General features: G+C 39.3%; 11 protein-coding genes and 1 pseudogene across 18 annotated transcripts in view; 6 read left to right on the plus strand and 6 right to left on the minus strand.

Annotated features, from left to right (window-relative positions):
• Nucleotides 1-1987: 1987 nt before the first annotated feature.
• Nucleotides 1988-9752, minus strand: LOC103709968 (pentatricopeptide repeat-containing protein At3g26782, mitochondrial pseudogene; annotated as a pseudogene). Its single transcript, XR_015988449.2, has 4 exons — nt 7420-9752; nt 3338-3566; nt 2989-3244; nt 1988-2824 (listed from the first exon to the last, which is right to left on the minus strand). The product of XR_015988449.2 is annotated as a pentatricopeptide repeat-containing protein At3g26782, mitochondrial pseudogene (transcript).
• LOC103709969 (beta-amylase-like) lies at nt 2984-6686 on the plus strand. The gene is made up of 7 exons (XM_039125895.3): nt 2984-3109; nt 3179-3577; nt 4614-4778; nt 5325-5588; nt 5678-5887; nt 5989-6228; nt 6352-6686. Exons 1-7 carry the CDS (start codon nt 3035-3037, stop codon nt 6571-6573), a joined length of 1575 nt encoding a protein of 524 aa, XP_038981823.3. The 5' UTR covers nt 2984-3034; the 3' UTR covers nt 6574-6686.
• A 649-nt stretch (nt 9753-10401) lies between the features above and the next one.
• Nucleotides 10402-13844, plus strand: PNSL3 (PsbQ-like 1). The gene is made up of 4 exons (XM_008795522.5): nt 10402-10804; nt 10959-11245; nt 11470-11547; nt 13746-13844. Exons 1-4 carry the CDS (start codon nt 10408-10410, stop codon nt 13827-13829), a joined length of 846 nt encoding a protein of 281 aa, XP_008793744.5. The 5' UTR covers nt 10402-10407; the 3' UTR covers nt 13830-13844.
• A 93-nt stretch (nt 13845-13937) lies between these two features.
• Nucleotides 13938-15585, plus strand: LOC103709971 (oxygen-evolving enhancer protein 3-1, chloroplastic-like). The gene is made up of 3 exons (XM_008795523.6): nt 13938-14307; nt 14985-15280; nt 15375-15585. Exons 1-3 carry the CDS (start codon nt 13989-13991, stop codon nt 15471-15473), a joined length of 714 nt encoding a protein of 237 aa, XP_008793745.1. The 5' UTR covers nt 13938-13988; the 3' UTR covers nt 15474-15585.
• Nucleotides 15586-16109: 524 nt separating this feature from the next.
• LOC103709972 (large ribosomal subunit protein bL28m-like) lies at nt 16110-19148 on the minus strand. 4 transcript variants are annotated; one of them, XM_008795524.6, is made up of 3 exons: nt 18820-19148; nt 16522-16981; nt 16110-16426 (listed from the first exon to the last, which is right to left on the minus strand). In XM_008795524.6, the coding sequence occupies exons 1-2, from the start codon at nt 19011-19013 to the stop codon at nt 16525-16527; spliced, it is 651 nt and encodes a 216-aa protein (XP_008793746.2). In that variant the 5' UTR covers nt 19014-19148; the 3' UTR covers nt 16110-16426; nt 16522-16524. The 4 variants fall into 4 exon arrangements, with proteins under 4 accessions (XP_008793746.2, XP_008793748.2, XP_008793747.2 ...); XM_008795526.6 differs by having other exon boundaries at nt 16110-16429; XM_008795525.6 differs by having other exon boundaries at nt 16110-16436.
• Nucleotides 19149-20606: 1458 nt separating this feature from the next.
• On the minus strand, nt 20607-23253 carry LOC103709993 (F-box protein CPR1-like). The gene has a single exon (XM_089930964.1). The coding sequence runs from the start codon at nt 21834-21836 to the stop codon at nt 20739-20741; it is 1098 nt and encodes a 365-aa protein (XP_089787090.1). The 5' UTR covers nt 21837-23253; the 3' UTR covers nt 20607-20738.
• A 1756-nt stretch (nt 23254-25009) lies between these two features.
• LOC103709974 (HSP20-like chaperones superfamily protein) lies at nt 25010-26507 on the minus strand. Of its 2 annotated transcripts, none has more exons than XM_008795528.5 (2): nt 26118-26507; nt 25010-25454 (listed from the first exon to the last, which is right to left on the minus strand). In XM_008795528.5, the coding sequence occupies exons 1-2, from the start codon at nt 26422-26424 to the stop codon at nt 25168-25170; spliced, it is 594 nt and encodes a 197-aa protein (XP_008793750.4). In that variant the 5' UTR covers nt 26425-26507; the 3' UTR covers nt 25010-25167. The 2 variants fall into 2 exon arrangements, with proteins under 2 accessions (XP_008793750.4, XP_008793749.4); XM_008795527.5 differs by having other exon boundaries at nt 25070-25457; nt 26118-26499.
• A 1431-nt stretch (nt 26508-27938) lies between these two features.
• On the plus strand, nt 27939-34485 carry LOC103709975 (protein VASCULATURE COMPLEXITY AND CONNECTIVITY-like). 2 transcript variants are annotated; one of them, XM_008795529.6, is made up of 4 exons: nt 27939-30801; nt 30958-31073; nt 31232-31437; nt 33044-33476. In XM_008795529.6, exons 1-4 carry the CDS (start codon nt 30783-30785, stop codon nt 33222-33224), a joined length of 522 nt encoding a protein of 173 aa, XP_008793751.3. In that variant the 5' UTR covers nt 27939-30782; the 3' UTR covers nt 33225-33476. The 2 variants fall into 2 exon arrangements, 1 of the variants encoding a protein (XP_008793751.3); XR_015967109.2 differs by lacking the exon at nt 27939-30801 and adding an exon at nt 34028-34485 and having other exon boundaries at nt 30862-31073; nt 33044-33424.
• Nucleotides 34486-36673: 2188 nt separating this feature from the next.
• Nucleotides 36674-37915, plus strand: RAT5 (Histone superfamily protein). The gene is made up of 2 exons (XM_008795531.6): nt 36674-36933; nt 37457-37915. The coding sequence occupies exons 1-2, from the start codon at nt 36748-36750 to the stop codon at nt 37667-37669; spliced, it is 399 nt and encodes a 132-aa protein (XP_008793753.1). The 5' UTR covers nt 36674-36747; the 3' UTR covers nt 37670-37915.
• A 3196-nt stretch (nt 37916-41111) lies between these two features.
• On the minus strand, nt 41112-50817 carry FH5 (formin homology5). 2 transcript variants are annotated; one of them, XM_008795552.6, is made up of 7 exons: nt 50138-50817; nt 45775-46468; nt 45174-45696; nt 44895-45094; nt 43948-44183; nt 41827-42692; nt 41112-41530 (listed from the first exon to the last, which is right to left on the minus strand). In XM_008795552.6, exons 1-6 carry the CDS (start codon nt 50291-50293, stop codon nt 41844-41846), a joined length of 2658 nt encoding a protein of 885 aa, XP_008793774.4. In that variant the 5' UTR covers nt 50294-50817; the 3' UTR covers nt 41112-41530; nt 41827-41843. The 2 variants fall into 2 exon arrangements, with proteins under 2 accessions (XP_008793774.4, XP_089787091.1); XM_089930965.1 differs by lacking the exon at nt 41112-41530 and adding an exon at nt 41551-41744 and having other exon boundaries at nt 50138-50431.
• Nucleotides 50818-56205: 5388 nt separating this feature from the next.
• On the plus strand, nt 56206-58946 carry LOC103709996 (zinc finger protein-like protein). The gene is made up of 2 exons (XM_039125902.3): nt 56206-57414; nt 58254-58946. Exons 1-2 carry the CDS (start codon nt 56748-56750, stop codon nt 58883-58885), a joined length of 1299 nt encoding a protein of 432 aa, XP_038981830.2. The 5' UTR covers nt 56206-56747; the 3' UTR covers nt 58886-58946.
• Nucleotides 58947-66988: 8042 nt separating this feature from the next.
• CRLK1 (Protein kinase superfamily protein) overlaps nt 66989-67760 on the minus strand; it is a 6580-nt gene continuing 5808 nt past the window's right edge. The window contains 1 exon segment of the mRNA XM_008795532.6: nt 66989-67428. Within this exon segment, the coding sequence (XP_008793754.5) occupies nt 67093-67428 (336 nt within the window). The 3' untranslated portion in view covers nt 66989-67092.

Consider the following 67760-nt stretch of genomic DNA (forward strand, 5'->3'; position numbering starts at 1 on the left):
AGGCTTGATCCGAAGGAAGATTTTTCTCAACCCATTCAACTTGAATGTCTTAAAAAAAAATAGAAAAAAATGAAAAAATTGTGAAAGTAAGGTTTAAGTCCCCTTTTATTTTATTGATGATAAAAAAATGAGGTTCACAGTCTCTATTTAAAACGGTAAGGTCCGCCCTTGCACAATTCGAATCGGATTGCTCTTCCTATTCTAATATGACTCTTTTTCGTATAATAGATATCACTAGTAGGAATAAACTTGTAAACTTGAAAAAGCTAAAATTCTTTAGATGGTATATATCAATTTCTACATCAACTCTTTCATTCTGTCAATCTGCCTAACTCTTCTCAGATGGAGAGATACATCTAATTAAAACTTACCCGGAAAGAAAGCTTCCAGTTTGACTGGCTCGTTTCCGATCCTAAAAAATAAAATTTAAGCTTGATCACTAAAGGCACCATCTCCTGAAGGGCATGATGTTACATCGTAGATCTCGAAAAACTGATCTATTTTTTTAAAAAAAGATCATCTCAATCAAATGTCATATGATTAAGTTATAGCCTCTGAAAGTTTGTCCTACGACTCGGCTTCCGATATAACAGGTCTCGCTCTTGTATCCTGTCCAATCCTCTCATAGCGGCCAAAATGGATTACATCGAGTCTGAAAATTTTCCTGCATCAAAGATTCAGGTTCGAGCAGGCCATGTAGGTTATCCAGCCAATGAACAGAAGTTTCCAAGTGTTGTAGTTTAGTCTTGCTGCGTTCATGCCCACACCAAAAATTCTAATTTTCGCAGAAATGTTCTTGGTAGTCTCAAAATGGAAAAAAAAGAGATTTTTAATCTCATATCATTTCTAGGTCCCAATTACCAAGATGCACGTTGCAATAAAACTCGAATTCGTAATCCAAGTTCCTAACTCTCAAGATGCATACAGATCTTAATAGCAATCGAGAGATTTTTTTTTTACAAGTACATTAATGTAGTTGTGGTAAAAAAAAAAAAAAAAAAACAAACACCACAATAAATTAAAACACAAGATCCCACGTTGGCACACTGCAGCAGTGCCAAATGACATGATAAAATTAGATTATCGATCGTTCACAACAAAAAAACTGGTCCCATGAAATAGGTTTGCTAAAATTTTAGAGAAAAACAAATTTTCTAAAAAGAAAGGAAAAACTCAATGCAGAAGTTAATAAGAGGGAAACAAAACAAACAAACAAAAAAACACACATCAACTGGTATGCTAAGTCCACTTTTCCCACACTACATTACGCCACCACAACCCAAATGAGAAGGAAAAGAAAGGAATCTTTACATCAAATTCAAGAAAAGGGAGCGAAGAGGAAAGATTTGTCTAAGCCCAAATTAAAAGCTAAGACGCAGCTCATGGGGAAATATCTCACTTGTAAACGCGTGAAAAATTTCCATCACTGAAGTTTCCTAGCAACCAGGAGATTGTATAGGCTCAGCTTTTATTCGTGTTTTTGTTTTCACCCTTCTTTACCTAATTTATGATCACAATGAATTCTAGTGCTTGCGAAGTAACATTTGGGTCCAATGGCTGGCATTTCTCACATTTTATTGTTGTATTTATCAAAAATGATTTTCTGATAGATGTTATCATTCCCCTGAGAAGAAAATAAGAAAGAGAGCTCTTAAAATTGCCAAGTAGCTAGTGTAGTTTCAGCTCCAAAATAGATTGAACTTCATGTTACTTATTAACAAAATAAATCATTGAAACTTATTTATCTGATTGTCAATATCGATCTAATGGATAAGTGTTTATTAAATAATAAAATGTTAAGCTGCCAGATTGAGATCTGTTGATTGAAAGCTTTGCAGACCTCAGTCTCCTTGCCAAGCTGAGCAGGGACTAGCTTGAGCTAGCCCCTCAATGGCATTGCATTGCCTTGCCTTGAAAGATAATGGAAGGTATCAAAGTAAAAGAGAAGATAACGGGAAAAAGATCAGTATAATATGGATGGGTGGTAGTAATAAAATGGACGGAGCATATGCATTGCATCTCTCTCTTGAAAAATAGACTTCTTGTCTTCATCTGCATGCTAGAGACTACAGTAAGCAGGAACTTGAAAAATACATGTGGATGTTCGAGATTAACGTGCATCACAAACTAAAGAGAAATAGAATCAAACCATACAACGCTTTGTAGATTTTTACAAGAAAAGAATCATAGCCGCCACTTATTCTCTCATGGCTGTAAGTATAAGTTCAATGAGTTGTTCCTTTCCAAAGCATAGAAGAATAGAACTGAGTTCTTTGCGAGAGTTGGGGAACAGGTATTGATCATTCACAATGACAAGCATCTCGTACTTGTGTGGCTTAGAGAAGAGAACTTGGTCACCAAGGCCGGAGTTCCATTGGAGAATTCAGGTGAGAGATCGGCAAGAGTTTTCTACAGGGAGATCAAGGAAGGTAGACACCAGTGATGGTCTCTTGTTGGGCGGTCAGACCATGTCGAAGAGGGTTGGAGCTCCTCAGGCTGTCACGTCTGAGGATTCAAGCATAAGCATGTCTCCAGAAAACAAGGTAATTTTTCCTGATAGTATTGCTATTGCAATGCATTGTTTCATTGACATGGTCGCCACATTTGATTGGCAGGACGGTCAACTTTAAAAGACAGTCTTCTGTGTCTATACACCGAGTAAGTTGTATAAACTGGAACATGTGCCCATTGCATCAAGTAGTTGCTGTTAGGCATAAGGTCATTTCATGACACACAGCTGGGCATTGGAACCATCAGTCTTAAAAGCATGCGACAATCTACTGTAAACGCCAAACTGGATTTGGTACCCGCATTGCTTTCTAGCCTGGAGAAAGAACAGCATTCATTTGTTCTGTTAAACATCATGATCTAAGTCAATCACATACTTATCAACCACTTTCATCTTCTCTCTCTCTCTCTCTTATAATTTAAACTTTAGTTATTATAATAAATGCTGAAGGAAGTGCAGGCATAAGGGCAAGCACTAACCACAACAGGAGAAGATGCTAACTTCTTTTTTCTCCAAACACAAACCATGCAGATGCCAACCCTTCTCACACAACAGGAGAAGATGCTAGCCAACTACGTTCCAGTATATGTGATGCTCCCAGTAAGTTCTCTTATCAACTGTTCCTGTTGCAGCAATGATCAGCTTGTTTGATCTGAACCTCTCCAACAGTTGGGTGTTGTCGCAGCTGAGAATGTATTGGAGAAGCCCGAAGAGCTCAGGAATCAGCTCAAGAAGCTGAAAGCAGCAGATGTGGATGGTGTCATGGTGGATGTTTGGTGGGGAATCATTGAAGCCGAGGGTCCGAAGAAATATGATTGGAGTGCTTACAGGCAGTTGTTCCAGATGGTCAGGGAAGAAGGGCTCAAGTTGCAGGTCATCATGTCATTCCATCAATGCGGTGGGAATGTAGGAGACATCGTCAACACCCCGATACCTCAGTGGGTTCGTGATATTGGTAAGGAAGACCCGGATATCTTCTACACCAACAGAGCAGGCACAAGGAACGAAGAGTATCTCACCATTGGAGTGGATAACCAGCCCCTTTTTGGAGGGCGCACTGCAGTAGAGGTTTGATCGATCAAAATGCTTTTGTTCTCAAATTAAGATCAAGTTATTTAATGAATAGCTGGATTAATTTTACCTTCTTTTTCCACTTTTACTTGGAGAGAAATTATAGGGCTTGATATTTTCTATTTTAGGCTTTCCAATTAAGTAATGACAAATTGCCTTAGTTTTCTACGTTAGGTATTAGGCATTGTAGTTCTGTGAGTTGATACGAAATTATTTAATTTATAAAACACTAAAGTTCCCTGAAAAAAAAAATTATATTACTAGACCAAATCCATCATAGAATGTGAAGCTATACTACACAAAGTGTATTGCATCTTAATTTTAACCGAGTTCTCTAGATAGTTTCAAGTCAAATTCAGAATTGTTAGCCACATTCAGATGTTCAACCTTTCTCAAAGTTTAGATCTCTGTTGTAACTGTATGATCTTATCTTACTTGGAGACATCCTTATCAGATCTTAACTTCTTTAATTAGCAAAATTTATTTTCAAAAAAAGAAAATGACAAGAGCCTTAGACCCTTGAGTGTTCAAGAAAACTAAGTACAGAGTCATATCTTATTTGTTGAGAATTCACATTTCAAACACATTAATCATCTAACAGAAAAATATTAGAATTTGTTTTTTTTTAATAGAAAGGCATAAAAAAGAAAAGAGAGACTAAAGAGAAAAAACATAGAAATAAATAAAATAATTATTCACGACATCTTGATAAAATATGCAGGTTTTCTCAAAACTAAAAGAAAGATTTAATTTAATTAACAAGACATTAATGAAATCAATGAGTATCAAGATATGTTTATTCCATAATTGAGCCAACAAAAACTTTTTGACAAAATTCTCATATGTGCTTGATATATTTGGTATTAAGTTGGAGAATTTTATGACAAGAAGATACTCTGGAGTTGTTTTCAGAAAAAATGTTTATGCATGTTACAGCTCTCTGTAATTGTATGGAGTGAAGCTTGTTATTAATCAAGCATGAATTAGAGAGGGTCAAGTATTGGACATACAGTTTGTTTTTCTGTTATGACAGCTCTACAGTGACTACATGAAGAGCTACAGAGAAAACATGGCAGATTTCTTGGAAGCTGGTCTGATCACAGACATAGAGGTGGGCCTTGGCCCTGCTGGAGAGCTAAGATACCCCTCCTATCCACAGCGCCAAGGATGGGTTTTTCCAGGCATTGGAGAATTTCAGGTATGATTTCGATTATTAGTTTTTTGTACTCTATCATCAACAAAAAGAAAATTCCTTATATTAGTCTAAAAATTTGCGAATGGCGTCCAGAAGAATCACAAATATGTTAAGGGCAAGTCCAGATTTCACATGTAGATCAAGGAAAACTGAAGATAGGTAGAAGCTAATTATAGATATATCACAGATCTATCACAGATCTATAAGAAGAATCCGGTTTTATCATAAAAAAAAAATGGCATGAAGTCAAGAACAAATGGCAAAACAGGACTCATAAGTTAGAGCAGAAATAATTGCAACAAAGACTCCTAACTAAATTGCAAGCTGTCTTAAGTGGCATGAAAGATTAAGTGACCTAACAAATGGGACCTTTTTTAATTGGATTGGATATCTGGATTGCATTCAAAATGCTTGTATGAGTCATCACTGAATTTCTTGTGCAATGTTTTTTCGTTCCTTTTCAGTAAGAATACAATAAGAGGGATATAAGGATTCAAAACATATTTATAAAATTCATTTTGAGAAAACATATTTTTAAGAATCTTGCAGTGTTACGACAAATATCTCCAAGCGGACTTCAAAGAGGCAGCAACAAAGGCAGGACACCCTGAATGGGAACTGCCAGATGATGCAGGAGAATACAAGGACACACCTGATTCGACAAAGTTCTTTGCAGAACATGGGACATATCTTACAGAGAGAGGAAATTTTTTCCTAACTTGGTATTCCAACAAGTTGATAGAACATGGAGATCAAATTCTTGATGCAGCCAATCAGGCCTTCTTAGGATGCAAAACCAAGCTTGCAGCCAAAGTATGAACTCCATTTAAATTTGTACTAGTATTTAACTGCTGACTACTGTTGTTTACAGTGATATATATGGTTGTTTATTACCATGACAGGTTTCTGGCATCCACTGGTGGTATAGGGTTGACAACCACGCAGCAGAGCTTACTGCAGGGTACTACAACTTAAACAATCGAGATGGCTACAGAACCATAGCAAGAATGCTTACTAGACATGATGCTATCTTGAACTTTACTTGTGTTGAGATGAGAGATTCTGAGCAAACTGCAGAAGCTATGAGTGGGCCTGAGGAACTAGTTCAGCAGGTAAAGCAATGGTAAATGTAGAAGGTATAAATATGCCAAGCACTTAACCTAGTATATGGTTTGATAATAGGACTTATGAGATAGTTGAAAAATTATGTCAGGTACTAAGCGCAGGATGGAGAGAGGGCATTGAAGTCGCATGTGAGAATGCACTTAACCGATATGATAGGAAAGCCTATAACCAGATATTGAAGAATTGTAGGCCAAATGGTGTCAACAGAGATGGGCCTCCAAAGCTGAGGGTCACTGCAGTGACATATCTCCGACTATCAGATGAACTATTAAAGGCCAAAAATTACAGAATATTTAAGACATTTGTGAGGAAAATGCACGCTGATCAGGTAAAATTCTTCCTTCAAGGCTGTTTCTCCATTTTCAGAATCATAGGATGTTCCAGAACAGAGTATAAGCAATTAATTAGCTAAAAGATAGATTGTAGTTTGAATCATATCTGTTTGTTTCAGGATTACTGTCCAGATCCAAGCAAGTATTTCAAACCCATTAAACCTATGGAAAGATCAAAGCCAAAAATACCAATTGAGGATATGCTGGAAGCCACAGAACCAATGAAGCCATTCCCATTTGATCCAGTAACAGATATGAGTGTAGGTGGTGATTTTGCTGATTTTGTAGATGAATTATTCAACAAAGTAACTTCGATATTGAATCAAGATCCTTCAGAGTGAGGTCGCCATGAATAAGCATCCTAGTGATGCTATTGATGCTATTTCATACTTTTCGCTAGTCATATTTATGTACGAGTATTGACTAAATGCCATGTGAATAAGGGTTGATCAAATTTTCTTGATGTTTGTTCCCATTTGATATTCTGAATGGCTTTTCTTTTCATTTTTTTCACATCATATTACTGCACATTTTGGTATATTTGAATGGGTAGCTTAAGCTCAAATATTTGGAATAGATCTGTGCCACTCTTTCTGAAGAAACTTTAGGGTGTCATAGATGTTGAAAAATATTCAATTGGATTTTGAAGTCAATATTTTAATTTCGCTGCTCCGAAACATTTAAAATTTAGTTAATCTATATGTTCTTGAAAAGTGCAAGCGGTGCCAGGTGGTTTTCAAATTCTCCATGGACATTTAGAGACACCATTCAGACTCAGAAAGCAGGGAGCTAAGCTAGGCAACCAGAGAATTACTGAATAAACAGATCCCCCACACATACATGCGCAACAAAAGAAGAGGGGAAACTAGAGTACGAAGAAAAGTTGAGCATTTTCTGCATCAGCATATAGCTGAAGAAGTTTTGAAAAACAATAACACTATACAGTTCAAAGAGTCTAGAGAATATAAAGGGGGAATCATTCTAGAGGTAAAGAAGTTTAACTAAAAAGTTAAATAGTTATATGGTTAGGAAAGACATATGCTACACAATATAGTAAAGACAAAATCGTAATACAATATAAGCACAGATGGATTAGGGGAAAGAATCATTAGTTGTGCACCTACTAATATTAGTGAAATCCAGATTATGAAGAATGATTTAGCGAGCAATAAAAAGAATCTGCTTACGAAATTTGTTGATCCTTCAATAAAAGTTGACTTGCCATCAAGCATAAGTTCACCAATAATCACCACAGGAGCAAGATCCATTGCGAAAGTGATGAAACCGATGGGCATCCCTCACAACAATTTCTCTACTGACAAGCTTGGAAATTAGTTTAGTTGCTGTGTGGCAATCCCCACATACCCGAAGGTTCTTTGTGATCCTAATAGTCATTCCAGGAGATGTATTTAATAGAGCAAAAGCAATGGCCAGCCTTTCACTGTGATCCCAGAGCATGTTTTCCTTCACATCCTCCTCAACATCATAAAACACTGAACTGGTATCGGGGATGTATCCAGCTTTCTTCAAATGTTGTCTTAATTCATCCAACTTGGCATATATGGTCTTGGATTGTGGGTGTGACTTATCTCCAACCAAAAACCTATGAATTTCCATATCCAACACAATGAAGCTGCAACCAGGTGGTTTTTTCAGTCCATTCATCCTTGCTGTGGTTCTCACTCTCTCTACATCACTCCACCTCTTCTCCACAGCATATACGTTGGAAAGGGAAACATAGGGACCAATGCCCTTAGGGTTAAGACGAAAAGCATTGTGAGAAGCAATTTCTGCCAGCTCAACATTGTGATGAATGCGGCAAGCAGAAAGAAAAGCTATCCAAACATCAACATTAGGCTCCACATTCATGTCCAAAATTAGTTTGTACACTTCATCTAAATGGCCAGCTCTTCCAAGAACATCTACCATACATGAATAGTGCTCAAAACTGGGGCTTATTGAATATTGCTTTGACATTTGGTGGAAAATCTCCTTAGCCTCATCCACCAGTCCTGCATGGCTACATGCTGATAAAACTGAGGTGAATGTAATCTTGTCTGCTCCAATATTTTTTGTCTTCATTTCATTGAAACAAGCAACAGCCTCCCTTCCCCTTCCATGAAGTCCATATCCTGAAATCATGGCAGTCCAAGAAACCAGATTTTTCATTGGCATCTCATCAAAAGCTTGACGAGAACAATCTAAACTTCCACACTTAGCATACATATCTATAAGAGCAGTCCCCAAGATGACCCTGTTATCAAATCCCTTTCTAGTGAGATAAGCATGGAGACTCCTGCCAAACTGCAATGCTGCTATCCTGTCACAAGCACCAAGCGCTGATACAAGAGTAAACTCATCAGGAACCATACCTTCAGAGTTCATCCGACGGAAAAATTTTAAGCTTTCAACAGCATCACCATGACGAGCACAACCAGAAATCAAGGAATTCCATGAGACTGTGTCTTTCCGACTTATCTTCTCAAACAAACACCTCGCACCAGCTATAAAGTCAGAGTTTACATAGACATCAATGAAAGCATTAACTACAAACTCATCAAATTCCAAACTATTTCGCAGCATGTAAGCATGTATTTCCTTTCCTTGCTTTAATGCCATCAGATTGGCACAGGCAGGCAATATGCTAAGAAGAGTTGCTCGGTCCATTCCCCCCCCACCCAAAGCCAGAACAGCAAAGACCGCTAGAGCCCTTCCCGAGTCATTATTCTTCGCATAACCCGAAATTATCGTGTTCCAAGAGGTTAAATCTTTTGCCAGCATTTTATCAAATAGAGCCTGAGCAAGCTCCATTTCTCCAAATTTTGAGTACATCGAGATAAGAGAATTACTAACATAAACATCCGATTCATACCCACAAACAATTATCCGAGAATGAATTCTTTTACCAACTTCAATGAGCAATAGATCACCACAAGCCATCAGAACAAATGGGTACGTGAAATTATCTGCCTTTTTGCCGGATCTCAGCATCTCACGATACAAGACAAGAGCTTTAAGGGGGAAACCATTGCAAGCATATCCCCTGACCATCACATTCCACAAAAAGGGGTTCTTCAGTGATATTCCATCGAATATCACTCGGGCATCGGCCATGCTCCCACAGATAGCATACATAGCGCATAGCTTGGTGCTTAGATAGGTGTTGTCTAGGAGGACGCCGGAGGAGACCATGTGGGCGTGGAGTTTCCGCCCTTTCTCCAGTGATTTGGAGTTGGTGACGATTTGAAGCAGATGCCCGCATTGGAGGGAGTTCAGAGGCTCTGTTATAGCTCTCTCTACCGAATGAGCACCAAATAAACGGAGATATCGAGAGAAAAGGAACGAAGGCGGGAGGATTCTGGGTTGGAAGTCGAGAGATTTGAGAAGAGGGGAGGCATTCATGAGAGAGATGGGGTGCGCGGGGGTCAAACTAACTCGTCCCAAATTGGAGCTTGCGCTGAGAAAAATTGCGAAACTCCCTGGTTGAACGCTTATTGAAGTTCTAAGTCAGAAGCTTCATATAGAATCGGCAGTTACACGCCCGACTTCAGTTAAATGGAATCTGCTGAGAAATTATGTAAAAGCCACTGGTTGGACTTTAAATTATTTATGAGTTCTTAACCCCCATGCTTCTCATAAATCGGTATACGTAATATCCTGGGAAGAGTTACGTTAAAATTCCTGAACCTTTTATTTCCTGCAAGCCCTAAATCACATGCTTCATATAAGATCGGCAGATCATATACTGTCTTCTGAAATTGCTTGGAAAATTAATGTGCATGGCAAGGAGGGATATATTGGAATCGAATAATAAGTCTCTTAACATGATGGTTAAGTAACATAGTCCCACATCAGTAGAACCTTAGATTCTACCGACCTAGAAAATCAAGCAAATTCTTCCTTATCTTTTCTGAGCATTAAACTAAGCTTCTCTAAATAATTGTAGTAGTAACTTTGCCGGAACTACTAAAAGATATGCAAAAATTCATGAGCTTTATTAAAAGTTTTAACATATGAAGCGATTACGATTATAGAGGAACAACTATACAAATATGACAAAAATAGTGCATCCATTATTGTCTACAGCCCAATTTGTTCTTTAGCTGAAGTACCAAGCCATCCTTTTGGCTCTCCATATAGATATGAAATGAGTGGTCAGTAGCCTCCAGTCTTCAATGGATAACCTCACAAACAGAACTATATTCACTAACAGCCTTGCGTACATCCCTCTACAAGCCACTTTTCTTCCCTCCAAATCCATGGCTGCTGCTGTGTCTAATCTGAGTGGAACTTCCCAAATCCTTCCCGCCAGGCTGTTAAAGAATTGGAAACCAAACCATGGGTCATCAAGACTAATGGTGTTTGCTAACAAAAGCATAGATGTGTTCCAAGAATCTCAGTTACAGTTTCATAGCAGCAGCGGCATCTCCTTGCAAGTTTCGAGGAGAGCTTCTGTAGGCCTTGCTGCTGTCACACTCTTTCATCTACTTAGTACTGGAATTTCGCGTGCTGAAGCGGAGAATAATGGGTTGTGGCTAACTGGCCCGATACCATCTCCAATTGTCACCAGCAGTATGTTTCTTCATCCATTGCATCATCTTATTAGGTTTCTTTTCATCTCACCTGCTTTCCTGGTCGTAAAACCTCTAGAACACAGCATCTTCGCTGCTGAAAAGAGTGGAGATACGAGATAGACATGGCTAACGAAGACTATTTCCCCCTGCAGGGATTGCCAATAAGGAGACAGGCACGCGTTCCTTCCTGAGGAAAGGGATCTACATGGCAAAACTAGGCCCCCAGATAATTCCTTACAGGCTGAAGCACTATGCATTTGATCTGTTGGCTCTGGGGGACTTACTGGGACAGGAGGCTTGGAACTACGTTAGGAAGTACCTCTGCCTGAAATCCACGGTCATGTACTACGATTTCGATAAGCTAATCTCTGCAGCTCCTGAGGAGCAGAAGCAGCCCCTCACCGATCTCGCCAACCGGTTGTTTGACAGTGTCGAGAAGGTGAGCACTGAGCACTTTATTATTATTATTTTTTCATTGCTTGACCCAACCTACATTAGATGTTTGTCCTCAGAACAATGATTTGCATTAAATTTGCTCCAACTTCAGGTATACGTAAAACAATCTAACAAGCAAAATAACAGAAACTTTCTGTAATTTTAATGAAGTCAAGATTTCTATATATGGGCCAACAATCTAACAAGTAAATTGTCATCAATTGACAGCTTGAAGAGGCCGTGAAGAAGAAGAGTGATTCCTTGACACAGTCATGCTATGGAGATACAGAAGTTATTCTCAAGGAGGTGATGGCCCGAATGGCGTAAATGTTATACTAATTCAACCGTTAAATTGTAGCATTATCATTATCCTGTCGATAGGAAATCTTCAGAGCTCTAGAAATCTCCATTTTAATCAAATAACAAGGAATCATTTAATAAAACACTTGCATGCTTGGTGGCTTCATGGTTCATAGACAAACCAAGAAAGGTCTGACTGACAAATTTTCCCCAGGCAGAAAGAGGGATTCTTCTAACGGTCCGCCTGTTGCTCACGGTGCAGTGCATCTTTTTGCAATCCAAGGAATTTAACTGGAGGAGAACACGTAGAGCCAGCAACATGAAATGTATTCAATTAATTGAACGATAAATAATTCTGTACTACCAAAAAAGCATAACAAATAATTCGACATATACAAAAGTCCGCTTTGATGTAGTGTCATAGACGAGGAATCTTTGGAACCAGTTCACAATATTCCTCTTTCCAATCATGATCAGGTTATCGCATTGTAAGAAGAGTGTATCTATCAAAGCAGATCACCGAACCTTTTTATTGGGGCGGTAGGGAGTAAATTACCAGACTAAAAATACTCATGTATGCAACACCATTCACGACTTGAACCCAATAACTCCTCCGGGCAGAGGAAGGGTGTGACTGATCATCTAGTTCACAATCTTGGGTCTGGCCACTGGACATAACCAAGGGGAATAATGTATTCATGGCTTCTTGAAAATTGCCATGCATGTTTTCCTGATTTTATTTTGTCAGGAGACAAGTCCAACCTCCTCAGCTATTGCTTGAAAATGTATACGTCTTTCCTAACCCAGAGAAATGCAATAAAAAAATCAAAATGATATGGCTCCACAATTTTTCGAATAATTCTTAAGAGCACTCCTTTTCAAGGAAAAGTTTATTGAAACCATTGTTACCAGATCAGTCTATTATCTTACTCAAGAGTCATATGAGAAGTTAAGACTCAACAGATTAAGGCCCTATTTGGGAGAGCTTTTGGAGGGCCAAAAAACACTTTCTGCCCCTCTAAAAGTACTTTTATATAAAAAATAATGTTTGGTAAAATTTTCGGAAAGCTGTTTCAGCTTTTGCGGGAAGCTGAAAACAGCTTTTGGGGAGAAACTCCAATTTGGAGCTTTCCGAAAATGATGTTTTCAGCTTTGTCGGGAAGCTGTTTTTTGGACCAAAATACTTCCATTTAAATCACACTTTTTCTCCCAAGACCCTTATCCTGCCTCTTCCTTTCTCCCTTTCCCTCTCAATCTTCTTCTTCCTTTTTCTCTATTTGTTAGAGAGATAAATGGTCATTAGAATGATGAAAAATTAATTTACACTAATAATTATAATATTTCATATATTTATTATTATATTATACTATAAATATAATATTATATTATATTATATCATAATACATTGATATGTTATGTTAAATAATTTAATATTATATTAAATTATTATTCTATAATACATAATGTTATAGTACTATATTATAATAATATTATATTATATTACATTAATATTATACTATATCATATATTTATGTATTAATACATATTATATTTTATCATGCTCTATTATATAATACTGGTAATGTCCTTTATGATCATTTTGTCACATAAAAGTATTTTCTCAGTTTGTTTACCAAACACATGCTAAAGTGCCACAGCACTTTAGAAATGTAGCTACCAAACAGCAAACAGCTTTTTATAAATGCTCTGCTTCAAACAGCTCTACTTCCAACAACTCTACTTCCAAAAGCTCTACTACTAACAGCTCCCCCAAACAGAGCCTAAGACTAGCTTGAAACTTAATTGAATGATATAACATCGAGTAAAATATGCGTGCGCATGACACAAAAATCAATTCATCAATTACCAATATTCACTAGTGAACTAAAAAATCATGGTGGGCGCTTGAAGGTTTCCTCATCAATTCAGTCATGCCAAGTCAAGCTATATCCACCTCCTCTTATGACAAACTAGTTTCAAAGCAGCATTGTCTTGACTAAAATATAATACTCCCATAATACATAATATGTGTGCCTAATACTTTGTTACAGACGCAATCATCCAAAAAAAGCTTCTAGTCCTTCGAAATGTATTTTGAGGTCCTCTAAAAACAATGCCAAACAAGCTTAAACCTAAAACTCTATTTGGCATTGTATTAAATGGAATTCAGATATCTAATTGATTGAAAACATGCATGGTGGCAGGAATGCATAAAATTACAAGGTTCAAGCCGCCAGACACTTGTCGAGCTCCTATTGGTCCTGGAGCAACCCAATCCAACTTGTTGATACGCTGATACACCAGACCACAAGGTCGGACACGTGTCCATCACTCAGTGGCTCCCAACTTATCCAGTTCTTTAATGGGCGGATAAGGCATCCCCGCCTGCTGCCCGAATAAAACACGCCTTCCTTTCTCGAAAACGAAGAGAGAGAGAGGATCAGGAAATGGCGCAAGCTATGGCGTCGATGGCTGGCTTACGCGGCTCGTCTCCGGCGGTACTGGAGGGAAGCCTCCAGTTCAGCGGCTCGAGCCGGCTGGCACTGCCGGGAAACTACCGGGTGTCCGTGGGCCGTGCCGGACTCACGGTGAGGGCCCAGCAAGGTCCGGCAGAGGGCGAGGGAGTGGGCGTGGCTCAGAGTGGGCGCCGAGCAGTGCTGGGGCTCGTAGCCGCCGCGTTGGCCGGCGGGGCGGTCGTCAAGGCCGCGCTCGCCGAGGCGAAGGCCATCAAGGTCGGCCCACCTCCCCCACCCTCCGGTGGTCTCCGTAAGTGCTCCGGCCCATTCATTCTCCTACGATATCAATCTTTTCTAGATTTATTTTCTAAATCCCTTGCTATCTTTTCCTCCATGATTCTTTTCCTCTTTTGAAATAATGCAACCGAATGAAGGCACTGATGGGAATTTTTTTCTGGTGAATATTGTGCTTTTGAAAGAAATTTGAAACTGTGTCTTACAAAAAAAAATAAAAAAATAAAAATGGATGGTTTTTATAATATGGAATTGGATGATTTTTTTTTCAAGCCTTTTAAACTGCATGAAGAGTTTAAATTTGAATAGAGTTTGAAATTTACAAATTTTACTGTGTTTGTCCTACACTAAACTCTCTTTAGCAGTCAAATATCTTCATCAAAAGTTTCTACACTTATTGTTTAGATAGAAACTTTACATCAAAGAATGAAATGATATGCCAGTTTGAAAGCCAAAACCTCTAATGGTGGATGCACTTGAGAATTTTGACATTTGCCCACCAGTAGAGTGACGACGCTTTTACTGGTGCCATCCACAGCAGCCTTCTATCAAACTCAAATCTAATGTACTTCAATGCTTGTGCGAATGCACACACATACATACATACGTATGTACATGCATACATACATACGTATGTACATGCATACACACATACATACATAATTCAATGTTGTAATAATCTGCATGTAACAGCTGGGACCCTAAATTCGGACGAGCCGAGAGACCTTGACCTTCCACTGAAGAATAGATTCTACCTGCAACCACTTCCTCCAGCAGAAGCTGCAGCAAGGGCGAAAGAGTCCGCAAAGGACATTGTGAATCTCAAGGAATTGATAGAGAAGAAGCAATGGCCTTACGTCCAAAATGACCTCCGCCTCAAGGCCTCTTACCTCCGCTTTGACCTCAATACCGTCATCTCCGCAAAACCCAAAGAAGAGAAGAAGCCCCTCAAGGAGCTCACAGGGAAGCTCTTTGCTACAATTGATGAGGTAAATACATTAGCATATGTAAGTAGGAAAAGGAATAAGCTGAATTGTTCCAACTTATGCCTATCTAACATTTCTTGCCTCATCCTGTTGTCAGCTTGATCATGCAGCCAAGATCAAGAGCGTACCAGAAGCCGAGAAATACTATGCAGCAACCAAATCTGCCATCAATGATGTCCTTGCCAAACTAGGCTAGAGGAAGGCTTATCTCCGTTGTGTATTGTCAACCTACTACTTATTCTTTGTTAATATCAAACTAGTTCTGGACGTGATTTATAGTAACAAGAGTATTCCAAATGTTGGTCATCTATCTTTACTATTTTGAGTAGTTCCAGCATAAGAGTAAAGGTAGCATTTTTAATTGGGTTACGACCTCCGATCATCACCTCAGATCAAAGAATAAACTTTACAATAGGATTGAATGTAATTACTTTTATCATTTGGAAGAGGAATTAATAATTTCTCGCCGATTTGGGCATGTTGCTGCTCTCGGCTAACAAAACTAGTCTTATTTTCTACGTTCTCGTATGTGATATGGAGGAAGGCTAAGAACTGGAAGAAGAAATGTCGGAGAAAAGAATAAATCTGACTTTGATGAAGAGAATTGGGCATCTCAACTAGACATGTCTGCAGGTTTGACAAGCTGGATTAAGCAAAACACCTGAAGTCCAACCTAACTATGGATCGATGAGGACGATAACTTCAAGACAATTGGCTTTGCTGTAATCGCCAGATCAAATTAATTTTCCATGACAAAATCCACAAGCCAGAAGAACAGCTTCAAAAACTGTCTAATAATCCATCTAAAAGAAAAATAAATGAACGCAAAGTATGATGGCCAAACTTGCATGAACCATGAAATATCTTTCAGCTAAACAAGATAGCTGTACAATTTATCAATCCTGTATTCAATTAACACTTCCAATATGGAAGGTATTAAGTCAAAACTTTAAGGGCCAAACATCATGCCCGGTTACATACAAAAGATCAACAACATTGTTCCGTGCAGTTATAAAAGAGTTGACCTAGTTAAGCCAATTTGATTAATAAAAGAAAACTCCACCTTGGAGGCCTTGGTCAGGCCCCTCTGCTTCTGATGGCATTTATTGATCGTCTCCTCATGACCTGCTTTCCATCTTCAACTCTATTCTGCTACAAACTATAAAATAGTGAGCTCCTATAGCTTTATTGACCTAGATAAGGCTAAAGAGGATGAACGGAGCAAGATAAATGAGTTGGCTCACCAATCATGACAGGTGAGGAGCCTCTTGCTCAGCCTTCGTCACATTATCAGGCATCCCTTCCTCAATCTGCTTTGCTTCTATTGTCTCATTACTATTGACTCTTCCTTCTTCTATCTGCCTTTGTTTTGCCAGAGCTCTTCTTGCTTCCCTTCGAGCCTCCCTCTTGGCGATCTTGAGTTCTTCCAAGCCCTTTTCAATCTTGGCTTCCTCTTCAGGAGAGAAGAAACCCACTTCCATATTTCCAAGCTGCTCATACATCTTCTCAACCTTGGTCTTCCAAAATAAGCCCATCTCCGTCTCCATTATATTGTAAGGTGTTTTCAGAAGGTACTCGTCTATGCCACCAGCTTTGTCAATGCACCTGAGAGCATGTGTTGTAACCTTGACCCGGATGTGTCTATCATGGATATAACTGAACAAGCGCTTTGTTTGTACATTAGGCTTCCATGTCCGTCTAGACCTTTGTCACAAGAACATTGAAATGTCAGATTGGGTTCTTTTGTTGATAGTATAATGAGCAGACTCTGCACAGAAAATGAGGGATAAATCATACCAGTGACAGATTTAAATAATATAAAGAATTGTCCTTAAATAGCAATAAGCATGTGATGCAAATTTCCTGACATTATCACAAATTTAAAGGAATGATGACAACATCACCCTTATCCAAGCAAGAAAGTTTAAATCTAATGATAGATTTGAGGTATATTCCCCAGACTGATATTGTAAAGGATTCAAGTCATACTACTGCCAGAAATGAGAAATCAACACAAATTAGTTGCACTTTAAGCTCGCTTAGATAGTCCACAACTCACATGATAAACAAAACTACTTCTGAAAACTTACTAAGAAATAAAGCCGGAGGATGAGATGATTCGATGAAGAGAGTCAATACATGTTATTCTATTTAGACTTTTAGATAAATGCAACAATGTGTTATTCATGTTGGCGTTGTAACTTCAACAAATACATGCAACTAAAATGAAGCATGTCATAAAGAAATAATTTCTATCAGATTTCACACAGAAAACCTGCCCAAAAGGCTAGACTAGTTACGATGTAAATCTCATCAAGTAGTGAGATTTGGAGCATCATCGAGTGTCAGGTATGTTTCTTAGTTTGGCATTCAGATCTAGACCATAAAGCCACTTCATACAAGATCATGGACTTTCAATTTTGTAAAAAACCATGCTCCAAAATATAACAAGTTTAGTAATATCTAACACCATTTAACAATCAAAACTAATCACTAGCATATAAATCCTATGATAAATTAGAAACATCCTTTTGAAAATTACAAAAAACTTAATAATGACACATGCAAAGATATACGAGCTTATACTCAAATCACACATGCAAGCATATTGCAATCCATGGGTGCAACAAACACCAAGGGGCCTAACAGCGAATTTTAAGTAGACACTTCATACTAGCAATTTTTCAATTCTAACAACAGGCTTTCCCAAGATCGAGACAATCAAATTCACAATTTTTTTTTGCTGTCCTGAAACCTACTTCACTTGTTTAGGTCAAAATGAGAGATATTCACTGGCATAAGGAAAACAACCAAATAAACAAAAAGATCTTCTTTAAGTGTCGGTTGCTTCCCTACCTGTAAGTACTCGTTACCCACATAACAACTCTGGATCACTCAAAATCCAGATAGATACCTCCACAACAAGCAAGACGTAGACGTTACTTCGACGATCAATCACCCAAAAAATTTTCCCTCTCTTCCACATTCTGCCTATCAGTACTAACTACTACAAGTTCTATAACAATCTTACCCATCTCAAGGTGATATGATAGGGATAAACTGCAATTGACGGATAGAGAAACGAAATGAATTAAAAGAATAATTGTATCCACTGGATGACCACAAGATCGAAAAATGAGAAAAAGCAAATCCAGTCGTTCATTTCCATACACTAACACTAGCACAGTTATATATAATTCAAGGAAGCGACCATAGAAAAACCTAACAATTCCAGTTTCACAAAAATCTTGCAAGCCATGTCCTGTAACCACTAAAACTTATTTCCCCCAACAAAAACAAATAAAATCCTCATAAACAGCTCAATTCTACCACCGCATCAGTTTTGTTTCTCAAGTCCAATACAAACAACAATAGCATTTTAAGAACTTGCAATGGAAAGATTTAAAAAGATCAAATTTTGAACACATTCAGGCTAAGGTCAAAACCAAAGAGAACATCAAAGAACGTAAATCAGACAGAACCCTAAAAAGAAATCACGGAATCGAGGAGACAGGGGGGAGAGGGGTTAATCGAAGGAGTACTTGTTGCCGCCATCCTCGCTGATCTTGTTGCCGAACTGGATGTGGCGGCCTGCGTAGATGCCGCGCTTGGCCCTGCCCATGACGAGCTTGTTGTTGGGGAGGCCCTTCCTCACTGATTCCAGCACCTCCGCCGGCACCGAGTCTCCCACCTTCCGAACGATCTTCTTGTAGATCTCTTGTGCTCTGAAGGACATCGCTGGCGTCCTCGAATGCTTCACCACGCAGCGGAGGAGGCGGCGGCGGCGGCGGAAGGACGGAGGAGAGAAAGAAGAGGTTGTAGGAGGAACAGTGAGGACACAGGTGGGTTCTACGGAATACTCTCCCGCACGTGCAATGCGCTCGTGCGGAGCCGGATATAAATTATAATGGATGGATGTGACCGCATATCTTTCTCCGCTTAAAACCATGGAGCCGGATATAATGTTTTATAATTCTAACATTTATAATATAGAATTGCACAAATTGAGTTACCGTCTTTTTTTACAACTGCACGTACTATAAATCTAGTGATATATAAGTTCCTCCATTATTTAGTTTATATTTAACATTTTATATAAAACCCCTTGATGGTCCTGGCGAGATTGCAATTGTAATTTCAATTTAATGAGGGTTTCAATAGGAGTTTGGAGCGAGTCTAGCTGACTTTTAACTAGGAAAGATTTATTTGCCTATGATATATGAAAACTAATAATATTTATATATGATGGGGTTTTATTTATAAAATACTACTAATATTAAGCAAGTTAAAAGCTGCCAAATTCTCGTATTTTATATAAACACTTTGTACCATAAAATGTTGCAAACTCCTTCGGTCTTTAAAACACTCGATAATAAGCCTTAAAGCTGCAAATATTATAAATAAATTTCTTTTGTTGTAAGTTGAAATTAATCATTACCAAAACTATTCTATTGAAAAATCAGCAACAAAAATCTAGAAAGGATGCAACTTTTAAAGGCAAAGAGTTCCCTCATGTTGCTACTATTTATGCAAAAGATGGCTATTTGTGCTAAAACCTAATCAAGTATAATATAAATGTTATACAAGATGTTATTTGCAAAGTGCTGCTATTTATACAGATTACGGAAATTCATATGCCGGTTTTATCTGTTTTACATGAAACCCCCAAACTTTATTTGTAATAACACTAGACGTCATGTGATAAAGTTAACAATATCAAAATCCTACAAATGCTAGGACTTAAAAGGAATTATGCAAACATTGAAATAAGTTGATATCTAAAAATTAACATTTTTAGTCCTTGATAATGTGCATTGCATCTTCTGTTTGCACTATTGTATCATAATCATATACTATCGGGTGTCGAGATTCACTGAATCAGTGTGCACATATAATGTTTCTGAAGATTACGGAGTGAGATATTAATTTGCTAGAATATGAATCCTATGATATTGGTCTAACTAATTCTACTGGTTTTTCGTGCTTTAGTACCACTAAATGGAGCCCAGGTCCACATACCTCTGTACACAACAGAGGATATAGTGTTTGCTTTATGTTGCTCCAGTGGGAAATTTAACCTACAAGTAAGCAACATTTTGAAACTAGAAAGTTTTTCTCCTCTCCCAAGATTTCCTGCTTTTATTTGCTTTCTGTTTCCTCCTTCTTGTATGTCACCAAGTTCCAAATGAAGGATCAAACAACATTATTTGGTGTAATAAATATCATTAGGAATCACTAAAATATTAGAAAGTACCAGAGGATATTGCTTCAAATTAAAGTAGTCCTTGAAGAATCAGAAAGTAAAACTTGTGAAGTTGAAATCATAACACTGCATGTAACAATCGTACTAATGCATAACACACTGCATTGACACCGGGAATTTGGAAGTAACTGAATGATTTACACAAATATATCAAAAAAAAAAAAAATTTCAAAGACCGTTTCTACCTTACATTAGGGACTACCCAGTTATTACAGAGGCTAGACTCTCTGCATAAAGAGAGACAAAGAAGTGAAGAGATCCATCTAAAAAACTCATGCAAGGTTGTTTCCATGGATATTCCTCGTTTGATAGGCCTCCAATGGCAACCACTGCAGTCAATGTTTTGCTTCTTGGGTCAAAATAAGCCAATCTGTTGCCCGAGCTAAGCAAAATCTTTCCATCATGCATTGCAATAGGACTCCTGAGATTTAAATTACTAGTGTCGATACTGTACTTCTTGCTCCATGTATTGTTGCAAGCATTCAACACCCAAATATCCATCATATCAGAGTCAAATCGATGAACAACATAGCTCAAATCCCCTTCAAGTGCTGCCAGAAGAGGAATGTGGTTCGCATTTGCCTCGAAGGGAGGAGCTCGAACTATCCCAAATCTCTCGTCTCCAAGACTAAATAGAAGGATGGCAGCCCTTCCATGCTCTTCTTCGTAGGCTGGCCAGTAAATAACTTCACCCACCGTCACAGGACAATGGCTAACGACAGGAGAAGAAGGGCCGTCAATTGCTCTCCATGAACCATCGCCCAAAGTGCAGACCTCGCACCCCAAACCATAGTCTTGGGTGTCATTGTCGACACCGCGAAGGAAGGTCCTGACAACCTTGTATTTGTTCGTCGATGAGTCAAAGCCAAACCCCACGTACCGATGAATGTGATCCGAGTGCGGTGGGCTCAGGCTCCCCTTGGGCAAGGTCAAGAACTCTTTAGTGCTGGGATTGCATATATGAATAAACCTTTCTGAGAAAAGCATGATTAAACCGTTGACCTCGCAAGGATATAACGAGAGCAACATATCTCCACGAGGGAGCTTTGTGTGAAGCAGCAGTTCGGAGACGCGTGCCTCTTTCTTGTATGAATATAGATCCATAGTCTCGTGGAAAAGATCTTGTTTCAATGGTAGGATTAGAAGGGATGGAGTTGCTCTTGAATGCTCGTAATGGGAAGCTATGAAATAGGGTTCGGAGATGAGAGCATGCCAGGCCTTGCAAGTCGCTTTGAATCTGATGAGGGACTTGACTGGGAGCCTTAGGAGCACTTCAAAGATAACGCCCTGCGCCATGAAAACGTTGATCAACGTAAACCTGCATGCAAGAAAAGAAGAAGAAGAGCTCGAAGAAGAAGAGACGATAGAAAGCTTATTGCTTGTATTCCTACCTATAGCCTTGAGCTCTTTTTATAGATGAGAAGTCCTAGTCCTACTGGAATTGGACTCTTTCAAGAGTCCTGACTCAAGTGGGGAGCTATCTTTAGTGTTTTCTTTTTTTTGGATCAGTCCAAAAATTCGAACCCAACTGAAACTTGTTTTTGTTGTGCCATATATCAGTTCACGATTGAATTGGTAGACGAGATTTAGCCACATCAGAATCTAATTTTCTGCATGATTTGGATTTTGGATCCGAATCACGAGGAGCCCGAGATTAATTTCAAATAAGATATGCTCTGAATTATTATTGACGGAGTACATTGGTGCATAACGGGCCCGGATGTACCTGTCTCCAGATCTATCATGTGATTCAGACAATCCGAAACTCTATGCGGCCGAGGGTCCTATTTTAAGGGCTCGCTTCAAGGTCGTTATACTCCGTCGCATTAATTCTTAAACCATTCTGGACCGTTTAATCCCGACCCCTTCGTCTTCCATTGGATCTCTATCCCACGCACACACGCACGCACGCACGCAGAGGCTCATGGGGTTATTGTCCTGGTGGAGAGGGAAGGGAGGCACCGCCGCGACGGGCGGCGCTGCGGCCGCCGTCTCAAACCCAGAGCCTTTGGCTCGGCCCGCCGGAGAGGCCACCGCAATGAACGGAGCGGCGGAGGTGCGGCGGCCGTTGGATGTGACGGTTTTCGAGTTCGGGTCGGCGATGACCTCCGGCAACAGGGTGACGCTGGCCGGGTACTGCCCGGTCTCCGACGAGCTCGAGCCATGCCGGTGGGAGATCCTCCCAACTACTGGTTCCGATGCCCCTCAGTTCCGGGTACTCTTCTGATTGATGGGTACCTGTAGTCCGAAGTAATAAAGTCCCGTTTTATCTCTTTTATGGAAAGAATTCGTAGATTTTCCTATGTCACTAGTGTTTCTTGGTGTATGGGTGTCATAATTTAGTGGAACTGAGCTAGAGGAATCTCTGCATTTAGCTTTGGATTCTTCAAAGCTATGTTTGTTGGTGAAAAAAAAAATGATCGTCTTGGTGGTTGTTGAAAGCTTAGTAATTTCTGATTTTTGAATCAGTAGTTATTGATTCTAACCAATTTGGGTCTCTGCAAGCACACAGAGAAGTTGGCCTTCTTGAAAATTTATGAGTAAACCCTTGAAGTGTTTGAGATTTTGTAATGGATGGGTGCAGATTGTCTCTGGTATCTAGACTTGATACAATCAAACTGAGTCTAAGCAGAATGATGGGAACTGGGTTCAAAACGGGTTCTTCAGAATGCATCTTGATGGTTTACAAAAAAAAAAAAAAAAAAAAAAAAAAAAAAAAAAAAAAAAAAAAAAAAAACAAAAAAAAAACAAAACCTGAGTTTGATGAAATGCAGAAGGGTGCACACGGAGTATATACATATATACGGCTTCCTCTCCTTATTGGCAGGTACACTTCATGTTGGTGCAACAGACAAGCTCATAGGATCTACAATGAGATGCACAAGGAGACTATTGTTGCAAGGAAACATGTCCATGACAAGCATATTCCTTCTGGGGTACAGTAGGATAAGTTCTGGTTCTGGATCAGTATGATGAAGTGTCCGATATCCTAAGTTGATGCTATCGGTTGTGCCAATGGGAGGAAAAGGGGGCTTGAATGGCTGTTCTGTGTTGATAAAAGAAATGTTCCTTTCAATCCCACTTGGACGGCCTTGCTTCCTAGGATAATCAGATTATAGAACGCAGATTTTCTTTTTTTTTTAACTATGCTAAAACTCAGAAAGTTGCTGCAGAAAAATGTTCTGAGGTTGAAATTGAACATAGAACTTGCTTCTTTAGAACAACAAAGACTTCTGAAAAAAACTAAGTGATTCTGCCATGGATTTAGAGAATTTTTGGTGGAGGTGCTTAAAATTTCTTAGCGCGTGCAGTTGGACTGAGATCAAGAGATAACCTCGCAATCTTTTCTAAAGATAGGGAAGATTTATTGAAGATCCAATGCTCTTGTAGAGGGTTTTATAAATCCTTAATATGAGAGCTCCACTAAACTGATGTTGGATGTTGTATAGATGTCAAATACCATTCCACAGAAGTAAGAAATTTATTTTAGGATCATCAGGGTAGTAGAGTTGAGTCCCTAGCAAGTCGTGCATATTAATGAAGTCAGTGGTTAGAAGAAAATTATATTTTACATCAAAGTTAATTTTACTATTACAGATTAGAACTTGGTCTTGCGGGAAGTACTGTCAAGTAGTGTAGTTTATGACGTAGTCATTCTTTTGGGAATACAATGCCTATAACACCTTCTACAAGTCTGTTGATGGATGACTAAGTTTATGTTTTCAGGATTCTCTCTGGAGGTTATTCAAGTTATATTTGCTTTTCCTATTGTAAGCATTTTTTTTTTTGTATTTCAGTAAGTAGTATTAAAGTTTATTGATTCTGCCACAAGGGTTTCTTTGATAGAAATAATTTATCATTTTTGCATTTCTTTTTTACAACAAAAAAAAATCATTTGGCACCATGACATACCATTGTTTCCTTTTATCTGTCTTTTTGATGCCAAGAGCACAAACAGAAGTATAGGTTCTGCAGCAAGATTTGATGGAGGAAATCGTCAGATTCATGTTGTTGGCAGTATAGAAAAGCATATAGAACCAGGACAACTAGGGCAAAGGCACAGTTCCAGAATGCGTTTGACGCAGTAAGGCAGTGGTGTATACTTATAAACCTATTCATGCATTAATGATTTCATGATGCACATGTCCTTGCCTCTCTGTTGTTATAACTACTTATATACATGGAAATTAAAGAGTGTTCCCTTTACATTCTAATTCGATTCCTATCATTTCAGTTGTAAGCAAATCAAAGTGGCAATACTCACAAGCTCTCAATTTCATTTCCTTGGTATTTGATTTTATTATAGTATATTTCTTTAGATATTGAGTTCACGACATTTTGCAGGAAAACTTAATCTTAGTTGCATATTGGATATGCTCTAGGAGCTCTAGTTCAACTTTGAAATGAGGTAACACGAGTGTTTTAAATTTGACAGGAGTGCTTTGTTGCTTAAAACCGAATAGACTTCCTTGAAAAGCTTGTGATGTTCTATTTCCAAGCACTGTAAGTTGTATATCCATCGAAAAAGGTGGACATCAATCTTAGATAGTTCTATATGTTATCTTTTTTCAGTCTATACTATATGTTTAGAATAAAATATGCTATAAATGTCAATCATTGCTGCCATTCATACATGTTCTGATTCCTTGGGCTCCGCATCTTTTTTCTGGTGAATGTTGCTATCTGAGATATTCTTTGGGATTTTTATTTCGATGAAGTTATCGATGTCAATGTATGCCTCGATTTTTCTCCAATTTGCATTTTCTGGCAGCTCAAGGCGCCTGACATATCCATGCTCCCACCAGCGGCCAGTCCTCCAGTCCCTCGAATCTGATTCTCGGCCTCTCCACTTGCCACTGATCTCAATCACCTTGCCCTTTTCACCACATATCTCTACATCACAATTCCTTGCGCCTACTGGGAAAAAAACCCAGAAAAGTGTTAAATTTTGCATAGCAAGATCAGTCATCCATTCTTCATCACTCCTATGGTTATGTTTCTTGTCATCAGTTTTATGTGTTTCATCTTGTGTATTAGATACTGCTTATCTCAAGTGAGAAAGCAATATAATTATGTTTTAATGGCTCGACTCCCTGGGTATATTTGCAACTAAGCAGCAGTAATAATAGGAATGGATTTGGGAGCCAGGGTGAGAGAAAGGAAAAACTAGAAAATGAAAGAAAGTACCAAAATCTAAGCAGCATAAGATAAAGCTGAAATAAACTTGATTGGTTATGTTAGTAGCTATTCTTATGGTGTTCTGTATAAATACAATCCTAATATGCAAGTTTTGAGGAGCAGGAACTGAACGAGAACACTAGTTAGGTGAGTGATAAGCAGTGAAAATTGATTCATGGTAGCTATAGCTAGATTATGTAAGAATTGGAAACATCAAAAACATCTACAAGTGGAAGGTGAACGCAAGGACAAGTTTTTTGACGACAAAAATAGAGTAGAGGTACTTCTTAAGTAAAGGAGGGAGAAGACATATATATATAAAGCATTCTTAAAGGACTTGCAATTCTCCAGAACTACTAAGTAATTCTTCATATTTGTAAGGTGAATTTTGAAGACTACCTGGTAATTCAGCTCTCAAAACAAACTCTGAATCTCTTTCATGCCAATCAACACTAGTTTTGGAGGCACTCCTGAGACCTGAGAGCAGATTATCTGAATCAAAGTCCCAGAGCGGGAAGGCATCGGCAGGGTCGAAGAACTTGCCGAACAACAGCGGGCTGAAGAGTGAACCCTCTCCGAAGACCTTCCGAGCTGCGTCCCCATCCCGAGCAATGAAGGAATCGAACGCGTCTTCACTCAGTGACATGCGCCATTTCTGGGAGTCTTGATCGCCTGGTCTGACTTCAAGCACCCTTCTGGGCGACATTGCCAAGCTTTGGCAAGAGAGCTGCCTGTTGGGTTCTCCTTTATAATGGTGAGGCCGTCTTTTGGAAAAGCGGAGAACAGATTCCTTTTGGATTGCTTCAAGAGAATATTTTCTTCTCCAGAGCTTTCCATGGCTATGGACTTGTACCTTTTGGGTCCACAGCAATCCGCCGTCAAGTTAACCGCAACCATCTGATTGTAAATTCTGGAAGACCAAATCTTTACAGCTTTGGAGGAAGTTTCTCAGCAATGTGCCTTCCATGTGATTGGCAGCCATCTGGCTTCTGTGCTCTTTCTTGGTAGTAGATTAGATACCTTTCAGATAGTGTTCCTTATCAGTTCCCCTCGAGAATTCATTAAATTTTATGGGCTTCTTGTTTGCCCCTTAACAACCGAATAATATGGTAATTACCTCAACCAGGTGTCTAATAAGAAGATCAACTAGAGAAAGATGTGTTGGTGACAACCAAGACTTTCGTCAAAAAGACTACCAAGACCCGAGCAGCGTTTGATTGCAATGCTGGAAAAGCATGCATCCTGCTTGTTTTTTTTTATATACTAAAACATATGATTTATATAATTCTAGTACGGATACATTAAAAATAAATAAATTTAGACAACTTCCTCCCTCCAATTTATATGGATGCGCCTGGTTAAAAGCTAGCGCAAGAAAGATCATAAATCTGCATGTAATCCAAAATAGATCGGTTGTGCTGCTCGGAATAGAGAACAAATATTAAAAAATAAATAATACCAAGGAGATGGTGGAAGAAAAATTCTACACAAAATTTTTAATTAAAAAAATAGAAATCCAACTTTTCTTACTAAGAACGTCATAAAAATGTCTTCCATACCTTTTCTCCCTCTCTTCTTTTATTTTCTTGTGCCATCGTGACCGATACCTTTTTTTTTTTTTTTTTTTTTTTTTGATGAAAACGGCAATTCATATAACTCTAAGTTGAGTACATCCAGCCAAATCAAAATAAAGTAAAGAGTGCAACGTAGAGGGAGTATCTTCTAACGAAGTCCAAATGACCTCTCCGGAGTGCCGAGCGGCATAAGAAGCGACCCAGTCTGCTGCACTGTTCGCCTTCCGAAAAACATGTGAAGCCTGGAAGACGCTCGACTCCTGAGCCAATCTCCGAATCTCACGGATGAGAGGATGATCATCCCCATGTCTGTCCACCGATACCTTGCACGGCCCTTTTAAATAGAGCTCTCACCGGTTTGGTTTCCACCTCCACTCGAAAATATTAATAAATAAAAAACAGAAAATTGGTGCCCAAACTTTAATAATTATTAAAAAATAAAAATATTTATAAATAGCTAGGTAGAATAAAATTAAAAATAGAATTCTAAAAATAATAATAAAAAAAGAATGATTCAAGCCGATGGTAGATTGCTTTACAAGGAACAAACTAGCGGCATCCAGATGAATGGTCGGGAGCTGCCCGGGCCTTGCCGACAGCGGCGATGTGCACCGCTTGCTCCTCCAAAATGACGGACGCTGCGTTAGGTTTGGAGACCAGCCGCTTGGTATTGTAGTCCGACAAACGCCCACCGGAGGCCAGACGAAGCTGACCGGCCCACCCCTGAGAATTCGCGGTGGCGTTGATGTGCCGACAGGACCGGAGGTGGAGCCGCCGAAGGAGTGGAGGACGAGGTTGACACGGCAGCCACGACATTGGGAATAGCAGAGCAAGTTCCCTCGGCAACGTGTCCGGTCATGCCAAATCAAGACACCTCACCCTGGCTTCATGGCACCACCTCCAAGCCCGGACGGAATGCGGGCGGCCCAGGCTAGGTTCATGGCCGCAGCTTTGTCCCAGTACTCCCTGGTACTCCCATGGCATCCAGGGTAAATGCATCGAACGGAAGCAACAGCTTTACTGAAACGCGCAGGTCAGCCGCTCCCCAGGGGGATGGAAGCCCGGGGACGGTGTTCCACCACGGCAGCGGAGCTTGTAGGCTTCTCGAACCCTGAGTCTGGACGCCGGGCTTGCTGGAAGCTGGTCAACCGTTGGCGGCAGCCTCACGGCCTAAAATGGCGTTCATGGACCATGAAAACAGAATTGAAGCACCCTTCGTTTGTTGGTCGCTGTAGGAGGGCATAGAGAGGATCTTGCTGAGCAAAAAAAGGATCAAAGGCTCATCACAGAGCCTCTGGAATTATCTCATCCTCTTGACTCTCGTACTCAAGGCCAAACCAAAGCTCTGTGGCATTTCATCTAAGAGAACATTCTGCTGCCTTCGTAGGCTGTTGGATAGCCAACAGGGAACAAATTCTTGCTGAACTGTACAAGTTTTCTCTTTCTCTTTTTTTTTTTTTTTGCTGCATGGAATCCTTTTCCTACAATCTTGGGTTTTTGGGTCCTCTGAATCCGAGCAGCTGCATGAAATCCTTTCTAGGAGTAGCAGATTTGTGTTCAACGTAACAGAGCTTAATTTAGGGGACTGAATAGCCTAGCCTAATTGAGTGCCAAACTCCAGTGCTGCTGAGAGGAGCGTGCTGTTTTTGGGTCCTCTGAATCCGAGCAGCTGCTGCTCGTAGAAAGCCTGTGGATCTCAAATCTTGGGTTTGTTTAGTTTCCTGGAGTCCAACCTTATGTAGTCGAATGGTTGCGTAGCTTTAGAATCTTCCCTGGTATCTTAGTGAGACTGGAAGGTCTTAGCATATAATTCTCCTGCAGCCGTCGAGAAAAAAACTATTCCATGAGATGTTATAATAAAAAAAGCAAAATTTCCTCCACTTTGAATGGTTTTCTTATTCGTTAGCCTCAAGAGGATCAAACTCACGATATCCTACATCATTTTTTTTTTTTTTGAAGCAGCATCATCATAACTCTGTCTTCGGATTCAAACTATGGCTTAGATATTCTGTAGCATCCATTCGGAATGGAGCGAGGAGATTTTGACCCCTAATGTCTGCTCTTTTTGCCCTTCTTTCTGCTCTGGTTCATTAGCAGGGTAGTAGAGAGGGGATGATGCTACACCTTGCTTTCCTGATATCCTGAGTTTTGATGTGGCTTTGTCTATGAGGGTTCTGCTGTGGAATTGCTTTTGCTTTCTTCGTTAGGACTGTAAGTGGTATATTGCCTTCTATTGTCCGTGTTTTGATCTTCGATGAGGCTTGACCTGCCCAAACTTATGCATGCACATAGGAAATGTGAGGTACTCAAGGTTTGGCGCAAGAAAAAAAAAAAGGAATTTCAAGTTTTTTTTTTTTCATTTAGCTCTGTTTTTTATTCTAGAGATCTTTGGTTGTCTTGTTAGCTTACTGTTCTTTTAGTCAAATTTGCTTGTATTACAAAGAAAGACGTATAAATGAATGAAGAATTGACAAATTCACCCACTTTGTTTTTGTTGTGTCTTTCTTTTAGCTTTCTTGATTAAGAAAATTACCTTGATTATTATCATAAGCAAAAGCTACTTATGACAGTTGGTTCCCTCCAAATGATTAATGCCAATCTGATGTCTAAGATCATGTTTTATTGTTTATTAAGCTCATTTCGTGCAAGTACTAGTAGATACGTCATTGTAAGGGGACAAATCTTGAGATAGACCCATGTACCAAATATTAACATTTATTTACAATATACTGAAATGAAGACTTATGCAAAAATACCTTATCAGATCATCCAATTTATTAGATGGTCTGATTGTTACACCCATCAAGTGTTCAGATGATACATATAATCTTATTAGAACCAAACCCTAATTTTATATGTCAAATCCTCTGAATTATGTGTGAAATATTCTGGTTATTATGTACAGATCTGCTATGTCACCCTTATGTCTTGGTCATGTTTTCCGAATCATATATATTACTAGTTATTGTGTCTTTTAAGCAAAGTTAAATTCCTCTTGTCTCACCACTTTCCTAGTCTAACTAGTTAACATGCCATGGGAAAGCCACTGATATCACACCACCTCCATCTAACAACCAACTTTTCATTGGTCATTTGATTCACACTGGCTCTTGATGGGTTGGTATTAGAACTAAACCCTAATTTTATATGTCATCTCCTCTGAACTATATGTGAAATATTCTGGTTATTATGTAACGATCTGCTATGTTGCCCTTATATCTTGGTCATGTTTTCCGAATCATATATATCACTAGTTATTGCGGTCTTGTTAGCAAAGCTAAATTCCTCTTGTCTCACCACCTTCCTAGTTTAACTAGTCAACATGCCATGGGAAAGCCACTGATAATGGCACCACCTCCATCTAAGACCCAACTTTTCATTGTCATTTGATTCACACTGTCTCTTGATGAGTTGGATGATACCAAGCTTTCCTTCTCCCCTATGAGAAGGAATCCAAGCAAAAAGAAGCAAAGGTGAAGCTAAGACAGAGATGGGAGCATCTTTACAAAGTAAAGCTCTCTAGACCTTTCATGATAACATATAAATATCAATATCTCCTCTTTTCCTTTATTCACATTCCCGCATGAAAGAGTTCTTGATATTGAAAACATAAAAAACTACTAATATCAGTCCTTCTCCTCATCCTCATCCGCTCTATCATTCAGTTATCAAGCCTGTAACAATGGGAAGGTCAGGAGGTCTGATCATCTGCCTTCTGATTTTGAGCACAGATGTAGTGGCCGGTATACTCGGAATCGAAGCTGAGATAGCTCAAAACAAGGTACTCCTCCTTCCTCTTCTTCCCCTTGTTTTTTGATATAATTGACAAATTTTAGGACTGCAGACAATCTCAAAGTAGCTCTTGATAAGAACAATTGAAGAATGAGAGTTCATAATTCTGTCCTTTGATGAAACTGTGTCTTCAATGTTTCGTCGCAGGGGAAGCACCTGCGGGTGTTCCTCCTTGAGTGCAAAGAGCCAGTCCATCAGGCTTACAACCTTGGACTTGCGGCAGCTGTGCTCCTGGCATTTGCTCATGCCATTGCAAATGTACTTGGTGGATGCATGTGTATCTGCTCCAGGGATGAGTTTCTCAGATCTTCTGCTAACAAGCAAATGGCTGCAGGAACCCTGATTCTATCATGGTAATTTTCCTAGCTTCCTTTTTCTTGTTGCTTTAGAAATCCTAGCTTTAATATTACTAGCATTAATTTCTTGGCAGGGAAAAGAATTACATTTACTAGCATGAACAAAAAGTTGTATTCTGATTATTTTGAAGGAGTGTCACTAAAACAGACACACACACAGAGAGAGGAGGTGGGGAGGAAAGATCTCTCTTTGCGTAGGCAATATATATAAAATTTAAATAACTGCATGAGCTACTATTGAACCCACTCATAATTGATGTATATAGCTAATATATGGGTGGGACTGGATAAATACAGCTTAGTCATTAGGGCTAATTAGGTCTTCCACCCTAAATATTATTGCACTGATCTTGCAAGTGCTAGACTGTAAGTGTATGTGTGTTTTGATTAAAAGGGAGACAGCCACCCAATTTTATTACAAATTAAAACAAGTCTATGATCCAGGAGAGAGATACAGAAAAGATTTAAATGCGATTCTTGGTTGGAGGTAGTCTACATCAACGGACTCTCTAGAATACTGAATTGGCTGAGGGAGGGGCTTCCTTGATCAAATTCCAGATCTTGGTGGCGGACAGGACCTCCTTCTGTGGGGATCAGAGGGTCCAGGCATCAAAGAAAGGAGATGCCTCTCGATAACAGTCGATGCTGATGCCGCCTTGTTTCGGAGTACTCTAGCTTTGCACTCCTTCCAGCATGCCCAGAGGATACTAGCTGCTAACATATTGAATCCAGGCCTCAAGAGTTTAGGTATCTCCTTCTTCTTCCAATCAACCCAGAAGCTCCTGAATTCCGATGGATAGGAATGAATCACCAACAAACCAAGCAGTGTAGACTAGATACTTTTAGAGAAGAGGAAGTTGATTAGGAGATGATTGATAGTTCCAGAAGGATTATCACAAAATGCAAAGCCAGCAGGACTGGACCCAGTTTCCTGCTCAGGTTGGCTCTTGTATTGAGCTTGTTTTTAAAAGCCACGTAGAAGGAAGCACTTTACCTTAAGAGGAGTCCTGATTTCCCAGAGCGGCAGCGGAGGGGCATCTCGAGTCTCTGTTGTTAATGAATCTGTATAAATGTGCTGTGTGTTGAAGGTGCCAGAATATTGTTCCCTCCATATATGATCTTATCTGTGCTGTTGGAGAGGCTAACCCCCTTGGGAAGCTGAGATACAGAAGTAAACTCCATGGCTGCCTGATTGTCTATAAGAGCCAAAGTACACCATACCATACCGAATAAGATAGTATGGGGCATACGTACGGTACTGGTTCAGTACTAGTATGCGGTACATGGGGTATGCTGACACTCAGTATTATGCCGAACCGGCCTCTGTACCGGGCATACCGATACAGTAACAAGGTGGCACCTGTATGGTGCCTGGTACCGAGATGACGTACCTTGATAAGAGTGCTAATTTTGACATACCATTTTCTTGTTCTAAAATTACACTGTGATGCAACTGAAACACTTTTCTTTCTGCAGAAGTTATAGACATTAGGGAAAGAATACACAGAGGATTTTTACTATCTAAATTTTAAATTTGGATTTCAGTTTTGCTTAATTTCGTCATCATTTTTACAGACCCTAAAAGCTCATTACTTTGAATCAGGATCATCGTCATTGTTGGATTTGCAATGTTGATCGTAGGAGCGATATCGAACTCCAAGTCAAGAGTTTCTTGCAGCCTTCTTCATCACCATTTCCTTTCAATTGGAGGGATCTTGTGCTTCGTTCATGGACTATTTTGTGTATCTTATTATGTCTCTGCTGATGCAGCCAAGCGAGAATAGGAAAAAGATCTACAGGAACAACAGTTCTCACCGGCATCCATTCATGATCACCTGCTGTGCAAGATCAGAAAGAAACTGCTAGTGTAATGAAGTAGACCAGATTTCCAAGCGTGTTTTGTCTCAACATTTTAATTTTGTATGAAACAAGAAGCTAGGCTAACTTCCAAAAAAAAGAACAATTCTCACAAATATATACTAAGGTTTGTTCACTCACACTTTGGTATGGATATTTTATGTATGAGCTTTTGTTGCGTTGTCTTGGTTTCAACCCTTATATTCTCATTTCTTCAATCTATTTATAGATTGAGTTTACATGCATCAAATATGGATTGAAGTATGGGCAAGATGTATCTCTTAGAATTTGGTTTTGGCTAGCTAATATTGATTTCTGAGAAGAACAATGAAGTCACAACCAGTCACTATGAAAAGATATTATAATTATTTGGATCAAACACTAGAGACACACCTCATAAAGTTTAAATCTGAAATTTCTTCTACATAGATAAAGCACAAGCTAGCAATTAATACAATTTACAATCCCCTCTTCCTTACCTGTATACAGGTTGAAATTTTCATTTCATGAACAAATGCAAGCACACGAGTATGATCCATCGTTTCAATTTTTCCTTATGCCGCTATTCTGCATACTTGTTATTTGATGATTGATGATGACTAGCATGAGACAAAAAAAAAATGCAGATACATTCATGTCTCTGTTCAATATAGCATTGCTCCCTAGCATCTAATGTACACATCTGCCTTCATGTTTTACAATTACATGACTTTTTTCCTTTTGATGTAAGGGATGCTAAGCCACCCAATATTATCAAGCTCAATAGACATGATTGCAAATGTGTTCAAAGGGAGCCTCATGAACTTCATTCAAGAGGGACATATGTTCAAAATAACAGTGCAGAGATTCGATTCTTCGTCGCGCCAATAGATGTCCCTACTCCATCCCCATGTTCAAAGATGTCTGAAGCTCCCCTTGCCATGTTCACGACCATGTTAGCAAGCTGCCATGGAAGTTACGTTCGCGAGTACTCCCTGTTCAACTCCTTGCATCAGCGTCTGACCAAGCTCCTTATGCATTGTATTGAGGTCTCCTCAGTTTCTCCTGTTTCATTCATTAGCACGAAACTGATTTAAGTGCGTCTCCACTTTCCATCTCAGCCTTCAAAGATTAACATAAAATCAGTATCTTATGATTACTTTGTAAACAAAAGACACGTGAGAACTCAGAGAAGAGATTACTACAAAATTGGTATTGCATGTTTACGACATGAGGTCCTCTTCTCTATATCAAAGGGTGCAAATAGGTTAGTTGGCAAATTATTGGATATTAGATGTAATTTATTTGGGTTCAAATCCCACTCTCGTCTCAATCTCAAGAAAGCTTCCTCCTATCCTACTTCTTGGAATATAGGAGAATCTAGTGATTCACCCATTATCATGTTTGGTATGTGTTGGGGGGAACGCAGGTTCCCCCGAGTACATGAGAACCTTGCCGGTACGGGACCGGATGACGGCCGACCTCGGACGGCCGAGCTTGACGCCCGACTTCAGAACGCCCGACCTCAGGAGTTGGACCCCACCAACTGTCCACTGAGGGTACTTTCCCCTACGGACCGACGCAGGATCACACCTGAGGTGGCTTACTCCACAAGTAATACGTCCGACCTGGCGCCCCACCAGACGTCTAGCTTCAGGGCTTTTGACCTCGGAAGTCCACCCCGCCGTCCACCTACCGCGGTTGCACCCTTCCGAAGTCCGGTCAGGGGCCATACCCTGCCACCGCCTCCAGCATTTAATACGCATGATCTCTGCAAACCCCCGACTCACTCAACAATTAATGCATATCTCCGACTCACTCAACAATTAATGCGCGTGGCTCCTATTACCTACGGATCTTCAGCCCTCCACGGCAAATCGGCTCGGCAGCGTCCGGTCAGCCGTGACAACTCTCTGATCCCGGCCTCACCTCCGACATCAAGGCATTAATTCACCTGATCGCGTACCAACTCAAACAACGTGCTAAGTCGTACGGCGACCTCGCCCCATCACATCACAGGTAATCCGACCCCCTATAAAAATGGGACCCTTCCTTCCCAGAGGGGGTTGGACTCAGAAAAACTCAGCAAAAAATACATCTTCCTCCTCTCTCCTTTTTCAAAATTAAGCCCCCCCTCTGACTTAAGCATCGGAGGGCCGGCGCCTGAAACCCCGGCCACCGGCTTTTTGCAGGCCCCCCACGGAGGACGCCGCTTGCCGACGGATCGCCGCCCGCCAGTGTTCGCCGGAGCTCCTCCTCCTCAGCCGACGACCGCCCCCGGGTCCAATTTCCAGCAACAGTATGGTTGATAATTTTATAATACAAACTTTTAGAAGTCATGGTAGAGATAATGATAGCTAGCAGCAGCAACGGAGAGGATGAAGTGGTAGCTATGAGGGCGGTGGTGACAGTAGTAGCAACAAAGTGGCAACAATGGCGGTGATAATGGCAGCCAATAGATATAAAATAAAATTTATTTCTCTTTTTAAAAATAAAATCATATTTAATTTCCAAAAACTGTTTTGCTAAATATGTTCTTCTTAATTTTCTTAGTTTTTGGTATAAAACTACTTCATAGTTCAAACTAATTTCTCTTCCTATCCTTTTCCTTTAACATAAGTCCGCTACATATCACGATCAAACAACTCCCATTTTTCAAATACAATCTCTAATGTCATTTGCCGAACATAAATCTTGCAGTCCATAGATTACATCCATCCTAAATCAACTTTATGTGCAGAATTACAGTAGTTATAATGATTGTAGAGCATGAAAGAAGCATCAAAACCCAGCAACTCTATCAAATCGCATGGCTAACACTCTCTAAAAGGACAATGCTGTCTTCCAGATGTGCAGACAAATTTTTACACATACCACCAACTACACCATCTAAATGGAAGATTCGCATGGATATATTTATTTTTGTAGATTTTAATTAAATATAACCACTAAATTGCTAAGACCGTCTCACCCTATATTGCTTTGGGCTGGGCCAAAAGCGCAAGACAAGAAGACCATCCTGCTATCTTCTTTGGTTAATGTGATGAGCCGGCCCAGTCCAGCATGAGATACAGCAATCCGTATCATTCCCGGTCCGATTAGCCGGGTCGATTACTCTCCATCACCTCCGTAGATCTAGCGGCCCTACCAAGATACGGATATATTAATCGTGAAATCAATACGTCCATTTGAACAAAGGGAAGAAAACATGAATAAAGCCCCTCCGCCGAGGCGCCGCCTCCAGGCTCCAGGTCCGCCCGGCTCCACGAACCCCTCACGAATCGCGATCCAGCCGTCCACTGCTTGTCAATCTGACGGCTCAAATCACGATCCGTGTGCTCTCACGTGATTGGCCCCCGCCCTTCACCGGTGCATTATATAATAGCCTGATCGAAACGCCCAGGCTATTTACAGCACTTCTTCGCACTTCCCTTCTCCTGCTCTCGGGATTGCGGATTCTTTCTAGGGGCAATGGCGGGCAGAGGGAAGACGCTCTCCTCGGGGTCGAAGAAAGCCACGTCGAGGAGCAGCAAGGCCGGGCTCCAGTTCCCCGTCGGCCGTATCGCCCGCTTCCTCAAGTCCGGCAAGTACGCAGAGCGCGTCGGCGCCGGCGCCCCTGTCTACCTTGCCGCCGTCCTCGAGTACCTTGCCGCCGAGGTTGGTTCTCCTCCTTTCTTTCGCTCTCTTCCTCTTGATTTTTTTTTTTTTTTGGTTGCCGCGTTTCTAGAATACGGTTTGTGCTTCTTAGCGTTTGGGTTTTTCTTTTGTTTGCTCTGGAATTTTAGTATAATGTACTGAAATTTTCCCAAGGAACCGTAGTTATTTGTAGATTTTTATTCGAAAGATCTAGATTTTTTTTCTTTGGGAATCTCGTTTTTCTTAGTTATTATGTCGGATTGGGAAAATATATTTGAAGTTCCTCTCTTAATCTTCGAAATTGCCATTCTGAAGCCGTGATAGCGGTAAATAAGTTGCCTAATTATACCCATTTTTATCGAAGATATCTAAATTCAAAAATCTTCAAATTAAATCGCGAACATTTGAATTTATCGAGTTAGGGTTTTTCTTTTTAACCAACTTCTCCCGAAGTCGGCAACCGATCTCTCGTCTCACGTTCTTCGCACGTGTCTAAAGGTAATTCTATTAATATTAGATTCTCTTTTGTTTTATTATGTCTCAGGTGTTGGAGTTGGCGGGAAATGCGGCACGTGACAACAAGAAGACTCGGATCGTGCCGCGGCACATCCAGTTAGCGGTGAGGAACGACGACGAGCTGACGAAGCTGCTGGGTTCGGTGACCATCGCGAGCGGCGGCGTGATGCCCAACATCCACAACCTTCTCCTCCCCAAGAAGTCTTCCTCCGGCAAGCCCTCCGCATCCGACGAGAGCTGAGCTCGGCTTCCTCATCTCTCTTCATGGGCCCCCCGTGCTCTCTCTAACTAGGTGTCTTGTCTCCAGGACTATGTTCTTAGTTTAGTTTTAGCCTTAGGTCCTTGACACGGTTACGATAGGTGTTAGTTTCTCATGGCTGTGAATATGGCTTTAATGGTAATAGCTTAAATGCCTAGGCTTTGGAACTTGCTGTGAATTCCTTTCTTTTTTTTTTTCTTTAATGAAAAAATTTAGATTTATCTGGAACGATCGGATTCATGGTGGAAAATTTTGCTTGCTGAACTTTGGAATACGAAATATAGATATGTCGATATGACGCATTAGGCATTTCCATATTTATTTGGTAATTTTTTTTGAATAATTTTTTATAACTTTTTAAAGGTGTCTCCTTTATATTAAGAAGAAAAATGAAATAAAAGCAGCCCGGAAGACCGAAACCATGATTATGGGATGCTTGCGATGTGAAAAGGAAATATTCTGGCCATGATTTACTTTAATTATGATGTCAAGAGGATCCCTAGGCTGATGTCCATGGTTCTTCTACTACTATCTCTTTAGTTACGTGGCACTTTTGACACACGAATCCTTCCTTACGAATTTGAATTTGGATAGGATGAATAGATCTTGGTAGTCTAGGTCTGAGGACACGGGAAAAGATTTTGAGAGCATTTAGTACCAGTGGTCTATCTTGTTCCTGAACCGAGTATATGTCTGCCTAAACTTTTTTATAAAAAAAAAGGATTCTTTTTCTAACACGTTATTACCGTTGCCTGATTTCCATGCACGAAAATGCTGGTTGAACTTAAATGCGGGATTATGTGCCTGGGAGAAGTGGTGTTTTCAGATGACCGCCAAGAATCCGGCATTTAAGTCTAGGTTTTCAACGGCGGCCATGGCATTTGAATAATTAAAGCTGGATCTTTGATTTGCCTCCTATTATCATTTGGAAAGATGGTTATAAGATTAGGGCATGAAGAAGGTACAATCGTGGACTTTTTTTTTTTTTAAAAAAAGATCATATATGCCAAAATTTGCTTATGTGTGCATATCCAACAAATGTTTTGGGTCTGATATTGTGGACTTGAACTCGTTCTAACTGGAACAATGGAGCATTATGATTTAAGGAATTTGGATCAACTCATTAGGCTAGGGTAGACCTATCAGCGAGCTAGGTCATGACATAACCCAATCTAACCTGAAAACCTGATCCTACTTGAAACCCAACCTAATCTCCACGGATTGGCGAAGAGGGGGACACAGATGCGCACCATTTTGTACCTTGTCTCCACCTGATGCTCCTAAACATGCCTGACTTCCGTACCATCATTCACCCTAATCCGGGTCTACCTAGCTCTTTAATCATATTAGGGGATGAGGGTCACTGGGGTCATGTTGAAATTCAAATGGTGCTTAGGTCGGGTGGGGTCAAACTCAATCCATTGGCATGCCGGCTTATTTGGTATCACTTTTATTTCTTTTTTAATATTTTTATCATAAAATTACAAAAATCAAGACAAAAATAGGTTTAATATTATTGTTTTTATTCTCTACTTTTTAAAATTACTTTCATTATTTCTATAAAAATACAATTAAGAAATCTTTACTTTCATTATTTTTAAAAATAAAAAATTCATATTTTTTTTACCACCACCGCTACTGCTGCCACCTTTATCATCCATTCATCCTAGTGCCTCCACCATCGGTATATTTATTTTTAAAAAATAATTGACTATGCCAACCATGTTTTATATGTTTATAATTTTAGAAAATAGAAATAAAATTTTTATTTTTCTAGTTTTGGTGCCAAATGGCGCCAAAGGCTTTTATTTCTTTTTTTTATTATGTTTTGGTGTGTAAATGTAAAGTATATTATCTTAAATGGGAATTTATAAGTAAATTTTCTATACTTCTTAAAGTTTATAATGTAGAATTTAGAGTTGGCAATTCATGATCCGACCTACCACCCTAACTCACTACCAATCCAGGATTAACAGGTTTTAGATTTATAGCATAAACAGCTTGAGATCATAAATGGGTCAACTTGATTTGGCTTATGTATTAAATATATTAAGTTCAAGTTTGGAATCCCAAGCTATATGCCTTCCTTCCAACTGCTTAACAATTGGATTGGGTTGATACAGTCAGCTCTACTCTTTTAAAATTTATTTGACTTATTTAAATTAAGTTCGTTTATGCTGTTTAAGATCCTTTTAATAAATTAGCATAGATTTGATATGCCTATCAGGCAGGTTGCATAAAAGTATCTACTTAATTATATGTTTATATTAAATTTTGGATTCCTAACTTAATTTATACATAGGTAAATTTTGGATTGATATATTTTTGCTAATATCAATGTGCTAGTGAGTGCCCCCATCACCTTCCTTTGTGTGGTCCACCATTGGATCATCCGATGGTCACTTTGAGATCTGTGCAGACAGATAAATGATGAAATTTGAAATGCTTTGAGAGTTATGCAATGAGTGATCCAATGGTGATTCGCATGAAGAAAGATGAATGCTTCTTTTGCGCAGAAGACAACTCATGTCCCCATTCGATTACCATCCCTAGATTGCCTTTCTATATCTTTCTATACGGATTGGTTGGTGATAACACAAATCTAAATATTTTGTATTAGATTTTCTAAATAAAATTTAATATTTAGATTTTCTTTCTTTATCTTTTCTTTCTTTCTTTAAAACTCAGCTTAGTTCGTGGAAAGAATTTTTTATTAGAATATTTTTTCTGAAAACTAATGCCTAGATATGTAATGGCTGGAAAGATGATTTTTATATATTTGTTTGACTATAGAGAAGTAGTATTTTGTCAGATGTCATATATTTAGTAGTAGCACATTCTAAAGTATATGTTTAGTTGAATCTCTATTTTTTGAAAAAATTATGTAAAATACATGTTATGTCTTTATTAAAAAAAAAAATCTTATTCCATCTAAAAGTTTAAGAGTATTTTTTTTAAAAAAATTACCTCTATTTCTAGTCGGTAAAAATTAAACTTTTCTATGTACCATAAAATTATTTTTTTTTTTTGTTTTTGTTTCTAAAGATTTTAAAAAAAAATGAGAGGCAAATGTTTTTGGTGCCATTTTTTCTATTTTCTGTTTTTAAAATTATTTTTTAAAATTTAAATACAAATATTGTACTTTTATTATCTTTAAAATAGGAAATTCAAGTTTTTCAACGTAGCTTTCCATCTCAATATCAGGACTGCCATTAATCATCACCATTAGTAGAGGGGCTGGTTTTTTATTGTAAAATAAAAATAATTTTTAATTCACATTTTTATAAGTAGAAAATAGCCTTACAGAGCATATGAGATCCAAAAATGGCATTTTGACTTTTAATCCCAAAGATGTCATTTTGATCAGAATGCTCGGGGCCAAGCTCTTCCTCGAAACTCGAATAGAGGGATTTTCACAAGCAGCTAGAACACTAAAATTTCAAAATATATGTAGAAATTTACACCTTAAAGTTTTCTCTAAACAAATTAACGGATGAAATTAAATCATCTTCAGGCTTCAAAATTGCCTGATAATTGCTTTTCTTTCTATTCCTGAAAAACCAAAAGAATGATTATAAATACAATCCATCAAGTTTTCTTATGCATTAGATGGCCCTTATGTAGGATCCGTCCAAGAGAATGAATCCCAGGTATCATGCATCTGCGTCACTTACTGATGGTGCATGCGGCAATCCTTAGTAACTCCAATAATCTTTCTTGTGGTTCATATGTTCTGGCCAGAAATGATAGACAGATTCAAGTTTATAGACAACACCATGCTGAATGGGAATGCGCATGCCAATTAACAAATCATATGCCGGTATTTTTCGGTGTCCTGAAGAACTGCAGCCAAGAGATCAGAATGACAAATTCTAGCTATGGTGATAATATTTGCATAGTTTAACCAAAGCTGTAAACAAAAGAGCTGCTGCTACTACAAACGGCAATCTTAGCCAAGCCACTTAAAGATATTTTAACAGCTTTAGCATATTGAACAAAGCTACTCTTTGGATAGTCCTCATTACCATGCTAAATTAAAGAGAGCCAATCAGTGGACCTGTATATCCTATCAATTAATAGTTACCACAACTTAAAATTGAATTCAACATTCAAGAATGAAAGAAAAAAAAAATACATACCTCCTCCGCATCTAAAGTTAGCTCTCATCATCATCAGAACTGGAACTATCAACCCGTCGATCCTTTATTGCTGGAAAAAGCAGCTGTCTTGGATCTGGTCGTGGATCTCGCATAGGTGAAGGCGTTGCTGTTTCTCTACTTGGTGTTTTTGTTACTTTCTTTGGTAATTCTCTCACTTCTTTGCATGCCTTGTCTACCATACCAAGGAAATCCCGGATAATCACAAACAGACGCAATCCCTCCTCCTTCCCGGCACTTCCATGGAAATAATCAACTGTGGTCTTCACCAATGATCTTATTCTCTTTTCTTCCTCCAGTATGGAAGTGACACCAGCTTCAGCTTGCTCTACAAAGCACTTTAGTGAGCTGTGAAACCCACTTTCCTCTTCCATGCTCGTCATGCATGTATTCAGGAACTCTTTTGTTTTCACCAGCCTATGGCCAAGACTTGCCACTGCACTGGTTAAAGCATCGGCATCCAAACTTGCTGCCTTCTTGACATTCTCAAGTTGTTCGCCTAAAACTGAAACAACTTTAAGGCCAAGTTTACGGTAATGGTCTTCAGAATCTTGGTAAGCATCATCAATAAAATCATCTGAGTTCATGCTGGAGATGCTCCCACTCTGCTCCCTGGCCAGACGAACAGCACGCACACCTTCAGATCTGATAATCTCTTGGACAACGAAATGCAACAATGTTGTCTTCCCATCAGTTCCTTTGACATCTGCCAGCTTCAGGAGTGTGTCGAGTTTGAAGGCTTGTGCTCCTCCACGGTAGGTACCATCATTCATGCGATTGCCAGTTTTAAGAACAGCTTCTAATAGCTTTAAAAATAGGCGACTATTTCTGAGCTCCGTACAAGCTATCTGATGAAAGTGAAGTGAAAATACCACATGATTTAGATACATCATCTTTCAGAAGAGTTTGTTCACGAACAAGTAGCCAAAAGTAAAATGCACTGGCCATATAGAAATATAAGTTGCATTAAATACAGAGAGAATATTATTTCATGCTCAAAGTTATTTTGAGATTCAAGATGTTGTGTTATTTAATAAGAACCCAAAGACCATTGTTCATGTAAACTACAGAGCTTTTTACTGGTGAACATAAGCAAATCTATGCATGATAGCAGGCTTTTTCTACTGCAAAAGTGGAAAAAAAATGGTTGATCGGAAGATTATAATTCCCAATATGACACATTCATGAATAGGTAAAAAATAAAGGCTGAATCAAAGAAGACAGATCAGACATCTAAGGGAGAGGGTGTGCTGATGTTGAATATCACGATGTATTTCAAAAGGGAGAACAGATGCTAATTAATCAAAGCAATTAACCCGATCCATGTCATGTGGCAGCAGCTCAGCAATTGTAGTGTCTAATCCAAAATACAACCTTCACTAACAGATCAACTCTAGTAAATCAAGCGTGGAAGGTTCAATATAGTTCCCTTAACCATATCCAGCAGAATTTTGCTGTTTTGCAAAGAAAGGTAAAAGAATGAGAAAACCAAGCAGAACAAGATAATATTTATGATATTTAAGTTAGTAGTGGTCATAAAGAGTATTGAGACAGGGTTGTTAAGTCAATGCTTAGGGTTCTATCACATCTAGAAAATTTCATGATAGTCTTATTTCAGATATAGTTATGTCCAAGAAATCTTAGTCAACAAAATAAATGGGTTCGGTGCCTCCCTGCATAGGAGCTTCATGGTATCTAAACTTTGTAACGACATAATTGAGTGTTTAGAAAGAACTCCTTTTCTAACTCAGATCATTATGGTTGGGCACCTTATCCTTGACTAATGAGAATAGTACCATTATGACTAGAAAGGGAGTCTCCTCTAAGTTCAATTCTTTTATTTTCTGAAAAACAATTAAATTTCAGGAAGCAATTCTCCCGCTTTTTCTTATCTTCTTCCTCTCTCTCATGTTAGATACCTCTTCTACTCTCATTATGTTCAAACTGTCTCTTTGTTTCAAGTCAAGTGCTAGATTTTAAACTTAAATCCTGGAATTCATAGGGCCATAAGACTAATGGAAAAAAATCAGACCTCAAACCAGCTATATTAACTAAAAATATTAAACAAAAAAAAGGAAAAAGAAAATGAAGATCAACACTTGCCTCTAATGTTGAAAATGATTCCTTAATGCTCAAGGCTTCCTCAGGTAGAGAAGACATGAAAAGCAATGCATCTAACCGTTGGTAAGCAAAAGGGATGTCCACCAGCGCCTTTATGAACTGTTCTGCAGGTCCAAGTTGGGCACGATCGCCAGTATATAGTCTGAGCCGAAGCTCTTCATCAGCAGTAGGAGCCATTTTCAGCAATGTCTGGATTAACTCCGTAGGAAGCTCATTTCCTGGTCAGGGGAGAAAGGAGAGCATGAAGCCAATGCATTAACAAATATGTATCAGGAATTTTGTATACAGATTTGCAAAAACTTGTGTTACAAAAAAACAGTGAACAAATGAAAAAACAGAAAGAGTTCCTGGAAGTATTATCCTTAGATGCTAAATCAGATTACTGACAGGCTCAGACACTATTAACTAATGCTGCATGGACACAGACTCGTCTCATTTTGACACATGTCAAGAAATTGAGTTGGAAAGAAGAAAGAATTAATTCACAAAATTATTTGGACAAAATATATCATATCAATAAATACAGAAAGATTTGTTAGAAAGCTTTAAAAAGTAAAGACCTATACATAAGGAAAAGAAAGCAATTTCTTTCATTATTTTTCTCGATCAAATATTTCAATTTTTTTAGCATCTTGTAGAATATCTCCTCTTCATTTCTTAAAAATCCACAAATTAGAAGGAAACCAATTATGGATTTCTTAGACTTTAACATGCCAATACATTATGTATCATGGATGCAGACCATTTGTTCTATTTGAAAGGATGCAAGAATTCAAGTAAAATGACAATTAACATATAAAAGCAGGCAAGTCTTATCAGAAATGTACTAAATGTTATGTATTTTGCCAACTTCAAGAAATTTAGATTCTCGCATAGCATCTGTTCTTGCACAAGCATGTTACTTTAAAAGATATTAATATAAAAACTACCTTCCATAAGTGCATCACAAACTTCTTCAGTTCTCACACTCAGTGCCTTTAATGAAATTGCTAAATTCTGTGACTTTTTTGGATCAAGAATTCGAACATATTGAGGAGATGGATCTTTGAGTAATGACTCCCTTCCTTCCCTCTTGTGCTTATCAGCAGAGCTGTAACCAAATAGACTTTCTATCATCTCCTCATTGAACCTGCAGAATAAAAATCATTTGTTTAGTGTATCAATGATATGCAAATTCAATAACAGTATTAAAGAGACATAAAGCTTACTGGAAGGAACCCGATTTAATCTGATCCCAGACCATCGACTGATCAGGGTTTGCAAGAACTTTGTCCCAGAAGAATGGCTTCAGCTTGGTTTTTGGTGCATTACTGTCAGCATTCACACCAAATGGCGAGCCAGGAGGTGGTTTTGGCCCAGCTGATGGTGGCTGATGCACTCTTGCTAATGGCGGACGAGGAGGTAAAACAGCTTTTGGTGGTGGTGGAGGGGGTGCACCAGTCTTTTTATTGGGTGGTGGAGGTGGTGGAGCAGGAGGGGAGGGAGCAGCCTTCAGAACAGGAGGCATGGGTGGAGGAGGTGGTGGTTTGGGTGGAGTATTGCATGGTGCATTAAAAGCCTCGGTGGACAAGTTGGAAATTACTGAGCGCACTTCAGATGCTGGAGCTTTAGCTGAGCTTATATGTAAAGATGAGACATGGTCATTTTGGCTAGGATCAATTTTTAAAGGCAAAGCCCCCAACTTATTTGGGTCAATCGGATTTCCTCGGCCTGAAGACTTCTTTGAAGAACCTGGTATAATACTCCAAAATCAGCACTGTGAAATATAAGGTCTATACCATAAAAGATTCAAATAAAATCTAACCATACCAGAGAAGTCGCTCAAACTTAAACTCAAAAGCGGCCTATCATCCCTTTGGCTGTATCTTGAGTAGCCTTTGTTTCTTCGGCATCTGTTATAGCAAATAAAGATGCCTACTGCAAGAAAAGATGTCCCAGCTGCTGTTAGAACAACAGCAATAACAACTGACATTTTACTGCTGTTTTCCTTCTCTGCAGATACAACTGGAGCTGCCTGGGGACTAAATTCAAATAGTGGAGGAGATTGGCCACCAGGAGCAACATCTTGGAAGAATCGATTAGGAGGTGCTGGCCTTGCAGGTGCCGGAACAGATGATGGTGTGGGAACAGAGAATGGTGCTGGACCATAACCAGGTGCTTCAACTCCAGGGCCTGGGGATAGAGATGTTAAAAGAGCTGGAGATGGTGCCAATGCGGGTGATGCAGTTGGAGAAGGTTGATCAGCCAAACACCTTCTTGAAACAGGATGCCAGCCTGATGACTCAAAATAAAAGGCATGCCAATTTCGCAGACTGTTCTCTTTGGAGACAGGCCACTGGAAGTTTTGCCTGCTCAAACAATTTAGAAAGGTGTCCTTAATTTCTGGGGGAAGAAGAGAGATGGCTTCCGGTATGCTGCCTTTGGTAAATGAGTCATCAAAGCTTGTCACAAGTTCTTTTATGACTTTCATATCTATACCACAATCAAGCCACATTTGTTCCACCTGTTGCATAGCATCTCTGCCATCAGCCAGGGTTTAACAATATAATGACTTAAAACATATACTTTCAAGTTTCAACCAATTAATAAGAGTATGTTGCTCACAACAGTTTGCAAGAAGTAAAAGAATAAATATTCAATTTCGGAGATATAAAAATTGATGCATGACAAACAAGTTTTTGATTTATAGTAGACATAAAAATTCTGATCATTGTCGAAGTATCACCATTTGTGGAACTGGCAACCCAAAACATGATTGAATTAAACCCGTGACAAAGAATGGAATTTCCAAAGCAATAAGTTCTAAGGCCTGTCTAAAACCAGCAACACTACTTTAAAAGATATCCTGGCCCTATGGTGCATTAGATCTAAAGTCCAAAATGAGAAGGATGTGAAATGATCTTGAAACATTAGAAGCAAGCATTGCAATGAATGAATTATTTTTTTATGACATGAAGCCAGCTTATAAAATTACATGACTTGCACGCCATTAATGAGACAATATACAAAGGATATAATGTACATTTAGAATGACTCCACAATGATGTTTGGATATAGTTTCTTTTATGCTCAGGAATAATGAGTTTCAATATATAGGCAGTTTTCAGACAATAAACTATATGACAACCATAAACATCCAGTTTTGTCCCATCTGTTTGGGGTTTAGCTTTATGGGTTCTTAATTGCCAAGCATCATTATACAAGCACATGTTGTTTAAGCTTTTCCATATCCTTTATCACAACCTTCATCCACGTTTCTGCAGTTCTTTCCCCCTTCCATGCATCCTTATAAGATATCACTAAATCAGAAAAAAAAATAGGTTAAACATTATTTTCAAGTATATAGTATTCCTTTGGACCATAGTCTGCCGAACTGGACCGTACCGGCCGGTTCGGCTCGGTAGGGACCGGTCCGGCTTGGAACCAGTACTCAGACAGCATGGAAACTGGTTCCAGTTATTTCGGAGCCGATTCTGACCAGTACCGATCGTATACCGGTCGTATACAGGTGCGAACTGGCCGGTTGGCCCCAATACTTTTTTTTTTCTTCTGTGGGAAAGTGCGTGGCCGAAAACATCCATGCGCTTCTCAGGTAGAGCGCCCGCGCGCCCGTTCGCGGGAACGCGATTCCCCGCCCTGTGCAGTTTCGTGTGCTGGGGAACTGTTCCCCGCGCTGGGAATCGCCGCGTGGGCGATTCCTCTGCCTGCGTGGTGTAGAGCACCCCCACGCGGCGATTCCTCTGCCTGCGCGGGACAGAGCACCCCCGCCCACGCGGGCTCATTAATGCCACAGAGTGGCATTTATCCGCGCGCGGGCGCGCGATTCCCTGGGCTGCGCATTGGGGAACCGTGCCCGCGTGCGGTTCCCCGTGTTGTGAACTGCCGCACGGGCGATTCCCCCGCTCGCACAGGGAGCATGCCCGCGTACCCACGTGGGCTCATTAATGAATCGCTCGTGCGGGGCAGCACGCCCGCGCACCCACGTGGGCTCATTAATGCCACAGAGTGGCATTTATCTCGCGCGTCCACGCGCGAACGTGAAAACCAAAAAAAAAAAAGGCCTACCGGTTCCATACTGGTCCGGTAGGCGACTGGTACGCCAACCGGTACCAGTACCACAGACCTTGCTTTGGACCTTTAAATGCATCTTTTTGATGGTTTTAATCTGAAAAATAACAAAATTATACTTAAAGGTTGACATCATTGTATAAAGTTTTGTTGACAACCTAGCAAGTGACAATTTAACAATCTAAATGCCTATGCAATTCAAGCTTTAGGATAGCCATCTCTTTCCAGAAAATATAACTCTCTTCAGTATCTTTCAAATCTAACAACATAAGTCTTCCGAGTTTTCTGAAAAAAGAAAACCAAAAATCTATGTTTAAATTTAAGTATATGCTATATGAAAATCAAAGAAACAAAGAATTGGCAGGAAAAAACAAAAAAGGATAGCTCACATGTGCATGCGATAAATTTGGCCCTAAGTCCGCTTTGGCTGAAACTCTAAAACCAACCTTAGTTTAGGACCAGTTCTTCCTGAAATTTAGGGCCGATTCTAGCTGAAATCCAAACATGATGGTTTCAGCTTCCAAGACCAGCCCAAATCTTAAAACCATGATCCACATATGTCATGTGTAGTTACACATGGAATGAAAGAACGGGCACAGGAATGACATATCAATCATGTATGCGCTATAATTACTACTTAAGGGCCTGTTTGGATGGTGGATCCAGTATCTGTGGATGAGCAATTGCTTCCTCTTTAGCACGGAAGAGAACAACTGAAGTAGCAGGGTTGAGTGGGCTCGAGGATTCCCAAATCCTTATTTTTAAGGGACAAGTAAATGCAATTGTGAGGTGATTTATCTTATCACTAACCAGGATTAACTAAGTCCATCGGCTGCCCTGTCTTTTTGAAGTGCTCTGCTTCCCATGTAAATCTAAAATGGAACCCTTGCTTGAAGGATCTTATCCCATAGGGTAGATAATATCTTCCAACATCCAAACAGGCATCAACAGACTATTTTTACTGTATCTGATTACTCCTTTATCATTCAAAGTCAAGGTGAATCAAACACCAATAGCTTGAAACGTGAAAGACGAAAGATCCACGAACAGAAAAGCAGCACTGAATTAATAGCATAGAAGTCAAATTATGAGCAAAACTTGATGCAAGTGCCAAGGTGTTGAGTCTAAAGCACGGGCTGATATGATACATGACAATCTGAGGGCATAAAGAAATAAAGGAGACATCACAAGCACAAGAACGTATCGACTTAGCACGCTCAAGGCGATAAAGACGCTTCAATGACGATGAGGCAATTTCTTAGGTAAATTGGGGTTGCATCAAAGATGAAGCTGGCGATAATCATCATTGTGATGGAAAATGACATAGGCAACTTGAATGTCAAAGGAAAAGGAATTAAACAACAATATAACATGGCTTGTTGTAAGCAAATGTCTAAGAGGTCCACCAAAATTCGAATTCAACAATATAAACTGCAAACTAAGATGGTCGATGCAGGCTGATGATGAGATGAACTAGATGGTGGTGAGTTCGTAGACACTGAGGAAGATTGGCCAAGAATCCAATTGGCAGCAAATGTGAACTAGCCAAAAAATGATAACATGATATAATAAGATTAACCGAGGTTAATCTTTATGTGTTGTTTGTTCTCTGAACTAACACAACACTCAGAAACTCCTTTACATATCACATAATGTTGCACCAATTGCAAGTAATGTCAATCAATACTAGACCATCCATTTCCCCTCAAGGTTTCAGTTTTAAACAGAAAGGGCATTTCCACTACCCCATCATATTCTCCATTTCTCCTTGAGATATGCCCTTCTCTCTCTCTCAGGCCCCTTATGGTACTAAACCAAGAACGAGTAATTGTTGAGAGGAGAGACTAAAAGACATTAACCTGGATGGCAATAAATATTACTCAAAAAATAAGACATTAACTTGCCCCGTGGGTCCTACTGAAGTAAAGGCAATATATCATTCAATTAAAGCACTATTATTCATGATTAAGAAACTGATCTAATATTTCTTGGATGAAACAGACATTATCTTCGGTCTAATTCCAGCCGTTATGACAACGCATATCCCTGAAGTAGCTACAAAAATTCGATCTTTATAAAGGGAAATAGGATAGAATCCCCTTACCGCATCTTCATTTATATCCGGAGACGCCTGCACCAAAGAAAAATCTCTCAAACCCAAGAACAGCCGCTGCCTGCCCGCCGATCCTCTCGGCACAAGAACATGAAACAAGATCACGCAAACGACGGCGAATCCGTGCTTCCTGAAACCCATTATCATTTCTTGCTTCGATCTTCCAACCGAGTCCCACCTCTTTCCCTTCTCATCTCATCGATTGCCGTCCTCGAATCAGCTCCAAAAGCTAGCAGCCCAATCAAAATCTCTCTCCCAGTTAACCCTAAGAATCCAGCCAAAGTCCAGATAAGGCTCCCAAGAAACGATCTTTTTGATCTTTTTTACGCAAAATGATGGAAGAGCGCCTTGAAACCCCACCAAAATCCAGAAATGCGCTAAGAAACAATCTTTTCTCCTTCAAAGGAAAATCTAATCTTGGACGGCTTTCCTTTTCGATTGGACCAGCTTATAGCATTCACAAGCCTCAAATTATAAATCCATATGGCTGTTGACCAGGGAATCCTCCTGAATCAAGAAGACCACCTGGAGAAGCTCTGGCGATTTTTTTTGTTCCAGTAATTTTCGCCGGTGGCGGTCGAGAAAAAGAGGAGGGGGGGAGGAAAGAAAGGTGGCAGGGACGCGGAAGGAGAAGAAAGACGCGTGAGAGAGGGATTAACGGATAGTCGTATTTTTTGAGATAGATAACAACTTACTTGGATTTAACTTGGAAATCAAGCTGAATCTCGTTTTTCTGATTCAAATCTAAAAATAGATGAGGCGAGGGGAGATTGGTTTAATTTTGAAACTAGAGGGGGTATTTTGAGATTTTGGTAATCTTTAAAAATAACAGCCGTTTTAATGATTTCCGAGGAGGCACGTGCAATGCCATGGAAATAAAGACGCGATCTGGACCCGGTCTGGTTTGGAGTTTGGACTACAAACAATAGTCAATATTTTATCCATACTTCTAAAATAAACAAATAAAAATATAAAACTTTTGAATTTAACGTTTCCTACATCACATCTCTCTAAAAGAGATTATGCAATTTGGAAAATAATATTTATTTATCTCATACAAATTGTGAATATGAACAAGATAATGCCATTATTTTTTTGTTATTGCATGTTATGTTCCATTATTATGCCGTTCAAACAACTATTACTACTTGATTAGTTTAATATTCAGATGTTTAACTATTATTTTTTTGAGGCAAATAGTAACCACCATAACTATTAAGATTTTTGCATATATACATATACCCAATTACCTATTTACTCTTGCAGAGATGTAATTTATGTATTTATCCCTATATAGAGCTATTTTTATATATTCCCTACCATCATTCTCCATTAAAGATGTCCTTGAGCTTGAAGTGTTAAAAAATTACTCTCAAATATCCAGCTTTAAAAAATTAAAATTAAACCTCTTAAGCACTAAGACAACATTTAGTGATGGCTTAAAATGATGATTCATTTTACTTATTAAATTGGGCGGAGAAAAGGTCCAAAGGGTGTATCGATTGTATTACTCCTGCATGTTGCGCATGTCGATTGATGCAGCTTGTAGCAAGTCTGCATGTGGTTGAATTACTCAATTATAGCTCAAACATATAAGCTCCAAGTTAGAATTGGGTATGATTTGGGTCTGGTTTCGAATAATACATTTTGAAATACCAACAGATCCGATTAAGGATGGGGCTTACTGAGACCGAAATCGAGTCCAACATGGCTAAAGAAGGTACATAAGATTGGTTGATTTGAGCCTGATAATGTGGATTAGTTTGGTTTTATGTCGTAATGGTGTTTAACAGTGTCGGTCTCTCAGACATTCATTAGAGCTCTACCCTGCTCTGAACTTTTTGTTGGTTAAGCTATAAAGTGCACATATCATTCACCATATATCTCAATCATCACTCAGCAGTTCTACTTCTCCCTGTGTTGCAATTTGAAAACATAATGCCTAGAACTACTGCATGTGGGGGCGCGCATGCGACTTTTAAAGATCCACCTCCTTCCTCAATCATTTAAAATCTATTGCTTACCCCAAAAGTTATGGGTTTATGGCACGCTCGTTTCTTTCCAGTTCTTCACCAAAAAAATGTTTTTCTTGATTTTGTTTAAAGAAAACTTTCGAGTTGAAATTAGCACGAATTAGAGGATTTGGATGTTTCCATAATGAATTCTCATGCTAAATTTAAATATGGAACGTATGTGGCAAGCTAATATTTCTTTATAGTTTTTGCTAAGGAAAAAAATATTTCCAGTTTAAATTAGTAAATTAGAAAATTTGCGTGTTTCCGTGATAGGTTCTCATCCTAAACTAAAATTGAGAAGTGAAGAAAAAACTACAGAAAGGAAAAAGAGGGAAAGAGGAAAAACTAGCAAAAAATACTAGATATTTTTCTTGTGTTTCTCTTTGATCTTTTAATCTTTTTAAGACTTGTTTCATTATGTTCTTCAGAAACAGATGGTCCTTTCTGACTTAGACACTTGGGTACATGCAAGGCAAGTATTTCTTTAGTTTTGAACGATGAATTATTAGAAATGAACTTACATATTTATCCACCTAGGGCTTTACATAATCGATGTTGGCATATTTTCAAGTATCTTTCGCTTTGTATGTCCTTTAGATAAACTTTAGTTGTTGATATTGGTCATTCTCTATCCGAAGATCATGACTGCTCTCTTAATACTTTTGATTTCTCTTTTTATCATCTTAAGTATGACTTGATGGAAAATTCTACCTTTTGCTCTTCAATTAGATGTCGTCTCTCTCTCTCTCTAGTTTTTGGAACCTAATTACTTACAAAAAATTTAATTAATTTCTATAGCTATTTTAAAGATATGTATATGTATGTGTGTATATACATATATATTATTTTTTAATAAAATTTGCTATGTCAATATTATTTTTTTTAAAAAAATCCTATCTTAAGATATTCCGACGCTTTTCATGCATTATCAATATAGTGTTGCATCGAGGCATGTTACTTATCCCAAGATGCCATCTCATTTCCACACGTCTTTCTCATTTTCGAGAAAGCTATAAATAAGAAGATTCTTAGTAGTTAATGTTCAAGTCTTCCCTAATTATGACGACTATTGTCATTGAAACAAACTCTAATTCCCACACTCTCAAGTCAGCTTGAAAGTTCGGAACCATTTAAACCCGTTTAACGTGCCCTTCTCGGGCCACTTGAAAGCGAGGAGTTCCCAACGAAGACACGGACGCCTCTCCCTCGTTGCGTACGTGACGGCATTGGAGGTTTTCCCAAAGCCCGTCGTGTCACCGTGGACTGTGCGCCAAAGTTGGACCGTCTGCCCCCGGTCCACCAATCTAGACCGTCCAATAACTAGACTTCATCTCACCTCACGAGCCTAGTACGTGTATGTGTATATATATATATATATATATATATATATATATATATATATATATATATATATATATATATATATATATATTGGCAGCCTACATTAGTCTCGTATAAGCATTACCATTAGAGCTCGTTTGGTTCGCGGGAAGCATTTTCCCTCCTAGGAATATGATTTCTGGAAAATAAATTCCTAGAAAGAGAATGCCTAGGAAAGTACTTTTGGCATGTTTGGTTGATCATGGGAAAGTGACAAATTTCCAAAGTGCTTATGTTTGGTTGGCCATCCACTTTCCTGCGAAAGTTATGAAAAGACTTTCTCATGAAATGTGGGAATCATATTCTCATGGGATTACAACTTTCCCATCTCTCTCCTTTGAAAACTCCAACCAAACAAAAGGCATCTCATTATTTTCCCGTTGACCATACTTTCCCCCTTTCTTTTTCCGCGAACCAAACGAACCCTTAGAGTCAAGAAACAAAATACTCCACAAAGATGGAGCAGCAAATATAAAGCGGGTCTAGAAAATTTCTCTACAATGATGAGTAGTAAAGAAGGCGATCCAATCAGTAACTGAATTCATTTTTCGAAACATATGCACAATCTAGTAGGCATCGGATTCTCTCAGTAGTATGGACCTACTCTTCAAGATGGTCTCATCGACGCAATTAGTTAACCCATTTTTGTAGGTCGTGACGCTTGTTGGAGTATAAGCTTTAACCCTAGCCCTAATTGGATTTATGATATAAGAGACTTCTCTTTTTATATTTCTAAATCTAAAGTACTTCTAGGGGGAAGGAAAAAATATAAAATCCGAAGCGTAGACTGCTTGAGTAGATGTGCCTTGGTCTAAAGGTAGGTCCAATTAGAGATAAAACTTCAACCTCGTTAGAACTGCAGTGATGCTCGGAAAATGCAGGAATGATAAGAGAAAGGTAAAATATAGAATTCGCTTGGTTCACGGAAGGAAAAGGGATAAAATTATGATCAATAAAATAAATATTTATTTAATTAATTTTTTAAAAATAATAAAAAATTTTTTTATAAAAATAAGATTTTTATATTTTACAACCAGCAAAATTCGTGGATTGGCATGGTACAACCAACAAAATTATAAAATTATGGACGGAGCTATGCCTATATTCATAAGTATTCACGAATAGCTTTAGAGTGGGTTGGTCCGAATCACATAGAGAGAAAAAAAAAAAGACCTGCTGAGATTTTTTTTTTCTCTCCATGAGATTTGGACCAAGCCACTCTTGGCCCCAACCTATAATCCTATGATATTGCTAGTTGTACTACCTCAACATGTTCTATAGGATTTTTAGTCCAATCATCTAAATAGGTCCTTCATAGAAAAGAAAAATCTATATGGAATATGAAAAAATCCAATTTCTATAGGCTAGAAATTAAGATTTTTTTTTTCTTTTTTCTAACAGTATTCTAAAGCTATTAGAATGGAACAAGATCGTTCCCTTTATTAAAGGCATAACAGATATTTTATATAACTTTTTTTTAAAAATAAATGATCAACCAAATATAAGTCATTATATTATTTTTATAGTTAATTAAATATACAAAAATTATATTTTCAAATATCATATATCTAAATATTAATTTTTTTAAAAAATATTTTTATTTTTCGCAAACCAAACGAGTTTATAATGAAAAACATCAACAATAAACAATGATAACAACCTCAGGTAGCACTCTCTCTGGATGCATAATTGCATCCTTAGCACCAACGACCAAAAGTTTAAATTGCCTCTATATTTTTTTTTTTGACACAAATAAGGAAAACGTAGCACGCTTCTATCCAAAAGTTTCTGTCTTCGGGACCGATTACTTGCATCCTTCATGTCCAAAGTCCACATCTACTTGCTACAGGGCGAAATCAAAAGACATTGAAATTCTCTTATTGGCGGTATGTTATCATTTAGTTTTTGTCTTAGAGTCAATAAACTAGATTCTTAGATTTGGATTTGAATTTGGATTTGGATTTGGTCAGCTCGAACCCGTAGTACCACGTAAGGTCGATTGCCTAGGAGCCCACTGGGGAAGACCACCGCAAATCCGGACAATATATTTTTGAATGCAAGCCCATCTGGGACCGTTGAATTTAATCAAACGCTCCATGTTCTAAATGGTTGCTGCTTCAAGCAGGAACCAGGCGCACGGTTTGGTGCACTTGTCCGGGCCGTTACAGTGACAGAAAAGGCCCGAGTCATCTCACCGGTTGCATACGAGTTAAAAATCCCTGCCTGGTGTTTGCTCCCGTGTAGGGCCCACTGGACGAAATCGAACCTATCAGCTCAGCATTTAATGCCAATTAAGGATTTAATGAAACGACAGTTCTTTTCCTTCTCCATAATAAATTCAATTATGAGACCATGGAAGGGTAGAGCGAGCTGCAGACAAGGGAAGTCAAAGCTTTTTTTTTTTTTTGCCATTACTTGGCAACTGAAATATCACAATCATGCCACTTGGCAAACTATGATCTCCTTTAGACCCATCCAACTGATTCTCCTCATTTCTTGCACCAAAAATCTATTGTTTCTTTCTCTGCATACTTAAATTGAATGCAATTAAGATCCTATCAACCCCCCTTCTCTCTCTCCTTCTCTCTCTCTCTCTCCCCACCCCTTCCTTCCCCTTCTCTGGCTCTTCTATAAAGAGAGATCTTGGTGAATTCACCATTTATTAATGCAACTAAGGTCTTCCAGCTGGATGTTCAAGCCTTCAAGAACCAAAGATTCCACGTCTTGAAAACACACTTGTCCATTCCTCACTTCAAGGTTTGTCTTTGCTCTTCTGAGTCTCCAGGCTTGTCCGTTTCCTTCCCTAAGGCGCGTTGAGGAAGCCTTTCAAGCGCAAAGGTTTGAAGGTCTATGAAGTCCCTTTTATAAGTCTGGTTGAGTTGTTTTTGGAGCTGGAGGGGTTTTGAGTATATCTTAATGGCTGTCGGCTTTCCAAGGGTGGAAAGTGAGTAGAAAGGAGACAAGACCCTTGCTTCTTCTAGCTTTTAACGGAGTTCCCTTCCTTGGATAAAGAAGGAACGAAATCACAGGTAAAGATTTAATGGTGCAAGATGACCGCTGACCAAATGAAAGAGAATCAAATGGAGAGAGTAATATCTCCTTCAATACGCTGCCTGCCTGAATTAAAGATAGCTTGCATCAGGGAGAAAAGAGCCTAGAGGAAAGGGGAGAAAAAATACTGGGAAAAAGAGGGAAGGGAAGAGAAGATGCCGACAGTTTGGTTTGCTCTGAAGAAATCCCTCCACTGCAAATCTGAGCCATCTGATGTCCATGATCCCAAGGCCAGGGTGCCGTTGGGAGCCATTTTGACGAGGAGACCAGGGAGGTCTGGGTGCTCTAGATCTATTGCCAACCTCAAAGATGTCATCCATGGGAGCAAAAGGCACCTCGAGAAGCCACCAAGCTGCAGCCCAAGGTCCATTGGGAGCAGTGAGTTCCTGAATCCAATCACGCATGAGGTTATCCTTAGCAACTCCAGGTGTGAGCTCAGGATAACTGGTTTAGGGGGCTGCCATGAGGGGGAGGCTGGGGTTGGCTCAAGCTACGTGGGTACTCTTAAGCCAGGCACCCCAGGGCCAGGGGGCCACTTCAGTCTCCGGCACAACCCTTCCTTCAGGGGAACCAGCACCACCCCTCCGAGGAGGTCACCTGGCTTGTTTGCTGACAAGGAGGGCTATGGCATTGGGGGTTCATCTCTCTCTAGTGCTGTGTTTGGTAATGGTGGTGGTGGAGCTCTTCATGTTTCCTTAACTCCAAGGGCCTCTCATGAAGCAGGGTCGCATGGATCCTCTGCTAATATCACCTGCCACAAATGTGGAGAGCGGTTTGGGAAGTTGGAAGCCTTGGAACCTCACCATCTCTCCAAGCATGCAGGTACGGAACATAATCTAGCAACATACCTCCAGTCTTTTATTCCCCTGTCCACTTTATGTTGGTTTCTGTTGCCTTTTTCTTGAGACTATCGGGAGGACCTGACATTGATGAACGATTTCCTCAAGATTTAATATGTTGGATTTGATTTCCTTACAAACGGCTTGTTGGTCTCAAAAGATTTTCTTTGCTTTATCTTTTTTTTTTTTAGTGATTCTGCAGTGGCGTCATTATAAGGCCTATTTTGCAATTTGTTGCATTGATCATTCTTCACCATTTCTTGAAATTTAGCTGTCCATATTGATGAAGGCCAGGTATTTTAGATTTTATTATCTGGACTATTTAATCTTATTACCTGCCTCGAGTATTAGTATTCCCAAATGCTTTTAGGCCTTGACACTAAGCTCTTACATCAGAAATCAAGTCGGCCCCCAGACATTTATCAGAACCAGCGGACCAAATGAATTACAGATGTGCTTAGTAAGGGCAGACATCAGCACAAGCTTAAATCATAGAAATCTTTCATATTGGTCGCAACACTGTAAACATGCTTCTGCAACATGTAATGATGCTCTGAGGAAAATACAGGAGAGGAAATGAGCCAGGGAGGGGCAATGCATTTTTTTTCTTCTTTTGCTTTAAAATTACTACTCATTTGCGTAGTTTATAAGACTTTCATGCATTCAAATTTCCGGACTCCATCAACTGATCCATAAGTGTTGTTTTTGCATTTAAGTTTTGACTCATTTGAATTCTTGTAATGTCGTAACACAAGTTTTTGAAAAGAAAATTCTTGATCTTTGCCTCCTACAAACCTTGAGGACATCCTGCTATTTCTGTAGTCACTGAACTTGTGGAAGGAGACTCCTCTAGGAAGATAGTCGAAATTATATGCAGAGCAAACCTGGTGAAGTCTGAGAGCAGTTGTTGGCGGATAGAGAGAGTCCTCAAAGTCCATAACATGCAAAAAACTCTTGCCCGCTTCGAAGAATACCGGGAAATGGTGAAGCTTAGAGCCAGCAAACTCCCGAAGAAGCATCCCCGTTGCCTGGCCGATGGCAACGAACTGCTAAGATTCTATGGCACCACAGTTGCTTGTTCTCTTGGCACGAATGGCACTTCAAGCCTGTGCTCATCAGAGAAGTGCAACATATGCCGGATTATAAGATACGGATTCTCCACGAAGAAGGAGCTGAAGGGAGGTATTGGAGTGTTTACGACTTCGACCAGCGGGAGAGCATTTGAATCTATTGAAATATATGAGGATGATCCGAATATAAAGAAGGCGCTGCTGGTTTGTAGGGTGATTGCAGGCAGGGTTCACAAGCCATTGGATAACTTCCAAGAGTTAGCAGGAGAGTCCGGGTTCGACGCATTGGCTGGAAAAGTAGGCCTGTATGCCAACATTGAGGAGCTCTATTTGCTCAGTCCGCGAGCTCTTCTGCCATGCTTTGTGGTAATCTGTAAATCCTGAGGAAATTAACCTTTTTCTATGTCACATCTTGAGTTAAATCTGAAATGCTTTTGACTCTGTACTCATGCACAGCGCTGCTGAGTTTATTGATTACCCTTGCTAAGGATTCAGGTCTCATGTGTAGTTCCCTAAAACTTATCTGGCACAGCAACCAACTCCCTCTGTCACATTGAACTGTTTCTCTTCTCCATCCACGTCCACATTAAATGGCGTCTGTCTTGGTGTCACCAATTTTGTGATCGTACAGAGAAACCCATGTACATGTTCCTTGGGTCGATGCGGGCTTATTACACTCCACAGAGAAAGGTTGCTGCCATCTTTCTTAAATAACATATATATATATATATATATATATATATATATATATATATATATATACTGCCGCAGGACAAGATAGAAAATTTCTGTGACATTGTTTGCCACTGGGTAGTCATTACTGTTACCTGACGCAAATCCTGTCTTTTAACCTTGTGATTTATGTACAGGAGTCGCCATTGCTCATCGTCTAACAAGCAGTATACCATTTTATATTAATGAACTTCACATTTAATCCCTCCTGCTGTACAAATATGGGAACATAAACCAGAAACTGTTCCATCTACTTCGGCTGGAGTTTTGAATCCTACCTTGCCATCAATTCTACAGTGCTTTTGTTCTCACTATCAGATCATGGTGGACTGACTCAGAACAGGTCCCACTGCTCATGTGAAGCCCACTGTCTTTATAGAAACTGTTTCCCTTCCAACAGAAGGTGGGGACTTTGACAGGACTCGTTTCTCTTGATCGAATCAAAACAAAATCTTTTTAACAGTCTCGTTTTCCAGGTTTGACACGGTTCGCCAACCGCTTAGATGCTTCATCTCATTGTGCACTTCTTGAGATAGCGAGTGCAGTCGTTATTTAGCTTTTGAGGTTGTAAATAGGCATTCTTTGTCCTCTAATCATAGTCATGTGCATTATAATCTAAAATATGTATGTATATTATTTAGTGAACGGACTCATCGGTAGTTGCAGATTCTTCTCCGCCTCATGCGCTAATCTTAGTCTGCCAGTTCTAAAAGTCAAGCGTAAACAATTGGCTAACTCATTTGTTTGCGCCTGTGGAACAACTGCAGAGCAGGGTCAACCCACAGGCCCACAAATTTGGACCTACATGTTCTTCAAACTCTAGGAAAATAGGGTATGATTTGATCAAGGAAGTTAACAGAGATATACTGACGGAAATGTAACACCAAATGTCTGGTCTGAGGTATTGTCGAGAAGAAATTCAGTTCATAATGTAAGACTGCACCATGTGAATCAAAGCAATGCATGATTAATTGACACTGGGACACTTATGGTGCAGTTAATACATGGGAAAAACTGGAAGCATTCACTATACTTTGTTTGCATAAAAGTTGGAGGCAATCAAACGCCATAGTGCTGTTTTCAGTCAATTGATTTCAGTAAAAACGGCCAGGCAAAATTTCTTGTTTTGTTAGTCATTCTGGTTGGCCAGAAAATTATGATCGTTAGTATTTGTTCTCCGAGTACCACCCTTGTAGGCCATATGGTAGTACATGTCTGCATAAATTTTGCTTGATTAAATGAAGCCATATTCTCAGCTTATCATATAGCTGTCCTCTCAAGTGGTTGATGGTCCCAGCCATTCTAGATTTTAATCTCGAATCATTACTGATTAAGTGTGCTTCTTCCTTCAACCCGAAAAAAAGGGGTGTGCTTCTTCTCACCATATCAATAAAAACAGTTTAAATGGGCATCAAGATGTCAATGAGATATTTATGAGATAAAAATTAGCATAATTAGTGTAGTAAAAAGATAGTAAGAAATTGTTAAAATCAATGAACTGCTTATAAGCAAAATGGCTGGTATTCCTTTCCTCTGAATCATGTAAATACACCAATAGTACGAATTCAATGAGGATACTTGGGTTTCTTAGGATGATATTTGTAAATTTGTATATTCTAAAGAGAGTTTGTGCCTCATTAAAGTAGGTATGTGATGTAGATTAAATCAACATTGGGTATGCTAAATGACAGCCATACCAGATTTGATGGTAATAGAAACTAGAAAAATAATAGTCATAATAACGTTAATAATGATAAACATATTCCTCCTGCTTTTGGAATCCTTGACAAGATAAGGATCCAAATCCAATCACAATATCATGCTTGTTCCATGGTCATCCAAAAAAGTCAGTCTCCTAGTCCACATAAACTATACATTAGATCCTCTCTCATAGCATTTGAGACTTCATCCAAAAAGACTAGCCAAAAAGATATTTGAATTTCTTAATCTTATATAAATACTAAAGACCTTTTCAGTGCACAACCAATATGAGAATAAATATTTTTTGAGTTATTTAGTTCCGTATAAATACCAAAATCTTATCGGTGCACAATGTGTGAAATTAAATACATGCCTCTCACATAAATTCGATTCGTTTGTTTTTTTGTTCACTTTAATACTTAGTGGCCTTCTGAACTTGATTGACCATCGGTTGTTCTTTCTATTCTAGCAATCTGCAATTGCATGCAATTTTCTTCCCAGAACCTAACAGGCTAACAGAGATTTCTTACATAAGGCTAAACAACACCAAGAAGGCTGCATGTCCTGACATATGCCCTTCCAGGTAGGTGACCAAGGATGCAAGGTAAGCAACACCAATATAGGACCTTACTTGAACAGGATTAAAACTTTCGTAGTTTATTACCAGACACAAGACTGTTGAATCAGATTTAAAAAAAAAAAATACTACAGGACACAAGACCGTTGAATCAGAAAAATAAAGCATGCAGCAAAACAGAACCAACTACATAATTTACGCTTCCCAGCCAGACAACAATTTGTGGACCATATGACTCTTTGAAAGAAATAAAAGAGGCACAAGTATTCCTCCGAAATCTTCCATAGTAGGTACCAGGCTTGATCTCCGCTCCATTCTGTAAGCTAACCTGCTCTCAACTCCACCCAGCTCCCACAGCTGAACCCAACTCCCGTCCTTAATGCAATACCAATAAGGAATCGCTTGGACATGGTTGCGAGCATCCAGTGCCTCTCTTTCGGCCTGCACGTACGCAATTATGTCGCCTTCGGTCGCGAGAAAGGATCCCAGAGAGTTATATGGTGTTACCAATGGACATGCACAACCAGCCCTTGGAGGAGCTGCAGCACCGCCTCCGGCAGAAACCCTCCGGGAGGGTGGCGAAGCGCCAGTGCGCCACTGTCGGAGGCCTAGGGTGGCGTCCGTGGAAAAGAAGCAGCCATGGGAGGCGGGGAGAGGGAGGGAAGCCCCAGCGGCGACTGAGCGCCACGAGGTGCGGCCCGCGCCGAAGCGAGGGTCAGGAGCTTCTTGAGGGCGAGACCTGCCACTAACCGTTCATGTTTGATTGATATTTGAGAGGAGAGCTCGAGGCGTGACGCTGGAAGAGCTCGGATGAATAACCGGTACTATTTGAAGCAGTGGCGTGCGACTCTACTCCGTTACTGCTTATATATCCGTAACGCTACAAGGAAGACGTCAAGATTCTCATAGGCGTTAGACTAAATACGAATGTCAAAGCGGCTGGAAACCTTGCTAATTTTCTGCAGCTCATGCATCTCATCGGATTCGAAATGAGCAAAATTTGAATAAAAGGCTGTCACAACTTTGGACCTCACCCAAAATAACTAGCCGGAATATATTATTTAGATTTTTTTATTCTATATAGGTACGCAAGATCTATCTAGCGAATAATCGATATAGAACTAAATACACGCCCGTACGGATCCTTGTATGATGTCCTCGTCAGACTAAGAGTTCAAATTTATTTAAAGCTAACACAAGTACTACGATTGGCCTATGGTTAACCCTAATGGATTCATGTTGCAGTGTCTCCTAATTCACATAGGTTATGGGCCGAGTCCTTTCTTTGATATCATTTATAACAACTTAGGATCTCCTTCAAAATAGCTAGTCAGAAGGTATTATATAAGTTCCTTAATTTTATATAAGTATCCAAGATCTACGCAGCAAATAAGCGATGTGAAACAAAACAGACACTTGCACGGGTCCTCACAAAGATCAAGTAATCTCGCCGATTTTTCCGACAAAAAAAAAGCCATCCCACTAATGATTATGCGCACTTATCCTGCGTCATGCGAGGCTACAAGCGGCCAACACCAGTGTTTCATACCACTCTGGCAGGGGCGGCCCAATACATTTGGGGGCCTTAGGCGAACTCATTAGAAGGGGCCTTTTTTATTATTATTTAAATAATAATTTTTTTAATAAATATAAAAATATTTTAAATTTTTATTTAAAAATAATTCGCCTAGCTTTTTGAGAAGCAAAATTACTAATTAAACTTTTATACTCAAGATCCATTAAAATACTATTTTCAATCGATAATATAGCTAATCCATTTAATCTTTCTTGTGACATAGTTAATCGCAAATAAGATTTTATCAACTTTAATTTTGAAAAACTTCTTTCAGCAGAAGCAACTGTTACAGGTATTGTTAATAATATCCTATATGCAATGCATGCATTTGGAAAAGAATCTATTTTTTTTATAAAACTTAAAATATCAATAGGGGTACTAGTTTCTGTTTGTAAAATTTTTTTTAAAATTTTTAACTCTGAAAACAGATCAATACCATCAATATCAGAATATTCACCATGCTTTAAAAAGTTTTCAAGATTAAGACAACACTTTTTCAAATCATCTTCATTCAAAGATTTTAACTTTCTAAAATTAAACAAAAAATCAAAAACATTTTCATATACGGTAAATTGTTCAAACCTATTTTGAATTGAAAAAATAGCTTGATCTACTATATATAAAAAGTAATCAATTCTAAAAGATTCTTCAGCTGATCTTGTTATCTCATCATCATTATTTTCATCAAAATATTTTTTTCTACGGATCACACGTTTTTCACGAAATATAGGTTCTATTTCCATTTCATTTGCAATTTCTTTAGATGAATTCAAAGCATTCATGAATCCATTTTTCCTATAACTTTTCAAATAAGAAAGAAGACCTTTTAATTGATCTATAGCAACATCAATATGCATGTCTTTAGATTGTAAAATCTTACTAACTGAGTTAACAGCAAACAATATATCGTACCAAATATTCATGCCTAATAAAAATTCAAAATTTTCAATCTCATATATAGCTAAACATGTGGCTTCACTCTTTATTTTAGGATCTTCACTAGTTTCCGCTAATTGAACTAAAGCATCTCTTATTTTAGAAGCTTGGTTTTTAATTGCTTTGACACTTTCAATACGACTTTTCCAACGTGGTTGTGACAAGGGTTTAAGAGTTAATGTGGATATATTATTTTGTAAAATTTTCCATCGTTTTGTAGAAGAAGAAAATAAGGTATAAATTCGTTGTATCACTCCAAAAAAAGATATAGCTTTAGGACACGAGTTAGCAGTATCACATAATACTAAATTCAAGTTATGACATCCACATGGTGTGTAAAATGCTCTAGGATTTATATCTAATAATCTTCTTTGTACATCTTGATGTTTTCCTTTCATATTAGATCCATTGTCGTACCCTTGTCCTCTTATATCATTAACCTCAAGTTTATGTTTTTCTATTATATTTATAAGTTCATTAAAAAGGCCCTTTCCAGAGGTATCATCTATTTCTAAAAATTCTAAAAAATATTCTTCTACTTTTACTGAACTTGTTGAAGTATCTACACATCTTAAAACTAGGGTCATTGTTCCTGATGGCTTGCATCAGGAGTGCAATCAAGTATTACAGAAAAATATTTTGCTTCTTTAATCTTTTTAAGTATTATAGCTTTAATTTTAGATGCTAACATTTGAATCAATTCATTTTGAATATTATGACCTAAATAATGATTGTAAATTTCACCATGTTGAATGCGTCGAATATGTTCTTGCATTATTGGATCAAATTCTGCAATCGTTTCAATAAAACTTAGAAAATTTCCGTTATTGCTTTGATAGATCTTTTCATTCTTTCCTCGAAATGCTAAATTATTTTTTGCAAGATTTTTTACGACAACAATAATTCTAAATAGATCTTTTTTCCAATGATCCTTCTCTTGGTTTATTTGTTCTTGGAGATTTTTATCAATTGTATTATTTTTTAGCAATCTCACTTCTAACTCAATCCACCTATTCATGCTAATGATATGTTCATTAGTTGTTTCATGACTTTTAAGCTTGATACCTAGATTTTTCCAATCCCTACTTCCTTCATTGACTAATTGACTCGTGCTAGACTTTGAATCAAATAATTTACAGCAAAAACAATATACTCTATCCAAATCTTTCGAATACACTAACCATTTTCTATCATGTTTTTCACCATTAGGTAACTTACGAATATAATATATCGTAGAAAAGTGTCTATTGTTTTCATCCTTAGAAAAATGAAAATCATAATCCCTAATTGGACCTCTTGCCACTATTAAATCTCTAAATTTTGTATCAATTATTCTCCATTGACCAGGATCATATAAATTTGTAGGAATAGAACTAGTTTCACAATCTTTTTCCTTGTTTATCCTATCTCCATCTGATTCTCCATTGTGTTCTTCACTAAATATTGTTTCACTGGCAATCTCATTTTTTAACTCTATTTCGGGTGCCTGTTCCATTGCTAATTCTTGAGTTGAATTTGATGTAGTGTTATGTTTGTTTGTAACAACAAATCTATCTAGAGCTCCTTTTTGAGATTGAATGAGTTTATCGATTTTTCTTTTTTTTTTTTTGTTGAGTTTTTCATACCCACAGTCATATTTTCTATTAGATATTTTAATCTATAAATAATATTATCAAACTAAGCAATTAAAAAACTACCACAAACAAATCAAAATATAAAAAAGTTAAAAAAGATAAAACTTAATTGTGTCAAGAAAAACAAACTCGGGTCCCGACAAGTAGTGTCGAACTTAATTGTGTCGAGAAGAGGTGGAATAGTGCCGAACCGCTGAAGTAGTGAAGTCACAACCAATCTACAATTGAACCAAAAAATAACAAATTCTAAATTAATTACTTAACTAAATAAAAATTAATTAAACCAAAAATAATTAATAAACTAAGTAACTACAGACTACAGTTACTTACTCACCTCAGTGGGATTTGGGAATCGGGATCAGTGGACTGTGGACAGTGGGAACAGCCGAACAGGGTTACAGGCTTACAGCGGAACAGGGGACTGGGGGAGTGAGGGGAGGAGGTCGGGACTCGGGAGATGGCCCGGTGGGACCATGGGACTGGGAGCCTGGGAGGAGGTCGGTTCCGTCGGGACTTGGGAACCGGGAACCTCGAGGAGGCTGCCGGCCGGAGCGGCGGAGGAGCTGAGGAGAGGACGGGGTCACCGCCGGCGTCGGCCACGGCCTCACGGGAGGCCGAGGACGGCGAGTCGGCAAGAAGAGGATGGGAGGCCTCACCGCCTCGACCCTCGGTCGCCGCGGAGTCGGATGTCGGAGGAGCCGAGGACGGCGACTCGGAGTCGGCGAGGACGCTGGACGCCGAGGAGAGGACGGAAGTCACGGGACTCTGCACGGACGCATAGTGGACCGGAGGTCCGGAGCTCGGAGCTCGGAGCCGAGGACGGCGACGTCGGCGAGGAGAGCTAGAGAGGGTTTTGCGCTCGCCGCTCTGCAACTTTGCCAGCCGAATAGCCGATCTGCCGAGTGCCGAGAGCTGGAGAAGGTTCCGGCATTAAAAAGGCAGAGAAGGGGCCCAAGGGGGGAGAGTCGGACTGTCGGAGAGAAGGGGGGAGCCGGGGAAGAAAAAGCCGTTGCGTTGCCCGTTGCTTGTCGACGACTCGACCGCTCGACCACGCCATCGCCTGTCACCAGTCGGCCTCAGCCTTTCACCGTTTTACGTCGCGTCGCCGCCGCCCAAACCCGCTGCCCACTCCCTCCATAGCCCATAGCCAGATAGCCTGATAGCCCTGAGCCCCTGCTGCCCTTGCCCCTGGAATAATAAAAAAAAAAAAGGCTGGGTGGGGGCCTTCCCTGGGCCAGGGGCCTTAGGCGACCGAGGCGGTCGCCTAAGGCTCGAGCCGGCACTGCACTCTGGATAAAGCGCATAAAAGGAGTATATGTAAAACAAGAAACTGGATAGCAAACAATAATTCGTGAATGGCCTCAGATTAACTCATATGGTAAACTAACAACATCTATCAAATTACAACACGTAAATTTAAAAACAAATGAAGCTATTAAGCATCTGGCACGCCAGCTGAGCTACCAATGGACTCATCCCAATGCAGCCCGGAGAAAGAAGTCCGAACGTAGGGCAGTTCTTGGTCTATGGACTCGTTCTCTACTTTGGTCAGCAGGAGCTTCCTTTCATGATGCCTTTTGCTAGGTCTTGCCTCAATACACGACAGAGCCTGAACTACATAACTCATGGGAGGCCGTTTTCTGGAGTCTCGGCTGACGCATTTGTATGCAAGTGCTGCCATGCCATTTACCTCTCGCGCATCATACACTCCAGCTAGCCGAGAATCCACCAATTCTTCCCAGCCAACTCTTCCCTCAGCATTTATTGCTGCCTGATTCATAAGCAAATGTTTAAACATAAGTATATACAGAAACGCATGCCAAGCATAATTTTCGATTGGTTATTTGATCAGATGATGCTTGGTTATCCGAACATGAACATGATGCATATAAAGATAAAATGTTTGTTGGAGAGATTTAAGCCTGCCTAAGAAGCCATGCACATCATAGGTAAGATAAATCATTACTTGTCTTCCCAAATAAAAGGTTGTAGATCAACAAATCAAAGAACGTTTGTGGTTTTCTTATTTTGACAATGTGATGAGAGTGGCATTAGTATATCATCAGAATGAATAAACTGGATGCCAACTAGTGGATACAAGGA

This window comes from Phoenix dactylifera, chromosome 1 (genome assembly GCF_051530095.1).
Source record: "Phoenix dactylifera cultivar Ajwa chromosome 1, Ajwa_hap1_PhDact_Kaust_v1.1, whole genome shotgun sequence".
Taxonomy (NCBI): domain Eukaryota; kingdom Viridiplantae; phylum Streptophyta; class Magnoliopsida; order Arecales; family Arecaceae; genus Phoenix; species Phoenix dactylifera.

Excerpts from the sequence above, each read along its gene's own strand:
- LOC103709969 (XM_039125895.3), top strand. The coding sequence starts at position 3,035 with ATGCAGATGCCAACCCTTCTCACACAACAGGAGAAGATGCTAGCCAAC. Across the intron at positions 3,110-3,178 it reads CAGTATATGTGATGCTCCCA|TTGGGTGTTGTCGCAGCTGA; the intron begins GTAAGTTCTCTT and ends CCTCTCCAACAG. Across the intron at positions 3,578-4,613 it reads GAGGGCGCACTGCAGTAGAG|CTCTACAGTGACTACATGAA; the intron begins GTTTGATCGATC and ends CTGTTATGACAG.
- PNSL3 (XM_008795522.5), top strand. The coding sequence starts at position 10,408 with ATGGATAACCTCACAAACAGAACTATATTCACTAACAGCCTTGCGTAC. Across the intron at positions 10,805-10,958 it reads ATCTCCAATTGTCACCAGCA|GGATTGCCAATAAGGAGACA; the intron begins GTATGTTTCTTC and ends TTCCCCCTGCAG. Across the intron at positions 11,246-11,469 it reads TGTTTGACAGTGTCGAGAAG|CTTGAAGAGGCCGTGAAGAA; the intron begins GTGAGCACTGAG and ends ATCAATTGACAG.
- LOC103709971 (XM_008795523.6), top strand. The coding sequence starts at position 13,989 with ATGGCGCAAGCTATGGCGTCGATGGCTGGCTTACGCGGCTCGTCTCCG. Across the intron at positions 14,308-14,984 it reads CCCACCCTCCGGTGGTCTCC|CTGGGACCCTAAATTCGGAC; the intron begins GTAAGTGCTCCG and ends TGCATGTAACAG. Across the intron at positions 15,281-15,374 it reads TCTTTGCTACAATTGATGAG|CTTGATCATGCAGCCAAGAT; the intron begins GTAAATACATTA and ends TCCTGTTGTCAG.
- LOC103709972 (XM_008795524.6), bottom strand. The coding sequence starts at position 19,013 with ATGTCCTTCAGAGCACAAGAGATCTACAAGAAGATCGTTCGGAAGGTG. Across the intron at positions 16,982-18,819 it reads AGCGAGGATGGCGGCAACAA|GTCTAGACGGACATGGAAGC; the intron begins GTACTCCTTCGA and ends CTTGTGACAAAG.
- LOC103709993 (XM_089930964.1), bottom strand. The coding sequence starts at position 21,836 with ATGGCGCAGGGCGTTATCTTTGAAGTGCTCCTAAGGCTCCCAGTCAAG.
- LOC103709974 (XM_008795527.5), bottom strand. The coding sequence starts at position 26,424 with ATGTCGCCCAGAAGGGTGCTTGAAGTCAGACCAGGCGATCAAGACTCC. Across the intron at positions 25,458-26,117 it reads TTTGAGAGCTGAATTACCAG|TAGGCGCAAGGAATTGTGAT; the intron begins GTAGTCTTCAAA and ends TTTTTTTCCCAG.
- LOC103709975 (XM_008795529.6), top strand. Across the intron at positions 31,074-31,231 it reads CTGAGATAGCTCAAAACAAG|GGGAAGCACCTGCGGGTGTT; the intron begins GTACTCCTCCTT and ends GTTTCGTCGCAG. Across the intron at positions 31,438-33,043 it reads GGAACCCTGATTCTATCATG|GATCATCGTCATTGTTGGAT; the intron begins GTAATTTTCCTA and ends ACTTTGAATCAG.
- RAT5 (XM_008795531.6), top strand. The coding sequence starts at position 36,748 with ATGGCGGGCAGAGGGAAGACGCTCTCCTCGGGGTCGAAGAAAGCCACG. Across the intron at positions 36,934-37,456 it reads TCGAGTACCTTGCCGCCGAG|GTGTTGGAGTTGGCGGGAAA; the intron begins GTTGGTTCTCCT and ends ATTATGTCTCAG.
- FH5 (XM_008795552.6), bottom strand. The coding sequence starts at position 50,293 with ATGATAATGGGTTTCAGGAAGCACGGATTCGCCGTCGTTTGCGTGATC. Across the intron at positions 45,697-45,774 it reads AAGTTTGAGCGACTTCTCTG|GTTCTTCAAAGAAGTCTTCA; the intron begins GTATGGTTAGAT and ends GTATTATACCAG. Across the intron at positions 45,095-45,173 it reads ATTAAATCGGGTTCCTTCCA|GTTCAATGAGGAGATGATAG; the intron begins GTAAGCTTTATG and ends TTTATTCTGCAG.
- LOC103709996 (XM_039125902.3), top strand. The coding sequence starts at position 56,748 with ATGCCGACAGTTTGGTTTGCTCTGAAGAAATCCCTCCACTGCAAATCT. Across the intron at positions 57,415-58,253 it reads CCATCTCTCCAAGCATGCAG|TCACTGAACTTGTGGAAGGA; the intron begins GTACGGAACATA and ends CTATTTCTGTAG.